Source organism: Benincasa hispida, chromosome 8 (assembly GCF_027475165.1).
Source record: "Benincasa hispida cultivar pf3 chromosome 8, pf3_genome.v1.1, whole genome shotgun sequence".
Classification (NCBI taxonomy): domain Eukaryota; kingdom Viridiplantae; phylum Streptophyta; class Magnoliopsida; order Cucurbitales; family Cucurbitaceae; genus Benincasa; species Benincasa hispida.
Genome location: NC_143485.1, coordinates 31985492 through 32057580, shown reverse-complemented (window position 1 = coordinate 32057580; position 72089 = coordinate 31985492). Strand labels below are relative to the sequence as shown.

Genomic DNA, 72089 nt, shown 5'->3' with positions numbered 1-72089 from the left:
AGTCAGTCTTAAACAGTAAATAGCGTTATAAAGTAAGAGTGACTGATTTTGTGGTCTGATCTTGTACAAACCTATTGCACAGGACGCCCCCACTCTTCATGTCATAACATGTACGAATTAGGATCACATCGTTTGTAGCACTTTACAACTCTTTGTAACAACTACAAAGTGGGTCGCATCCAATAGTGTTACTAGAATAAGACACACAACCTCATTCATATACTTTAGATCATTTTGATTATTTAGTCGAACCTAATCCACTTTTATGTCTCCACATAAAGTTCAAGTACTCATGTAATAGTCATGGGTTTTTTTAGTTTATTGGATTTCTAAAATGAAATGAGAAATTCATATTCTCAATAACAACTTATTGAATTTTCATAATAAATTTTATTATTTACAAACCATGAGTTTTAGGACATAAAACCCAACACAAAATACTTTTGGATTACTCGAACCGCCTTAAACCGGACTCGAACCTCTCGAACTGGACCTTCAATGCTCAAAACTGTGCTGAACCGGGCAAAAATCAGTGAGTACCATCAAGCATCGAGTATGCCATTGATCATTGAGTATGCTCTCGAGTACCATCGTGCATCGAGTATTTCATTAAATACCATCGAGTACCATCGAATATGGCATCTTGCATCGAGTATTTCACAAAATACCATCGAGTATGGCATCGTGCATCGAGTATTTCACAAAATACCATCGATTTGCTTATCGAGTATCGCATCGTGCATCAAGTTTTAGAGCATCGAGCATCGAGTATTAGGCGGTGGTTGAAAATCTAGTTCCTGCTGCTCGACCTTCATCACTTCTCTTTTCAATTAAAACCTAATTGCAACTCTAATGACTCCAATCAAATTATAGACACTTAAACACACATTAAGGCTCATCAAACAAGAGCCAATTACAAGAATTACAACATAATTGCCAAAACTCAGAAAAACCATATTAGTTCATCATTTTCATACAACTTATGAAAAATACCCAGCAAACCAAAATTAAACCAAATTGAATGCTTAAATGATGCTCTGATACCAATTGTTAGAAAAAGGAAGCAAGCAGCAGAAGCAAAACAGGATCATAAGCATTTTATTTCATTAATTTTGGCTCCAAAAATAGCATGCTCATAAACTAAAAAGAGGGTTTCAACACTAACCTTTGAAGATACCCTTGAATCACGAACTCCAGCTGCAATCCTCCCTTTCTTTGGATGTGAACAACCATAAGGTCTTCCTTACTATTATTTTGGTGCCTTAGATTGAGTTGTGAGACTCAAAACAAGCTTGAATTAGGGAAAATGGGAGAGAAAAGTTTTCTAGTTTTTCTATGAAGACCAGTTTTCTTCAACCTTTAATTTCTCTGAATTCAACAACAATTGCATGCCCATTCCACTCAAAATTCCAGCTTTATATTGCATGACTTTCATGCAACTAACAGTCTTGCATGAATCATAGCTCATGCTTGTGAATTTAAGCTGAAAAACTTGGTGGTTTAATGACTAAGGTGCTAGCACCTAAAGTGGGAAACCCCACTTTTTCCATTTCCAATTTTTTTTTCCTTTTAATTTGAAATTTATTTTCAAATTAAAATTATTTTAGTTTTTAATTCAAAAAACAAAACTGAAATTTTATTAATTTTACAAAAACTAATTCAAAATTAATTTTACAAATAAAATCAATAATTAATTATTAAATAAATAATTTAATTTAATATCAAATATTAAATTAATTTAACACCAAATCCACCATCATGAATCCTTATTCATGAATTTATTATTTAAATCATATTTAAATATTAATTGATTCTCCAATTTTGTTTAATTTCAAAATTAAACGTGTAATTATATCACATAATTATTAGATCCTTTAATTCTAATTTGAACGTTTCAAATCAACTTATCACGCTACTCTAAGGCTATTCCGTTTATGAGATAGTAGAGGGACCTAGTGGACCTATAGATCATGGGCTCTAACGATCCGAGATTAATTGGCTAAACTCATTACATCAAATTAACCCCCATTCATTAACTACTGGGTCACTCCACTAAAGCCTAGAGTTGCGCTCCCCTTACTGTAGATATATTGTGCCCACTTGATATAACCATGATTAGTAAGTTAACCCTCCACAGGTTATTCATAATAACGACTAGGTCAAAAGGTTGTTTTACCCCCAAGATTACCTTTTGTTCCTTAAGTCCCACTAATCCTCAAATGAATAATTAGTTTGTGATATGATCATCAAATCGAGTCCCTCTCGGGCTCATGAGAGGGTGGGTCCCTTTTTTAAGACCCGGAGTCAACACTTAAGGGAACAACCTTTCTACTATCCCTAAAAATGGGTAGGAGTGAATTCCATCTTGCACCCTATGTTCCCAGCTATCTACCTGGTCTTATCCCTGAAATGGGAGACTTATTGAGCTGGCGTTATTGAGCCAACCCTCACCTATGTAAATCTAAGGATAATCCCAAATAAATAGATGTTCATAGTTAGCTCAGGATTAAGGTCAAATTTTCTAGGTCATCGTTTTGAAATAGCCAGTCTTAAATAGTAAACAACATTATAAAGTAAGAATGACTTACATTCGTGGTCCAATCTTATGCAAACTTATTGCACAGGATCCCCTCACTCCTCATGTTATCACATGTACAAATTAGGATCACTTCATCTGTAGCACTTTACAATTCCTTGTAACAACTACAGAGTAGGCCGCATCCGATAGTATTACCAGAATAAGGCACTCAACTTTATTCATATACTATAGACCATTTTAACTATTTACTTGAACCTGATCCGCTTTTATGTCTCCACATAAAGTTTAAGTACTCATATAATAGTCATGGATCTTTTAGTTTATTGGATTTATTTCTAAAACGAAATAAGCAATTCATATACTCAATAATAACTTTATTGAATTTTTAGAATAAGTTTTATTGTTTACAATCCATGAGTTTTAAGACATAAAACCCAACACAAACAATGACAAACAACAGATCTCGATTGGCAAAAAAAACTGCACATCTTCATATTTTCTTCCTTCTTTTCTTCTCTTCCTTTGATCCATTACTCAGTTTTGACTTCTTTGGCTATATTTTTTTTGTCCTTTTTGTACCAATTTAATCCAAATTTGTTGCAATGACTCTAAAAATGCTCCCGAGACTATTTTACCTATAAAATTGACATATTAAGCAAATTAATAATATAAAATTGAGGGAGTTAACGTGTAAAATATAGTTCTTTTCAAGGCCTATCAGTAGTTTTACTTCAGCTGCAATATCAAGTACGATCTACCTAGCTCCACCTCATATACAAAATCAATTTCAGTCTGCTAGGTTCTACCTCATATGTGAGATCAAGTTCGATGTGCAAGGTTCTGCCTCATCTGTGAGATCAAGTCTGGTCCACATGGCTTTTCCTTATCTGCGAAGATCAAGTCTAGTTCTCTTGGCTTCACATTATCTGCGAAGATCGAGTTAAGTCTGCCTGGATCTACCTCATCTGCGAGATCATGTTCGGTCTACTTGGTTCCACCTCATGTGTTAGATCACATCTCGTCTGCCTGGTTCCGCCTCATATGTAAGATCAAGATGATCTTCCTAACTCCACCTCATTTGTGAGATCAAGTTCGATCTGCATGGCTTCGCTTCAACTGCAAGATCAAGTCCAGTTTATCTAGATCCACTTCATATGCTAGATCAGGTCTGATCTTCTAGGTTCTACCTCATATGCGAGATCAAGTCTGGTTTGTAATGTTCTGCCTCATCTGCAAGATCAAGTTTGGTCTGCCTGGTTATGCCTCATACGCGGGATCAAGTCTGGCCTACCTCTCCACCTCATATGCAAGATTAAGTTCGATCAACCTGACTGCCTCATATATGAGATTAAGTCTAGTCTACCCAGCTCCGCTCCGAAGCTCGATGTCATATTTGCCTTATCTTCAAAACTCGATGGTGTATCTGCCTCATCTTCAAAGTCAGATCAAGGAGTGGCATAATAGGGTTGTTTTGACCTTCCGTGTCATCCGTATGTGAACCAAACCATGATATAATAGGGGATCAAGGAGTGACATAATAGGGTTGTTTAGACCTTTCCAGGGTCATCCCTACGTGAACCAAACCATGATATAATAGAGGATCAATGAGTGACATAATAGGGTTGTTTAGACCTTTCCAGGGTCATCCCTACGTGAACCAAACCATGATATAATAGAGGATCAATGAGTGACATAATAGGGTTGTTTAGACCTTTCCAGGGTCATCCCTACGTGAACCAAACCATGATATAATAGAGGATCAATGAGTGACATAATAGGGTTGTTTAGACCTTTCCAGGGTCATCCCTACGTGAACCAAACCATGATATAATAGAGGATCAATGAGTGACCCTACGTGAACCAAACCATGATATAATAGAGGATCAATGAGTGACATAATAGGGTTGTTTAGACCTTTCCAGGGTCATCCCTACGTTGATTGATTAAATAAGATTGTTTATATCTTTCTGGGGTCATCCCTATGCGTGTCAAGGCAGCGATCGTGTATCGAGATATTTTTGCAAAAAAAAAAAAAAACACCCACTTTTTACAAAGTATGCAGAAGTCGACAAAGCAAAAAAGAAAAGTTACTTCCTCAAGTGCGAGTTGTCTGTAGTTTTAATTTCTAAAAAAACACTAGGAGCAAGTTAGTAAAAAAGAATATGTAACTCTAGATTAAAAGAAAAGGAGGAAATTTGATATATATATATATATATATATATATATATATATACACGTACAAGGAAAAGAAAAATGAAGAAGAAAAAAAAAGAAAGGAAAAAAGAAAAAAAGAAAAAAAAGAGAGAAAAGAGAGAGAGAGAGAAAAAGAAAGAGAATAAACGTGAAAGAGAGAGGGGAAAAAAAAAAAGAAGAAGAAGAAGAAGAAAGAAAAGAGAGAGAGAGAATAAAAAAGAGAGAGAAAGGAAAGAAAATGGGAAAAAATACGTGAAGGTAAAAACGAGAAAGAAAAATAAAAGAAAAGAAAACATTTTTTTTTTTAAAAAAAAAAAAAAACCTAATCTCTCATTTTTCTTTCTGAAAGTCGCCCCCTCCCTTTATCTTTCTCCATGTCACACTTTCTGTTCTCTCCATCTTCCCCTTCCTCTTCGCGGGCAGCCATACATCGAGCACCAGAGCAACAGGCAACGGCCAGTGACCCTCCGATGAGTAGTGGTGACTTGCGGGTCTCGATAATAGTCGTCGTTCAAAAAAGAGAGGGCTAGAAGCTGAAGAGATAGTCTTCGCTCCACCATCAGCGATGGCACCTACTCTGTAGCTGATCTCCTTATTTATCATGACCGGAGCTCCACTATTGAAGACAGCACACGACGTGAGTTACGTGAGCGACGGAATACGACAAAGAAAAAAAGAAAAAAAAATCTAATGCTATCCCAATTAAAAAAAAATTAAGAAAAAAGAAAAAGAAGAAGAAGAAAGTAGTAGACTAAAAAAGGAAAAAATACAGAAGAAGACAAAAAAAAAGAAAAAAAAACTTGCTGGGTGACGCTCATTGTTGTTGATCGATGCTACGATTGAGGCTTACGTTGTTAATAAACCTCAAACCCGATCAAAAGAATATTTGTAAAGATCACGGAACTACTCCAAGAATTATTATCAAGAAATAAAATGCAAAAAAAATAAATTGCAAGGGATAAATGTAAACAGGAGTTGGCTAATTTAGTTTTCAAATCAAGATAAACATTCAAATTATGCATGCATAACTAGTCGCTTGATTCGATCTAACTAGTCTCTATAATGACGGACAACTAGCATGAATCTAACCAAGAAAGTATCTTAGTTATTAATTAAAGTTAGAAAGGTTATACCCTAACTAATCTACACTATTGGATTTGATAGTGGCCACATAGAACTAAACACATGCATTACGATTTAGGATTCAATTATGTCGATTAACTGTCAGAAAAGTCATATTTAATTAATCAACTTTATCTTTGAACCTAGCAATTAGCACATTCTCGTAATAGCTATCAAATACCTAATTAACTATTGCTACTTAAGTGACTTTAGCTAGACGTTCTTATGCAAAAATAAATTTAACAAGATATTCATGAAAAATTATGATGAACTAAGAATCAATTAGCATGCACGATTATGAGTGAAAAGTCAACCTCAAAGTCATGCGTTTAGAATTAAAAAAAGGCTCAAGAAAACATAATTCGGAACACAAAACATCAATTAAGAACAAGAAAAACTCAAGAAATTAACATCGAATACTTGATCCAAGATACTATATGGAATTTACCTAAAAAGTCCATAGATAAATCCATAAGGTACAAATCAATCCATGCTTACAAACTAAAATAAAACATAAATCTAACCTATTGATACAGAAAATACAAAGGGAAAAGAAGAAAGCTAGACCTCTCCTTGGCCTCCATGAAAATTCAGCATAAAAATTAACTTAAATTGAAGAGAGATATTTATAGAAATCGTCGCAGCGTAGCCTTCAACTCTGCGGCATGTATGGGCTGAAGAAGGAGGTGTGCACGGATGATAGGTAGTGTCAAAGAATCCGTAGCATTGCAATGTTGCCCTGCGAATGTAGTTACTACCTTACAGTGTAGGGTGAGCATTGACGCTCTAACAGGGGCATTTTGGTCATTTTCATTCCTTTGAAGCCCGGATGCTCAAATCACTTCCAAATTGCTTCAAATTGACCCCGTTTAACTCCAAATACTCGATTCTACCTCTTAGTTACTCGACACCTATAAAATAAGATAATTAACACATAAAATCCATTAACGAGCCCGAATTAAATTAGAAATTATAGCTCTTTTTTAAAGCTATCAATCAAAAAGGTGAAATTTTGGAATAGTTGATATTTATAGAGGATTGATTTAAATTCAAATCCCAATTAAGGTGGGATCTTTTCAAATTAGGAGAATCTAATTAGATTTGAATTATATTATCTTATTTTTATACAATTGAAGAGATTTGAGATGGTTTAGCCTAAAATCAAAGGTAAATTTATTTAAATCTCAAATTAAAATTTGGAACATTTTAAGTTGCATCCCAAATTCCAAATTTTATGTTAAGTTCAAATTATTGACCTTTATCCCCAAATCAAATTAAAAAATTATTAAGTGTAGGATTTTATCTTGAAATCAAATTAAATTGTGGATAAAACCTCAAGTCAAGAATTTGGTCATATTTTAAATTTATTCCAAATTCAAATCGTACAAGCATATTTGGTAAAATCTCAAACAAAAATTTGGTTATATTCCAAATTTTGTCCCAAGTTATCCTAGACTTTTATCCTCAAATCTAATAAAATTGTGGATAAGATCTCAAATTCACCCCACACTAAAGTTTGATCATATTCCAAATTTTATTTCTAATTCAAATCATCAAAGTTTAGACTTTTATCCTTTAAGTCTAATTAAATTGTGGATAATATATCCAATTTATCTCAAATTTAAATTGGGGCATAATCCGAAATTTTATCCCAAAGTAAAATTGGGTGAAGTTCAATCTCATCTTCATGTTCTATTCCAAATTCAAGCCAAATATCTTGGGTTGTAGTTCAATTTTATTTCAAACTCAACCTTGAACTATGTAGAGCATAAATTCTACTCAAATTCAAATCAAGATTATGTCAAAAAGGAAAAAAGAAAATAAAAACTTTGACCTAAATTTACGTTTTGATAAGTTGGCATAAAAAAATGTGTCAAACATACACAAAATTCAAGTCAAGCCTAAGTACCAAATTCATAGTTTGATTAAATGGACACATCAAATGGAGTCAAAGTTAAGAACATATAACTTACATAAATTCAAACTTTATATTTTTCGAGATTCATCTCTCTTATACATGCATAAATCTTGAAAATGAGACATTTGTTGAATGAGAAATTTTGGACCAATCACAAGTTACCACATCATTTCCTAAATTAATGACAAAATTATGAAACATCAAATTTGGGATCAATTAAAAGTTTACATGTGTCCCAAATTAGAATTGAAGACATGAATTGGCCGATCCTGACGATGTCACATATTTTCATCATGGTCATTGGATTGAATAAAATTAATTTAGTCTAATTTGATATTATAATCTGGGTTAAAGTCCAATTGAGCCAAAAGTATGCTTAATTTGGCCAAAATGCCAAACACAAATCCAATTAATTGAGCCCAAGAGTCAGGTCCATGAACCAACCAAGCTCAAATCCACGAAGCCCACCAAAGAACTCTATAAATAGAGAAATTCTCTTCATTTGTGGGGTCAAAAATTTTATACTCCAGGGAGTCTAGAGAGAATTCTCACAACAATTAGAGGACTCTAACTTCTGAAGCAAGCTTCACTTCCATACATCAAGCGTACACATTCAACCAATAGAGAATTAGAATATCAAGTACTAGAGATCGAACCACATTCGCATCAAATCTACATCAACACAAGTTCAACTCCATGAAATACATTTCTCCAAAAGCCTCGTGTGAACACTGAACCTCCAAGAAAATCACCAAGCCTAAAGATCGATCATCCAAGATTGATCCAAGTAGATCAACAAGCCCAAAGGTCAATCATTTAAGAAATCAACCAGCTTAAAGATTAATGTTTATTTTGAAAGTATTAAAGGATTATGTATTAGAAATTATATTCATTATACTGAAATTAATACAAATACAAAATTCAAATTCCACGAAACAGGTTTCTCCAGAAACCTCATGCGAACAAACATTACTTCCATCCATAAGTATTCATATTTCGATATCCATTTTCTACTTATGTTTTTAAAATTCATTCCAAGTTTTGAAAATTATATATATATATATATAAAAGTAGTTTTCAATTATTATTATTTCTTTTAAAATTTGACTAGGAATTGAAGTGTTTTTTAAGATAGGTGAAAATCATAATAGAGAAATTTAGAGGATATAATGGACGTGGTTATCAAAAGACATCTTAGGGATCTAACGGACACTTTTCAAACTTGCAACTAAGTAGACATAAACCTCAAAGTCTATGTACTAAACTTGTAATATAACCTTTAAATTTTAGTAGATGAATTAATGTTTTGGTTTATAAGGTTCAACTAATAAGTCAATTTCATTCCTATGTTTTAAAACCATACAATCAAGTTCCCAGGTTTATTAAATGGTTCAAGTTAGTCCTCTGCGTCTTACTAATGAAGATGCCGGTGTGACACATCTTAAAAATAAAAAATAAGATAAAATTTTTAAAAAAATTTGGTTTGGATGAGAGAAGAGGAAAGGAGGGGGAGGTTTATTTATTTATCATTTTTTTAAATACTATGTTGGTCCTTTTGAAATTTGTTTAATTTTAATCCCTATATTTTCAATAAATCTTAAATTTAGTCCTTGTGATTTGATAAAACTTGATTGAAAGTTCTAAACAAACAATGTAAACACAAGAATAAAAAAAAGCATAAAGTTTAGAAAGATTTAAACTCCATTAAAAATTCATTCAAATTCGAACTTCAACTTCATATCTGAAAAATACGATAAGTACTATTTATGCTAAATGGAAGGATACAATATTTTCAATTATATAGTCTAGATTCATCTAACATCCCTTCAACTACTTTTATAGATGTAAATATATGAAAAAAATAGGAACATAATACATTAAGGATGTAGATGAATCTGAATTTTCAAATTCATTGTGTCTCTTGGATGACTTTGAAATTTAAAAGGTTACACCTCTTCCATAGTCTCGAAGTAAACATTTAATGGTTTAACTTTTGTCATTGTCACTTATTTCCTTATTGGTATATGCTATTTATGAACTTTTTTTAAATAATATAGTTACACCCATATAAACTCATAAAATATATTGGTTTAAAATATCATTTTAATCCTGAATTTTTATTAAAGTAACCATTTAATTTTTTAACTTTAGTTTTAATAATTTCATAATTACTACACTAATTTGACCTTCTACTTTAAAATTTGCAACATTTTAGTCCTAGATCTTCTACTTTAAAATTTAAAACATTTTAGTTCCTAGATCTTCTACTTTAAGATTTAATAGTTTTTCAACTATACAGATTAATAATGTATTTATAAATTACAAAATTTATAATAAAGAATGATTCCTTCTCTAAAAAACATATCTAGTATTGATAGAATCTTTTAAGATAGAGATTGAATTGTTAAAATCTTAAAATATCAAAACTAAATCAATCAAATAATGAAGTCTAGCAACAAAATTGTTATGCATAAGTTTAAGAATATGTTTGGAAGTGATTTTGAGATGGTCAACTTGATTTTGGAGGAATTAGTAGATAGGTAATTTTTGTTGAGTGATTGATTGAAATCAGTTCTAAAATGACTATTTAATTCAGTTTTTGTTAAAATATTGTTGATTAGCTATTTATGAAATCATTATTTAATTTCAAACACTGAAACAAAAGATGACAGACATTGCATCTGTCATTAAACTGTTAATAAAACAATTGATTATATATTTTTTGAATTTTCTTTCGATATCTATTATAAACATTCACCTTACTCAAAATATCAACCATGCATATAAGAATTTAACAATAAAATAACAGAAATAGATATTTACCATAATTATTTAACTAAAGAATAATTTCTCAAATAGAAAATATAATTTTGAGTAACTGGGTAACTTTAAATTCCCTTTTAGAACAAAAAATAATCATTCAAAATATTTTTAAATATTTGAAAATCACTTTAAAAAGTTTGAGACCAAATATAAATTTTGTTTAAAAATCAATTTAACAAAATTAGTTGTACCTAATTCTCTTTTTATAAAATCACTCCTTCAACTATCACTCTCAAACACACCCTAAGTTAGCAGGTGAATGTAAATTTAATATTATATTAACACACTAATCGAAGGTAGTGGACTAAATTACTACAAACTAAAGTTGTAGATTAATGTGTTAGTTTTAATAGACATTGGTTTCAAAATGAGTATAACTCAACTGGTATTTTAGATTTTCACATAACAAATTCGATTCTCCCACCAAACAAAAGTAAATAGAAAATGGATCTTTTGACCAAATAAATTTGCAAAATACCCTTGGGTTTAATAGAGATATTGAGAAGAAAAATATTTAGGTACATTTCGGTCATCAATTAATTAATTTTTTTTTCATCTCACCAAATTATCCAATCATAACTTATCATGTGATAAATTTTGCTTTTTCGCGTTTTTAAAATATTTTAATATTTTTTTTATGTGAGTAGTGAGAAAAGATGCACAAAATATTGGTGATAACGGAATGTACCCAAGTATTACCCTGTCGAGAATTTATTGGTTTATTTGTTCCTAATTTCAAACAGATAGATAAAGAGAATTCTGGAAAATTTCACAAAATGACCCAAAACCCAAAAGATTTTCTACCAATGATCTCTTCCTAAAAACTTTTCTACCACTAATCTTTTGCCCATGCGAAATACCAAAATTACCCCCAGTTTTTAAAACTCCTCAAACCGCACCACATTTCTTCTTCATTCAATGATTTCTTCAGCCCTTCATTCAATGTGCATTCAATACAATACCAACATTCTACCAAAAAATTTATTTCCAACTAATATTCTACCAATAACATTGAATAACATTGATATGAAGAGAATGGAAGGTCACTCTCAGTGTTCACTTTCTGTCAAACTTCCCACCAAATTCTCCCATTGTTCTCGCGTAACTTTCTCTCATAGTTTCATTCCAACATTTTCGTTGATCGCTTTCATCGTCAGATTCAGAAACGGAGAGAATGTAAGCAATATTCTACGATTTCTTGTCCTAGATCGCTTTCATGCTAAATGTTGTTTAGCATTAAATGAACCATCGTATAGTAATATATATACAATCATTCATTACAATATAAATGATCGTTCATAAATTACCAGATGATTGTTCGTTACCATATAGACGATTGGTAATAAATTACAATACGATCGTATAGTACGTTATAAACAATCGCATAGTAAATTATATACGATTGTTTAGTAAATTATAAATGGTCGTTTAGTAATTTATCAATGATCGTATAGTAATTTATAAACGATCGTGTAAATATTTATAAATGATCGCAATGTATAAACGATCGTTCACTTATCAATGATTCGCTTATCCCATTGTAGATCAATGACGCCACTTCGCATATTTGTACGATTTGGTGGGGATTGGGATGAGTCCGGAAGAAATTGTGTTGGTGGTCATATGAAAGGTCTGAAAATCAGAAATGATATAACAGTCAGTGAATAAGTGAGTATGATGCACCTATGACTGAATATCGTTTCGGATATGTTTGATATACACATCAAATGTTGTTACAATTTATTGGTTCCAACTCCCCCAATTGATATAATCGATGATGAAGACCTTAGCTCTTTTTTTAGAAGGCAATGATGCATCTCAGATATTGTTATTTGTATCAGTTACATCTTGCGAAAGTCATGGAGTACACACGGACAATATGTACCAACATTGTAATCCAACCGATCAACCCATTTCAGCCAATCAAAATTGTGGGTTTGCAACCATTCCGACAAGCAATATTCATACCATATCTTCACTTGATGATCATATTGAGCCATGACCGAACTGAAGCTTGGTTTGATCACAGCAGTGAACCCGAATGTACTTCACAATTCGATACTGAACATGGATATGGACAATCTTCAGGACCAAAAAACTTCTCCAACACCTAACATCCATGTTCCAACCCCACCTGCTCTTATCCCATCCGTTGTGATGCCTTCAGTTCTAATGCATTTCACCGTTCCAACTGAACCATTTGTTGATATACCCAGACCATCAGAGGGCCCATCATATGACGACCTCATCACAATACCTCATAACTGTCTGAATGACGAGGATATAAAGGTCGGTCAAATTTTCTTTTCGAAATATGATTTGTCAGTTAAATTATTGATGCTTGCAATAAGAAAGAACTTTGACTATCATGTAAAAAAGTCAACAAAGAGCTTGCTATGCGCGATCGTTTAGATAGTATTAAACGATTGTATAGATTTTCTAAATGATCGGTTAGAATTTTCTAAACAATCATTTAGATTTTCTAGACGATCATTTACATATTCTTAAACGATCTTGCACATAATCTTAAATGATCTTTTACTTACTTTTGGGTGATTGCTTAGTTATTTATTTGCTTAGTTAAATGTACAACACCAATTATATTCTACAAATTTAGCACAAATATATCACAAAAAACATTACCATAAATATTTATTTGCCCACAACTGAGCAACATATTGTTTCCTATACAATCCCATAGTCACCTGTGCTAAGTCAGCCCTATCAGCTCCAGTTACACAATATTCTATAAATTTAGCACAAAATATTCCACAATCCAGAGATTTGCCCTCTTGAAGAGTCGCATTCGATCTTCTAACTCCCATTGCCCGTACTTGAACTTCTTATGTTGTTTGTCGAATCCGACAGAAATCAACATGGATGGTATTGCTCTGGCCACGAGCGTCAGATAACCCCCAACTATGTCGCCACCGATGTAGTTTAACATGGAGTCGAATACAAGGATTTGGACTATTTACTGTAAATGTATGTTTTCAATGGAAATGAGATTTGGATGATCCACTTCCGCTCATAGGTTCTCTGTAAATCAAATTCCTTCATTTACATCTTGCCTTTCCTAGGATGCTTTGATGGAGCCAGGGGGTGTTGCTTCTAAGATCCGACCACAGTATTGAAATAGAGGATGGAAAAGTGGTAGGCATGTTGGATTAAGAAGCACACATGAAGTTTTGTGCGGACTCTTCCTTCTTCCTTGACTACGTGCTTGGATAGTATAAAGAATACAAACCAGCATGGATGGACGTTGACTACATATTTGGGCCAATCAACATCAAACAACACTGGCTTATGCTTGCCATCGACCTACAGGGGTGCACAATCTTTGTATTCTACTCCATGCCGAACTATATCGGTGGCAACATAGTTGAGGGTCATCTGATTCTTGTGGCTAGAGCCGTTCATGTTAATTTCTGTCGGATTCGACAAATAACATAAGAAGTTCAAGTATGGGCAATGAAAAGTTAAGAGATCGAATGTGACTTTCCAAGAGGGCAAGTCTCTAGATTGTGGAATATTTTGTGCTAAATTCATAGAATCTTGTGTAACTAGGACTGATAAGGCTAACTTAACATAGGTGAATATGGGATTGTATAGGAAACAAAATGTTATCCAGTTGTGGGCAAATAAATATTTATGGTAATATTTTTTGTGATAAATTTGTGCTAAATTTGTAGAATATAATTGGTGTTGTACATTAACTAAGCAATCGCCCAAAACTAAGTAAAAGATCATTTAAGATTATGTGCAAGATCGTTTAAGAATATGTAAACGATCGTTTAGAAAATTATAATCGATCATTTAGAAAATCTACACGATCATTCAATACTATCTAAACTATCGCACATTATTAGTTAAGCGATCGTACATAATTAACTGAGCGATCATGCACAAATAACTAAGCGGTTGCGTACAAATAAATAAGTGATAGCGTACATTTAACTAAGCAAATAAATAGCTAAGCAAATAAATAATTAAGCAATCGTCCAAAACTAAGTAAAAGATCATTTAAGATTATGTGCAAGATTATTTAAGAATATGTAAACGATCGTCTAGAAATAACTAAGCGATCGCCCAAAAAAATAACTAAGCGATCGCGTACAAACAACTAAGCGATCACGTACAAATAACTAAGCGATCGTACAGTAAAAACTAAGTGATCGTCCAAAAAAAATTACATATTGTTCAGTCTAGATAGGTCAGTGCTAGGTGTTATCAATGTTTGTCTACATGTTTTCTTGTTATGTCCTCTCTGACCACATCGTGTACACCTATGTATTTATCGTGGCTCCTCTCCAATTGAAGGTATCCTGAGGGTTTGACATTGACCTATACTTGCTACCTTTCATGGTGGTAGAATTGGTTCAAAATCTCCAAAATCTGGTATTCGATGTCATTTTTGTCTGTGTCCAACAGGGAAGATTGGTTTGGCGTAAGCAACAAACATACACTCAACTATAAACCATTTTGCACATAATGTTTGAACATTAATGTTTCTTAGGATCGCTGCAAATATTGCATGGAAGCACGGGATCTCGAGGTAATTAAACTCCATACACGTACATATAAGAGTGTATTAATATGCAGCGGAAGTAACAAGGATCAATATGCATTTAAATTCACTAATTTTGGCAGAAACTAAAGCATGCTCATCTAAAATAAAAGGGTTTGTAGTCATACCTTTGAAGAACTCTTCAAGATCTCGATCAAACAGCAACAATCTTCTTCAAAGAACACCGTGAACTACCTCAAAATCTTCCCCACTATCCTCTTGGAGTTTTAGACCGAGTTGTAGGACTCAAGAACAAATTAAAGCAATGTAAACACAAGGAGAAGCTCACAACAACACACACTCGAATAACTCTTTCTTCCAGCCGAAATTTTCTTTAAAATTTCTGTAGAATGCATGCCTCAAAATCACTTCATTCTTCTTTATTTATTATTGGTGAACATGCAAAGAAGAATGATGCATGACTTGCAGCTCATGCTTGGAGTTAATGAAGATGAGAAAATGGTTTTTGTGTGAGCATAATGAAGATGGTTAATGGAAAAATATGATTTTCCATTTTTGCATGTTTTTCAATTTTTCAATTTTTCTCAAAATCAAAATTTGATTTCAAAAACAATTTTGATTTTAAAACTGAAAATTTAATTTTATAAAATTAATTTTTAAGTAATACTAATTAATTTAATATCAAATATTAAATTAATTTTTGCACAAAACCATCTTCATATATTTAAATCATATTTAAATATATATTCTCATATTCCATTTAATTCTAATTTAAACGTTTCAAATTAATTTATCAAGATACTCTAAAGCTTAACCATTTACGAGCTAGTAGGGGGACTTCCCAGACATCCAGATCATCGGCTCCAACGATCCGAGATTAATTGACTAAACTCTTTAGACCGATCTAACCCTCATTTGTTAACTAATGGGTCACTCCACTATAGCCCATAGTTGAACTCCCCTCACTGTAGATATATTATGTCTACTTTATATAACCATAATTAGTAAGTCGATCCTTCACAAGTTGTTCGTAATCACAACTGAGTTAATATAACCGTTTTACCCCTGTGAATGCATCTTGTTCCTTAAGTTCCCACTGACCCTCTAATGAACAATTCTTATTCATAATTCCTATGAATCAAGTCTTTTCTCTGTCATGAGAAGGTGAGGCCCCGATTGTTCAAGACCTGAAATCAGTGCTTAGCAGAACAACCTATCTGCTAACCCTAAATCGGGTAGGAGTGAATTCCATCTTACAAGGCTATGTCCACAGCTATTCATCTGGTCTTATCTTCAAAATGGGAAGCTTATTGAGCAATACTTTTGGACTACTCTCACCGTTTGCAGATAAAAGGATATCCCGAACAAATAAGAGTTCATAGCTAGCTCAGGATTAAGATCGAGTTAACCTAGGTTATGCAATAAATGAAATAGTCAGTTTTAACAATAAACAGTCGTTATAAAGAAAAGTGATTATTTTCGTGGTCCAGTCTATATGCAAACTCATTGCATAGGATGCCCCTCACTCACATGTCTTAACATGAACGATCTATGGATCACATTGTTTGTAGCACTTTACAACTCTTGTAACAACTACAGAGTGGGCCGCATCCAATAGTGTCACTAGGATGAGATACCCAATTTCATCCCTATACTTATTAAATCATTTAGGCTATATATTGTTAACTTGATCCTATTTATACCACTACATAAAGTTATAGTATTCAGACTATAGCCATGTATATGTTTATTGGATTTTCATAATAAGATGCAAAATCAACAATTTATTAATATCGATAAATAAAATGTTTAACACGAAATGCAAGTTCTAGAACATTCCCAACAATCTCCTATTTGGATTAAAACTCCAGTGAGAACAAATATATACAATATAATGTTGAGAAACATAATGGAAAAAATACAATAAACTAAGACAACTCTATACCATAAACAGTACATGTCCATGAACGAAGATCAACCAAACCCCCCTCCCCACCCCCCCCCCCCCCCCCCCCCCCAACCACCCAAAATATCCATCGTCCACATTAATTATATGCATATCCACAAGGGAAACACGATATGTTCTAGACATCAATTTTGATTCCTTAAGAATACTCATTGCATTAGATAGTCATGAATATTGTGATGAGGTCGTCATATGATGGGCCCTCTGATGGTCTGGATATATCAAAAAATGGTTCGGTTGGAACGGTGGACTGCATTATAACTGAAGGCATCACAACTGGTGGGATGGAAGCAGGTGGGGTTGGCACATGGATGTTAGGTGTTGGAGAAGTTTGTCATCCTGAAGATTGTCCATATCCATGTTTAGTATCGAATTGTGAAGTACATCTTGGTTCGTTATTCTGACCAAACCAAGCTTCACTTCGGTCATATCCCAAATTATATGGCTCAATATGATCATCAAGTGAAGACATGGTATGAATATTACGTGTCGGAATGGTTGCAAACCCACAATTTTGATTGGTTGAAATGGGTTGATCGGTTGGATTGCAATGTTGGTACATATTGTTCGTGTATACTCCATGACTTTCGCAAGGTGTAACTGATACAAATAACGACATATGGGATGCATTACTTCCTTCTAAAAAGAAGCTGAGATCTTCATCGTCGACTATGTCAATTTGGGGGGGAGGGAGGGGGGGAGGGGGGAGAGTCGAAACCAATAGATTGTAGCAACATTTGATGTATATATCAAACATATTTGGATTGATATTCAGTCATTGGTGCATCATACTCACTAATTCACTGAATGTTATATCATTTTTTATTTTTAGACCTTTCATAGGACCACCAATATAATTTCTTTCGGGCTCATCCCAATCCCCACCAAATCGTACAAAGATGCGAAGTAACGTCATTGATCTATAATGGGATCAGCAAATCATTGATAAGTGAACGATCATTTATATATTACTATGCGATCGTTTATAAATGTTTACACAATCATTTATAATTTACTATACGATTGTTGATAAATTAATACACGATCGTTTATAATTTACTAAACGATCGTGTATAAATTACTACACGTTTGTTTATAATTTACTATACGACCGTTCATTTAGTGTTAAACGACGCTTATTATGAAAGCGATCTGGGACAAGAAATCACAGAATATCACTTACATTGTCTTTGTTTCTGAATCTGACGATGAAAGCGATCAACGAAAACTCTGAGGGAAAGTTACGAGATAACAATTAGAAAATTTCGTGGGGAGTTCGACAGAAAGTGAATACTGAGAGTGACCTTCCATTCTCTTCATCTCAATGTTATTCAATTCTATTAGTAGAATATTAGTTAGGAATAAATGTTTTGTGGAATGTTGGTATTGTATTGAATGCACATTGAATGAAAGGTTAAAGAAATAGTTGAAATAAGAAGAAATGTGGTGCGGTTTGAGGAGTTTTAAAAATTGGGGATAATTTTGAAATTTTGCATAAACAAAAGGCCACTGTAGAAAAGTTTTTAGGAAGAGACAAAAAGTTTTTGGGTTTTTGGTCATTTTGTGAAATTTTCTCCAAAAATTAATGGTATAAAAGTTTTTAGGAAGAGATTATTATAGTTTGTGGAGTTTGGATATTTTGTGAAGTTTTTCGATAATTCTTATCTGTCGGATCGATTCGGTGCAATGGTGTAATCGTAAAGGGAAGTTGGAAGTACAGCTCGATCAGGTGTCGAGCAAAATCACGAACAATCAACGAAGAAGAGAAGCAATTCCAGAACAAGAACAAGAATCATGTCTAGTTCCGATCCGGACAAGCTAATGATCAAAGCCGATAAATTGTTAGTTTTCTTCTTTCCATCGCTCCCTTTACCATTTTCTTCACTTTCTCATCTGATTTCTTTGAACTTCGTTTTGCTTCTTATTGACTCGATTAACGGTGCCGAGCTTCTGTGGCTCCTTTGGGATTTGATTTTTCTTATATAGTTCTGGTTATGGATTCTGTAACTGCTAGTTTGAAGTATCTTTCAGAAATGGGAATGAAAATGGAAAAATGGAGTCAATAAACCTATGCGAATGTGGGTTTTAAGCAATGATTAATGTTGATTTGTAATTCGAGTATCACATTCGGGGTGGATCGGATGGGTTGTTCATTTGTCATGATTCATGTTTGTCTCCAAAAAAATCCCACTTAAGTTTTCTTTGATTTGTATTCATTTTCTTTATTTCATGTAAAATCTATAGAACAAAACTCAGTATGACAAGATGGAGTGCTGATTGGAAAGGTGCTACTGTCCTCTATGAGCAGGCTGGTATGTTATTTTCTATTCATATGGTTAGTTAAGCTCTCTAATGGGATGCAAGAACAAGAAACTTGCAGATATTTGCATTACTTGCTGATAGTCTTTCCTCCCTGGAGAATTTAAAATAAGAATCTGTATCTTTGCTGTAGCGAATGCGTACAGGGTTCGAAATAACCATGAGAAAGCAAAGATTGCATTTGAAAAAGCTTCAAAAGGGCAAGAGATGCTCTCCTCGTATCCTTATTTCCACAATTGGTTGATGGCCATTCTTTGGCCTGCATTCATTCATTTCTTGACCTTTGTTATCTCCCTTTAAGTCCTTCACTACTAATTAGACCCTGGGATGCTGCTAAGCATATGGAATCTGCTGGTGCTCTCGCAAAGGAACTTGGTAACTTAACTGAAGTTGCTGACTTTTATAGAAGAGCATCAGAGTTGTATATTTTGTGTGGAAGATCTCAACCTGCATCTGATGCTTTATCAAAGGGTGCTCAGTAAGTTTATGTCTTATGCAACATCACATAACTTTCTTCATTCAACCAAATTGCTCGAGGCTAGATTTTTTTACTTCTTCTTTTATATTCTTTTATTCTTAATTAAATTGTTTCTTAACCAAAAAAAGGCTATAAGTTAGCTTCGTGCAGTCGACAACATTATCAGAATTAAGTAATATATAAACAATCCAGAAATACTGAATCTCCTCAATACAGGGATATAAATCATATGATAATTCTAAATAAATTATGTACGTATAAAATAATTTAACTGAAATCAAATTTGTTTACTATGAAATGCCAAAGGCATTACTTCAACAAAAATAAGTAGTAGTAAACCTTAATTCTCAAGGAAAGGAATCTTAGTTGTTATTTTTTTGCCGTTGCAATTTCTCTAGCTGTAGTTTTTCATCACCCAATTGGACAATAGCTTTCCTGTTCATATTTTTTTAAAAAAACACAATAGCTTTGGCCTACTTTGCCTATTTGTTGGCTCAAGCAGTTTATATTCACCATAACTCCTTATGTTTATGCGCATATGCAGTTGCATTTGCCTTTTATTTGCTCATTCATGTTTGAGCAGCCACAGGTTAAAAACAAGAATAATAAATGAGCTCCTGAGCTTCTCAATGAACTATTGCTTCCTCCCTTCACTGGGATGGTGAACCGTGACTGTAACTTAAGGGAATATGTCACTGCTTTTATATCTTACAAACATACAAGTTGATTCAAGTATATCTTGCCATAAATGCCCTCGAACATTTCATTTATATATCTCCTTACAGTGCTTTGGAAGATGGCAAGCCAGATGAAGCTATTACATTATACACTGATGCCTGTACACTTCTGGAAGAGGATGGCAGAGAACAAATGGCCTTTGATTTATATCGTGATGCCACAAGTGTTTTTGTAAAATTAGAGAAGTAAGTTTCAAATTATTTTGAAACTGCCACCACAATCAAAAGCTTTTAAGTATTGTCTTTTTTCACTATCTCAGTATTAGCTATTTCACAATGAAACCTTTTCTTTTACCCACATGCTGTTGAAAATACAAAAAAGGTTGTAGTAAAAGTGATGGCTAAACTTGTCCCTTGGACCCTAGGCCTCACTTCATTCAATTTAAAGTAAATAAGTCCTCAGTCTAGAAGAGTCTGGGTTCTATTGTTTTGTTGCGGATATTATGGATAAAATGACTACTATTATTTAGGCAAATGCTCTATATTATGAGCAGTAGCGCCTTAAACCTTTTAAAGTATAAATATGAAAGTTCAGTCTTTCGTATCACTATATCTTTAATTTTCAGCCCATTTGTTTCTCATTTGATGCAATTATCTGTTTCTTTTAGCCAATTAACTGAGTATAGGCTTCTCTTATACTTTATTGGGCTATAACATCTTATCATTTTGTGCGTAGATAGAAGGTTTAATTGCTGACAGAAAGTATTGTATTTTCCATGTAGATATTCGGATGCTGCAGAATTGCTGTTACGATGGGGTTTGGCAGCCGATAAATGCAATGCCGTACACAGCCAAGGCAAGGTGGGAGTTATCTACTTTTTTACTTTTCTTGTATTAATTTGCTATGATTTTTTCCTTATTATTGAAACAAGCATGTTAAATGAGTTGCTTGGAAGAAAATTGTCACCTTTCTTTCACATTGATGATTTTTAGATTTACTGGTCTTGCATTTATGGGCTAATTTACAGTAGTCAATGAAGTTTGAAAAGACTTTCCAATTGACATAAATGGAAGTTCAATATATATACACATACACTTTTTGTTTCTTTTTATTTATCAATGAAAAGTTCATAGAAAGAGAGTGATCACTAGTTGAAAGAGTTAAACTGCATTGTTGTGCTGCTAATTTCTATCAAGAAATGGAACTTAGTGCGATTTGCAAATAATATATTTATTAATTCCATTCCAGGCATATCTTAGTGCCATCATTGTTTACCTATACGCCCATGACTTCAAACAAGCTGAGAAGTGCTACAATGACTGTTCACAGTGAGTACAAATTCTGAACTATGCCATGGTTATCTTTTCATCTGCTTCCTGAACTTTCATGCTTTGTATTACTTGATTAAAGTCAAGGTTTGTCATTCTCCAGTTAGCCATGGGTAGATACCCAATTATATACCAGATTTTGATTCACTTGAAAGAGGAAATTGTTAGTGGGCTCCACTTTTATTAGGATCCTCAGCATCTGTTTCTATATGCTGATAACTATGTCCTTAAGTTCAGAATGAGATCTTTGAAATTGAGAAGTGTCTGCTTTGGTTATCATCCCGATTATAGTTATAAAGTTGTACAAGAAGAGTTATTTTGCCCAAGCCAACATCAATCAAGTCCATCAAATGATAAATGTCTATTGTATAGACTAAGTATGGGACAAACAAAGTAATCAGGAGTGTTGAGCAAGGTAAACGGGAAGGAGGCTAAGAGGGTTGTCTTTACTTTGACCAAATCAGACACATACATATGCCCTCCTCTTTCATTACTTTGCGTAAACTCGTCACACATCTGATGAGATTTAGTCAGATAAATCTGATGCACATATGTGCATTTTTCTTTCTTAGATCAATACTGAATATTTAAAAGCAGCGGAGTAGCCAAATTGACCTTCCCCTAATCTAAGGAACAAGCTAATGGAAGATATCTCTCTGATAACCATCTGCACAATGTTTTGCTCTCTTCTCCCTTCTCTATATGGGCCAGATGTTATTTTTTAATTGATCTTTCTTTTGACATAGACAATTGGTAGGAATATTTAAGCTGCTGAAAGATCAAATAGGCTTTCCTTATCCAAGATAGAACTGGTGATGGATAATTTTTTAATCTTTAGTGATAATATATGTTATTTTGAAAAGATTTTTTTTTGTTCCATTTTAATATTTTATCACACAACTTCCAGAAAAAGGTACATGCGGGTTGAAATTCTATTATTTCCTCTTTGCAGAGTTGATACTTTTTTGAGAACTGACCAATACCGTGCTGCTAGTAAGCTAATATCTGCTTATATCGAAGGTGATGTTGAGGAAATCAAGCGTGTGGCACAGTCAAGCACTATTTCTCATCTTGATCATGTGGTAAATGTTTTTCCATGCTGTGTTCCATTTCAATTGATGTAAAAAGTTGGTTGTGAAAGTTATTTATTAATTACAACCAGTGAACCAGATCATCTTTTATTTCCCACTGGAAAATTCCCCATTTTGAAAAGGACAAGATAGAAGGGAAAATAAAATGTAACTTTACTTTGAAATTCCAAGGTACCGAACAGAACGTGATAATAAAGAAATGGGAACATTTCAAAATGAGTGAAAGACATCATTACCGTGACATGTTATTCTAAATGAATGCAACAATGAGAGAGTTTCCAAAATTTTGGTTCAAGTTTGATTTTGTATGATTGATGGACTTCTGCATCAAATTTTAGAAACTTCTAAGTTTCTCGGTTCCTCTGCTATTTCCTCTGAGACTCTTTTTATTCATAGCAATTAAAATTTCCCCAGCACATTTCAATTCATGACTTCTATTTGCTCAACTAACGTCACTTTGAAATTATGTAATGAAATGTTAGATTTAGTTATTGTAGCTTGTAGCATTACTAGTTTTGCTGTGTTTTTATTGTTGTGTCATGGAATGTGCTTTTTCTACCTACTTTGACCAAAATAACATTCCTGCAGATTATCAGGCTTGCTAGAAAACTGCCTACAGGTGATGTGAGTGCACTGAAGACCGATGCAACAGAAGAGCATGGAGAACCATTGGATGAAAATGACCTCACATGATCTTTGGAATCATAAACTGCTACATATTTTCAGAACTTTGTTTTAAAAGATAATGGTTTCATCTTGCAATTATAGAGTGTAATTACTTTCTAAGAAATTTGCATGAAAAATTTATACCGTGCGTGGATTTATGTAGAAAAGCAAATGAAAGCCATTCAACAGCTGGAGTTCTATTTGCCAATTGTTTACCTTAGCCTTTGGGACTCGTGTACATAATAAAAAACATGGAGAAGAGAATGGTTAATTCAGTTCTGATTTTCCCTTCGTCTATTGCTATCTGTACCTAGAAATAAATACAAATATTCCTGTTCCTCCTTTTAGTTTGCAGATGAGATCATTTGAGGAGAAGACCTGAAAAGAATGCAGTGTAATTTTGCGAGCAAGCAACTCAACACTTCATTGTTCAAGGCTTATGCTTGCTTTTCTGCCTTGATCGCAGTATAAGAAGTTATAACTTGCATGTGCATGTTCCTAGGAAATGCTTTCGGCTCCTCCTGACACACTATTGCTGATAATGAAGATTTAAGGGTATCGCCTCCAACAGATAGGGTAATTCCATTCCTTGATTCTTTGAAGTTGTTTTCAATTTTTAGGATCCAGGGTAACTAAGGTCCTCATTTATACTTGAAAACAGTCCATGATTCAAAATGCAGACCATGTTTAACTTGAATCTGTCACTAGTCAAGAACTTTAATATGAATGTGGGACCATATCTTCCTTGCACAAAGTGGTTGGTTGTTAAAATTGCTCCCCTCATGATACCATGGTAGATCAAAACTAGTCGCAGTCTGTATATTTGTGGCCCTCAACGTGACTAGTGTACTAGAGCTTCTTATGACTGGGAAAAACCTAATGATATGCATCTTCATCAATATAGCTCTTAGGGTTATAACATTGTAGGAGTTTGGACACAGGATCTCTTGGACCTGGACTACCTACTCTAATACCATATTAAATCATCGATTGATCCAACAACTTAAATTTTTGAGTCATTCGGTGATTTAACACTATGAGATAATACAATATGAAAAGCTAGATTATCTATGGAGAAAAGGGAATGGATATACAAGATGATAGACGACTACACTGTGGTGGTTTAAGGCAATACCTTTCAAATGGATACGTGCTTGGGTTGAGAATGTTGCTAATTTAGGTGGTGGAGAGTGCCAAGCTTTGCATCAACTAGTTTATGAGAGCTCAAGGAGATTTTCATGTGTTGAAATGTTAGGAAATAATGATATTACTGTTAGGTTTCTTTTACCTCAGAAGACTGTTGATGGATTTTTTTTGGAGGATGTTTCTTTAGTGTTAAGAATGTTTACTAGGTCATATTTTTTAGAAGCTTATCACTAGTGGACTTGACTTCGAAGAAAAGTCTAGGTCAACCTGTGCACAAACTAATCAAAAGTTGGTTTCATTCACCACCATAAGTAATCTCTACTGGTCAAAATTAAGGCAATTGAGTAGGTAGGTTAGGAATTGCATCCCCATCCTCGCTTCCAAGTTTATCAAGATTTTTGTTACATTTCTACTAATTTTGAAAAACTAGAGTTGAAAATTCTTTTATTTTAAGTGTGATATTTGTTAGGTGTTAGATATATCTGATTTATGTTATTGTTGATGATGTCGATCCAAGTATAGCTCAGTGGATGCATCAATTATCACTCTAAAAGTCGAAGATTCCATTCTCCAACTCACAATGGTTGAACTCAAAGAACAAAAATGTTGATTGATAGTAACTAAGTGTAGAAAGAAAATTCATATTTACAAGCTAAAAGCTGATGAATAGTTCTGCTTGTTTATACTTGTCAATTTATGGTTTGGTTGACATGTGGTTAAGTCTTTTCCTCCGACTCTTAAAAGGATTTTGATCGTGATGATTAAATTATACTCATGTTAGTACTTCACTAAATAGTTATTGTTCTAAGTTTGGGTTGGATTACAATTTTTTTTTTTTTTTGTATTATTATTAGTAGTAGTATCATTGTCGTTTTTTACATTTGGGTGTAGTTAAATGTTTTTTTAATCATAACATGCGCATACATGCCATCAATTTATAATTACTTTTTAATTCTAATTTATATGTTCTTTAGAAAGAAAAATGGAAATCTAGTTTAGATGTATTTGAATTCACAAGTAGAGGTATGCATGGAACAAACTTTTATTAATATTTTCAATCATGATATGTTTTTGACATATTATAGAAAGTCACACAAGAAGCATGTTATATACCTCCCTTGGTTAGTTAAAGGACAAGATTCATCAAGTATAGTCTAGGTAGAGGCAAGTTAACTCATGCTAAAAGCAAATTGCATTTATGTGATATGTTTATGGTTTTTTTATTCCCGACAATATGTGAGGTAAGGAAATCAAACCTCTAATCTCAAAGTTGATAGTATAAATTTTATGTTGTTGAACTGTACTCACTTTGACATGTGTATGGTATACTTGTGATTGAACCATCATGAATTTTAATATGATAAGAGCCAATATAAATAAGTAAAGTATAGAGTGAATAAGACCATGTTATAATGACCATTAACAATTTCTTTTAATCATTTGCCATTTGTTTAGATTTAAGAAAGTTCAAGAAAGGTGTATGAAAGTTGACCCGGACACTCACGGATATAAAAAAAAAGAATCATTTCTTGATTTCAAATTCTATTATTATTTGAAATCTAAGAGGATTAATTTTTTTTTCTTTGTTTGAAATGAGACAATTTTAAAATTCATATATTTAAAATTTTATGTTTGGATGATAACCAAAAAAAGAAAAAAAGTTGAGAGGTTTACTAGCTATGTTAACTAAAAAGTAAAATGACTAGAGTAAATAAGTTAAAGTCACTTAGATTTATTCTCTTTCTTTGAAATCCCTCACCAAAACAATTAGCTAGCTTAAGCAGAAAAATGTTTGTAATACTTTACCTCTTCCAAATGAAATTCCAGTTACTTTTTAGTTTCCTTAATAGACAAGTCTTTAAAGTTGAATACAGAAACTTGCGAGGAAGATAAGAATTTAATACGATAAACCACAAGTTAAAAGTGAAAGACCATCGTCGATGGAAGTGTTTGGCTTATATCCTAGTAGTGTATATATATTAAAAAATTTAGTAAAATTTCAATAAACTAGTCAAAATTTATACGTTCACATCTAGCAGATTTTTGTTCAATAAAAGAATATTGGTCAAAAATGGCAACCAGACTCATCAATACCAATCTACCACTAGCTGCACTTTAAGTGCTCTTGTTACAGAATCAGCTGAGTTTGAATCAAAGACAGAAATACAAGCTCTGGACTCTGGAAAACCAATATCCTAGTATGGAACTATAAGACTGACAATTACACATATAGTCAGCAAAATTAGCAGAATTTCCTACGGCGAGAGCAGCGCCAATCACATCAATCGTAATCATTGTCGATGGCAGTCTGTCATATTAGCAAATCTCAGACAGCTAGCTAAAAAGCCAGCAGAATAATTTAACTTGTGCACAAAGTCTAAGCTAGGAATAGGATCTCCCGTTCGAATTATGAATCGTTAGCAAGAATAGACTTGATAAATGACCGTGCAAATGCTAATCTTGAATTAGAAAGAATGATGGCTCCTATATCTTTTACTTGACTATCTACACTTTTCCTGCTTCTCTTTGATCAGTGATGCAAATTCTGCTCTCAATTCAGTAGTTTGCAATTCTGTGCAGAATATGCTTTGCAGCACGCTCAATTCTTCAGGATTTGCTTTGTTTAACAGCCCCTTTAATACCGATCGAACTTGTTCTTCATTTTGATGATGCCCTTCCATTCCTATAGTTGGAGTGACAGTTTCATCCTCTTCCCTATTGATATCAAAAGTAGTTGCACTTGTTTCGCCCCAAGAGAAATTCAATCTTAAAGCAGAACTTTTGCAGTAAGTGTTGTCACCTGAATTTGCGGGTATTGCGTACTGCTGCCGGTGGTTCCAATACTCCATACACTGGTGTTTAGGATCAAGAGCCTCGATAGCCTGCAATAAGAAATTACAACGAAATCATTAACAGATAATGAAAACAATGTCAAAACCACGGCCAACATCAGAGATCTTGTCCAGGTAACAATCCATTTGATTTAAGCTATTTAAGCAAGGTCCTACCTGGATAACAGGAGGTGAAAGAAATCCAAACATTTCAAGTCCATTAACTTCCTTCAAAAGCTGCAAAGGAAGTATTCCTCCCAATCTAAGGTTCTGTTTTTCGATTTCTTGGTTTATTCTCTGTACTATCATGTCCCAACATTTGGTTGCTGAGACATTAGTGAAGTTTTCACCGGGAGATTCTTCCAAGGTCACCTGAATATAATTCCACACAATGAACAACTAATATATAAGCAATTTCCTTACAACTCTCTAAATGAGACTGTCCTGCAAAAGCTATAATGCTAGTTTTTGAGAAAACAGAATGAATAATAAGACAAACGCTCTACTAAATAGAGAAAAATATAGGTTCTGCTGAACAAATCTCTCTCTTCTTTTTTTTTTTTTTTTTTACTAGCAGAAAGGAAAGCATGTTAAAAAAAAAACAAGTGAAATTTTGGTCCCTCCTGAACACTTCAGCATGAAACTGGAAAGGCACAAAGAGGAAACGCTACACTTTTGACATTTCAAGGAAAACAAAACTATGAAAATGAAACATGAAATCGTAGAAGCAGAGGAGGTGACACCTTGAATAGAGGTCCCAGGAGCCCAGCATCAAGAACTTCTGATGTGTAGGTAACGATACTAGTTGGATTAAGCACACTAAAGAATTTGACTCGACTTCTAAATCCTGAAGAAGTCATAGAAAACAATAATAAAAAAGGGAACCCTCTGTATTAGGAAAATAAAGCTAATCATTTGGTGCTGTGTTAAATAATTTATGTAATACCTTTTGGAAATATGGCCTTCTCGCAGTGCCAAGGCTTTCCAAACATAATGGTTCCAATATTTATAGGTTCAACAAAAGGAACCAATTTCCAAGGAGAACTTAGCCAAGAAGGCATCCTTTTATCTAAGTGTTTTAAAGTTTCTACTTTTGAGTAGTTGTTGGATGGAAATGCTGACTGCGACTGCGACTGCAAAAGATCAACTCCAAACAACTTACTGGCGTTAGATCCACACATTCTCACACCATCTTCTACACTTGAAGAGTAATCATTAACCGGAGGAGTGTTTACATGATCAGTGTCCATATTCATTAAATCTGATTCATGTTCTGCTTTACAAATGTATTTTTCTGCAAACACCGAATGGTAAGTTTCATCCAAATCAACGATTATCTTGCTATCCGATTTGTGGGGCCCACAACTACCATTACCGTCAGAAATTATGTCAATGTTCAAATCAATGCAGCACTCCTGCTCCACCTTCTTGCCTTTATTTATTACCATAACTTCACTATTGACAATGTCATTTTGACTATCGGAACTAAGGTGGGAATTATTAAGGCTAAGTGATCCACGATGAAACTCTGACTGCACTACTTCTGAAGAAGCATGGCTAGATGAACTGCATGGGACGTCTGTTCTTTTAAGATTATCTGTTATTTCAGGGGACCAAGATGGTTTTTCATTTAATCCGCTGTCCAACTCAACCTTGGTTACAGATTCATTGTCCTTTTCCATTTTACAGTATCTTGAGGCCCATTCTTTAATGGCATCAAACCCCCCTTCTAGTGCTCCGACAAGTGTGTGTAGCTCATTTAAACTGTAGCGAAAGAGAACACACCTGTCATCTACTTGACACGAGCAAAAGTTACTAGCATGCTTAAGGCATGAGAACCGATTGGGGGAACACTTGCAGGAGGTTGAAGAGAGATATAAGTCATAGAAGCAGGCAAAACACTCTCTTTCACTTTTGCAATCAATCTCACTTTCCATCTTTTGCAACTTCATATTAGTTGGAAGGCAATTCATTCTTTCCTCCTCCATCTTCACTCTTGTCTGTGGATATTGACATGCATGAAAACATCAGTTTCATAGTACAACACAAGTTTATTATCAAGCCATACGGCTTACTCAGTGCCACATTCATATAGACCACGCAAATGCAAACACAGGATATTGGGAGGAAGAGAAAGAAAGGTTTACCTTGATCACTTTTGTAAGATCTCCATCTATTCCACAGACACTTTTCCAATTTAGAATACTCGGAGTTTTCTTTTCTAGAACTAATATCTCCCAAAGGGCCTGGGCAGCTTCCCGAGCTGAACCGAATAACAATTTATCATGTGAAAGTGATGTCCTATGCCGTTGCGCACTATAAAGTTCTATGGCATTTTGCCCATGAACCAACCAGTCAACTGGTGCCACATTCACAGCCTCAGCACAGTTGAAACCACAATTAAAACCTGCATGATATGCCCTTGGAAAGGTAAGAACAAACTCCCTGGAATTTTGGACCACTCGATACACAGGTACTCCTTCAGATTTGAGTACTGAAGGAGATAATTGAGTGACCTGTTGCAAGAAAAAAGCCATAATTTTTAAAGAGCTCTTAGAAAAGGGAGAGAAACAGAAAAAATGCAACATAATAATTGGACACATAATGGCTTCTAACAAGACAAGATCCGACAGAAACTTTACAAGCACACCAGTTGACCACATCAAAGTAGAAGGTAGAAACATATAGCATGATATTTAAAAGGTGCAGTAAAAGGATCATTGGAGTTACAGCAAGTGTCCCCAACCATCCTTTGAATTGGACTAGGTACGTACAGAATCCATTATTCTATTGTTGATACAAATTTGTCCCCAGCATATGAACTATTTGAAAGACAATGTAAGACAATACTTTTAACTCGCAACTAAGGTGAAATGTTCACATTTGTCAAGTTCATTCTAGCATGGTTAGAAAATAATAAAATGGATCAAATTACCAATTCATGAAGTAAATCTGGCTGTTCCGCAAACAAATCAGGCAAATGTTTTTTCATCGCAGCTTCTAAAGAAGAAGCGTGGCTTCCCGGAACTCCATACCATACTTTTGGATCTCCCCAGTGCATATAGTTTAAAGAGTAAAGATGGTGGTCTTCAACATGCTGCAAAAAATCACAACAAAAAGGCTGGAATGACTTTTGAGAAGAGAATAATAAAACGTAAATCTTTCATACACAGTCGGCATATAACTATATAATCTACAGCACAAGTCAGAATTTTCTTAGACCCAAAAATCATCTAACCTATGCTAAATATCAATATCCATCTTATTGCCTCCCCACCGAAACAGATAGATTCATATCTGAAAGAGGTTGAAAAAGTTCTTTAAAAATTGACTATTTGTCCCTCTGTTAGAGGTGTTCCATGCTAGAGTATTAAAAAGGTAAGAGTGATATAGAATCCATGGATTTATTGTAAAATCCCTACCTGATACATTTTATCAAAATGTAGAGAGATTGATGCAATAGATGATAAATATGCAATAAGCCGTATGGCTTCCTTCCATCACAACCATACGTACTTCTATAACCTTCAGATTTTTATTTTTCTAATGTCAAAAATAAAAGATAACTACGTGGCATTAATTTTTCAGTGTCTTTGTTTGCTATTTCTCGATTGCAAAGTGAGATACATTTGGTCCAAGTGCAAAACACTCGGTTATTAGGAATAGCTTACAAAAAAATAAAAGCTACTGAAAGGAAAGATACATTAACCCAATTTTTCAGAAGCATAAGGATTAGAATTCTTGCAATAACCTAAAACATTTCTTATTAGTTATTTTTGTGCCTCCCTTAAAAACATAAGGATCCTTAGCTACTAAGTAGTTAAAACTAAGGCTAAGAAGCACAAACACTTTAGTTAAGCTAGGGGATCCATGTCCAACATGTGTTGGACAATTCGACACTCTGAGACTTGTGTGCGTTTAAATAAATTTTGAGAGTGAAATACATCAAACTCATGTTTTAAATATATTGACTTTAGATTTTCTTGTATAAAATGATATATTTTGTAAAACAAAAATGTGTATTTCAATAGACATCTCCTTGCCATGTTTGTGTTCAAGAATTTTTAAAACTGGCATGTCACCATGTCCACCTTGGTGCAAAATCCATGTCTTGTAGCCATATCCATGCTTATTAAAGCTACTAAATAAGTTAGCAGCAGAGCGGATACAAAGACTAAGCTGTCATTTTCAGTTAATAACAAATTGTTGGCCAACAAAATGAGGAAAACTTACCCAACAAAAGGAGGAAAAGCACATTCCGACATAGAGCCATGGCACTAGAACTCCAGATATATCACTTTCCTCAAAGCAAAGAACAGAACCTGGCAAACGAGGGAAGTTATTAAGATTCCAACCTGACTTTACGTACGGATCCGAATTTCCATCTGTTACCAGGGATGAGGCCTTAGGAAAGCCACTGCAAAATGTTGCTGATTCTATATCAGCTCCATAGTAAACCTGTAATATGGCATAATTAAACACAGTAGCCACAGACGTGAAAACATTAAACAAATACAAAAACTAGTAATAGACAATATTTCTATACCTCAACCTCATCGGTAGATTTTTCAACTATCCGCCAGTATTCACCCTCTATATCCTCCACAGAAGGCTCCCATCTCTTGGTAGGTTCAATATCAAAATTTAAATCCTCTTGAGCCTTCTTAATTCCAAAATAACGTTCCTTAAAATAGTCTGCATATGCCTGGAAATCTTTGAGTGTGAAGTCTAACCCAGAATTGAATCCAAATTTTTCATCAGACTCAGAAGTAACGTTTGCTTCTACACCCAGATTCATGCATCTAGCTGATGATCCTGTTTTTGAGTGCTTCCTTCGCTTGCGTTTTCTTCCTCTACTTTTCTTTTTCATGGGCTCCCTATTTTGTAGCAAATCGACTTGCTGAATACGAGTAGAAAACATGGCATTTTCCCATATACATTTCTCCTTGAGAACACATGGTGGATTCCAAGAAGACGGAGGGACAATCCGGCATATACCATAAGATTCAGCTTGAGGACGAATCTTAGCAATGTACCCAAGTGTATCTTCAAATTCCTAACGAATATTAAAAGTGGAAAGTGACAAGTTTGTAAAAGAGAAACAGAAAGACAGCTATAAATCATGTCCCAGATACAAACATTAAAAATAATAATAATAAATAAATAAAAAGAAGAAGAAGAAGAAGCTGTGCAATAATTTTTCTTTTAAAGGTACCTCAACAGTAGGATAAAATACAGGTGCTTCATCAATTAAAGGCCTGCATGCTTCATCCGGGTCCCACCTAGCTGAAATCTGCAACATGACAAAGGAAGTGCTAATAAAGGGTAAACATTTTTTTGGCCAAGATACATAAATCAATCACAGTATATAAGTAAATTATATAAGAATGCAAAGAAACAGCACCAAGAAGCTCAGAAACTCTAACGATAAATATATCAGGGCTCTCAACAACAATTCTATTGCCACGGTATCCCAAAATGGTGTGCAAGTTATATACCTTCTGATGCTGAGGACTTCCCGACCTCTCAACAGTCTGGTTACTTTTATTGCTACTCCTGGAAGAATAATCCTGGAAAGAGAAAATCCAGTGAGAAAGGATAGCGCATTTAAAAATATGTCTACCTTAGCATAAAAAAAACACGTGGGCATCCAGAAACTAAAATAGCTCAAATAATTGAAAAGCATGAAATGATAGAGGAAGAATAGTAAAAAACAAGAAATAAATAAATGAAATTCCTCAATGAAAACCCAGTTGTTTTTGTATGCCGCTTTCTCAATGACCGGTTTCTATCAAAATGAGAAATAATAACATAATAATAATAATCCCCCAAAGTTAGCTCCAGACCCACTTCAAAAACGCATTATTGGTGATTAGGCAGGGTAATTGGTAAATATTTTGTTGTGAACAAATTAGAAAAAAGACCATCAATGTTTCAAATAATGAAATGAATACAAGTCACAACATATACATAAAATAGGTGCATAATAGCCAATGTACTACAATCAGAAGAAAAGGAATAAGACCTAGAACTTCATTTGAGAGAAAAAAAACCAATAAATGGAACTTTGGGAAAGAAAACCAAAACCTATTAACCATCTAAATTAACAAGTTTCCTGAAAACAAGTTCTTGCAGAAAATCAGGTGTATAGAAGAAAACCTTCAATAAGCTTGACATTATAAAATACAGATCACTATTAACAATAAAGATCAGTCGAGTTCATTACTTGACTAGGATTCCAAGTGGATGAATTGATAATTAAAAAATAAAAATAAAAATAAAAAAATCGCAGAGCGTAGGGCTCGAGCTATCATAACAACATTCTAACCACTCGTCAAATAAACATCACCAACAATAAGTTAACAAGACACCTTTCTATTTTTATCATTTAACACAATTCTCCTCGAACTAGAGACAAATCGCCAGAAAAACTGAAGAATTGTAATTAGCAAACAACAATCCTATGATCACCAGGTAAACAAACAAAAATCATAATAAAATTCATGAACAAAAGTTAAACAAGAAAAATCTATGAACTTTATTCTAGAATAGAAGGAGAAGACGATCTATGCAATCAAACGGTCAGATGGTAATAGCGTATATTTACAATCTTTTTTTACCTGAACCAGGATAAATATCCAACATACATTCAATTTCAAGAAAATAAAAGATAAATCTTACCCCTTTTGCCTCAGAATCTGCTTCCAATTTATTCTGGTCCATCGGCTACAATGTCATGAAAACCTAATTAATCAACCACACATACAAAACCATGAAAATCTGCGAAACTATTAGGGAAAAGAAGGTCCTGCATGTGCCTAATTAAGCTATCTGCCAGCAATCATATATCATATTCTGAACAAGGGATAATAAATCTAATGCTTACCCTCAATTCAAGAGAGCTACAAAAGCAAAAGCAAAAGCATTCCAGAAAAGAATTGTTTCTCGAATTGTCTCAACCAAGAGCTTTAACAGATGTCAATGGGTTGATTTACAAAATCACACCCTCTAAACTTATGACTGAATTCTAAGAAGATGAGAAAAAAAAAAAGACCCAAATGATAATCAATTGCATGTGTTCATTGAAACCCAGTTTCTAAAATTTCAAAAGATATACGAAAAATAAGAAAATATTGAAATCAAATGGTTGATAATATTATAAAACAATAATAAAAAAAAATTGACCCAGTAAAAGGAAATTGTTTGGTTTAGGAAGAAACGGACAATCAAAACGATTTCATTAGTAAACAAGGAATGGAAACCCCATCATTAAAAAAAAAAAAAAAAAAAAAAGAAAGAAAAAACGAAAAGAAAGGAAAGGATAGGTTAAACGCAATCCATTGTTTGTTCAGAAAGCTTCAATTGAAAAAAAGAAAAAAGAAACAGAAACAAACAGAAACCGAATCAATAAATTAACAAAAAGTAAGAGAAGGGTACCTCAATAAGGTTATAAACTCAAAAGGGGTGAGGTTGAATTGAACCGAAACCGAAACAGAAACCGCAATTCTTCTTCTCTCTCCTCTAAAGTAAATTACGGAAAAATCGCAGTATATAGAATAGTATAATAAGAACAAATAATGTGGAAATAAATGACGAAATTAAGGGAAGTAAATAAGGAAGGAAGAAAAATAAATGGGATGTAAATTCCTTTGGGACTTCAGGAATGGATCTTTTGTTTGATATGAAAACTGAAAAAGGGGGTAAAAAAAAAAAAAAAAAGAAAAGAAAAGAAAAGAAGGATCAGAGAAGTAGAAAGAGAAAGAGAAAACCCGCTAAAAGCACGCGGTTTAACCGAAACCAGCCATGAACAGAAACTCGGAATCGATTGAGAGGCTAATTTTGATGCGGCTCGTGATTCAATCCAATCCAATAAAAAACAAAAGTGCTTTTAAGAAAGGTTTACCGATTCAATGGTGGGTTACTTTTACAGTCCTCTTATCGTACAATGTACTCAGAAGCCTTGGATTGCAATTCAAGCAATTTTGAGAGATATAAAGAAGAAGAAGAAGAAGAAGGAGAAAGCATCTGATCTGATCAAAGGGAATTAGCTTCAGCTTGAGTTCACGAATACAAGCTTTGAATCCTATATTTTGATTCTTATTCCTTTTTTTTTTCTCTCCTTTTTCTCCAATTCTATCCCATTTATGTTTTTTTCCCCGTTTGGAAAGCATTATTTAAGGCAGATTTGATTTAAAATATAACTTAATTACGAGGTTAGATTAAATTTATTAAAGAAAATAATTTTTGGATTATATTTTAGTTTATCAATATTTAAATAATTATCATTATAAATTTAAATTGACAAACTTAACTACCTAATTTGAAACTTGATATCTTTAAAATATTTGAATTAATTATTTAACAATGGCGTATATTTTTTAGTTTTGATATGAGTAATCTAATTATTTACTCAATTTTAAACATTAATTTATTTTCTTTTCCGTTCTTTAAACCCTTCGCTTTTAGTTATTTAAAATATTATTATTTTAATTTGGATAGATTTGATTTGTGCGTGATTTAAATTTTAATTTAAAGTTTTTTTTGAAAAATTTTAACAGATAAAAAATATCAAATTATTTACAGAAATATAAAATATATATATATTAGATGATTGCTTCTATCTAGATTTGATAACCAAATAAAATTAAAATTGAAATATAATTTAAACTATTTTCAAATAAGATTAAAATTTGATATATTAACCTCTATCAAAGAATATTAAAATTTTGCTATTTTAATTTTTGAAAATCTCCTTTTTATTTTGTATTAACTATTACATTATATAAAAAAAAATGTTTTAATTTTTATTTGGACAGATTGATTACTTGCCTAATTTCAAATTCTAATTAAATCAATATATCGTTTTTTCTATCCTAATAAAAATATTTACTAATTTCAAAATCTAATTAAATCAAATTCCAACTTTTTATTTAAATAAAAATATTTTTTTAGATGAAAAAAATCGTAATAATGGTTTAATAACTCAAACAATATTATTTTTTTGAAAAATTATTGTAAATGATAAAACCGCTAAAAATATTCACCACTACTATACTATATAAGTCTATTTGTATCATGATAGATATTTTATTATTATTTGTAAATATTTTGATTCATTTTCCTATATTTGAAAACAACTCTTAGTTTTATTTTGATTTAGATAGATTTCCATTTACATAAGTCCTATGTCCAAATATTAAATTGAATTAAAATATTTTATTTATTAATTATTTAATAGTTAAATTTTGAAACCAGGAAGATACTCAAATCATTTCTGTCAATATTAAAAGAGAAGATAACTGAGTGAGGAATATCACAATTTTTTAATAAAAAAATCAAAACCAAAACCAATGCAATTTTGTTAAAAGTAAAAATGAATCCAGCTAATATATTATTAACTAACATAACCATATAACCCTCCAATAAAATTGGCAAAACAAAATGAAAAGTTTCTTCCCTTAAGCCCAAACTTACTGGTGATGATTATTTGAGTTTTTATATTTAAAAATTAAGGACTGGTTTAGTTTGCAATCGAATACATTTTCAGATTTACTAAATTTAGCGCATGGACAACTCGAATGTTGTTAATTAAAAAACTATTTTCAGTTTCTGGGATTCAAACCGTGCAAAATCTGAAAACAACACTTTTATGTTTTTTTTTATCCCGAATTTGAAATTTAAAACTTAAAATGAATAATTAAATAAAGATAAAAACATGTAGAACTATAGTATGTCATGTTATAAACTCAATTCAACTTTTTAATTAAAATATAAATTGTAATGTATTGTAAATTAAATTAGGTTAAATTCTAAGTTTGGTCCTTATAGTAATACTGTTCATATGTTTTTAAAATTTAGAATTTAGTTAAATCATGAAACATGTTCCCATAGAGATTAAAATTTCAATTTTTGCTATAAATTATATAATATTACAAAATAATAATTACATTTTTTCTAAAATAAAACATGTTCATAAATAAATTAATAATGATTTATTGTCAACTAATATTTAGTCGGTAACTATAATTAGTTTATCATTGTTTAAATTAGAATCTAATTTCTAAATTATGCTACCAAACGAAAATATGAAATACTACCCTGTTTTCATTTAATCTCTTGTTTTCAAATTCACAGATCTGTACTTTTTTTTTTTTAAGAGAGGAAATTCAAACCTCTAAGCTCTAACGACAATTGAGAGTAGATATTAAATTTTGAAAAATAAAAATGATGTTTATTGTTAATATCAAACTAATAATGATCAAATCTGCCTTAATATATCAAACATTTGGAATGTACGTAATATCAACATGAGTTCATGTTGGGAGTAAACAAATATAAAATTTGAAAACATAAAACCAAAAGTGAAATTATTATTAGGGGCTAAATGTTTGTTGTTAACAACTTTTCTTTCTTCTTCTTTTTTTTTTTTTTTTTAATTATAACGGTCTATTTGGTCTTCCAAATTTTAAATTTTGTAATTGGATTCTAGAGCTTTCGGTATTTTTATATTCTAAAATTTTAGAATTTTTTAAGGTTAAAATAACATTTCGGTTAGTGTATTTTCATGGTTGTTCTATTTAGATGCCTATATTTTCGAACAACCAATTTGTCTTCATACTTTTAATAAAGTTTAAACATGTTCATTGCCATTAAATTAAAATTTAAAACATATGATTTGGCAAACAAAAATAATAAAAGAATGTGAAATCAAATAGAACATCTTCTCTATTGCTCTTTCTCTATTTTTTCCCCTCTTTTTTTCTTCTTATTCTCCTAGCGGGAATTAATAGGAAGAACAATGTATTTTTTAAAAAATATATAGACAAAACAGGTCCATTTGAAAATATCTAGAAAAATAAAGATATTTTTTTTGTTTTTGTTGGAATGCATTGCTTTATTTTGAAAAATGTTTCAACCACTGAAAAATTAATGAGAAATTGAAGGTGGAGTTAAGTTTTAACCATAGTATTCTTATTAAATATGGTACTTCTTATTAAATATGGTACTGTGTGACAATCATTTTCTCTCTAGCCACCACAGTTTGAGTTAAATTTTGACCATTTATTTATTTTTTCTTCATTTAAGCATAAAAAAAAAATAAAGGAGATTTTTAGAAACAGAAAAATAAGGGAAATCATTTATAAAAAATAGTAGAATTTTAATTTTCTTTGATAAAGGAAGTCTATTAGTGTCTATCGATACTTTTTTGCTATTTCTGTAAATAGTTTGACATTTTTTTTTATTTGTGAAAAATTCGAAAAAGTAAACTATAATTTTTATCTCAATTATTTTAATTTATTATTTAATAATATACTAGTTATTTTTTTAAAAAAATTATTAAGTTTTTATTCTTTAAAAAAATTAGTTCCCTTCATTTCTTTAAAAATTTAAAATTAACTACAGTTATCGATTGTTATATAATTTTATTTAATATTACAATAAATTTAAATTTAAATTTAAATATTCTTTTAAAAAATAATTAAGTTAAATACTAAAACAATAAGAGGCAATTGTAACTTTAATAAAAAAAATGAAAATTGGGCCTTTGCTTTTTTGCAAACATGTCAAGAAACTTCTACTTAAAAATTTGATTGTTATCTGATTACTATGTGATTATTATGTGATTGTTATGTGATTGCTATCTGATTTCTGTATGATTTGCTATCTGATTTTTATGTGATTGTTATGTGATTGCCACATCTAAAATTACAAAAAGGTTTAAGTCATGGATTTAGTTTCTAAAAATGTATTTGACATACAATGCAATTTCCCAACTAATAAATCATTTATTTATTTAAATAAAAACTCTTTCTCTTTGCCAAGTTTAATACGAATTACATTCATATTAAATTTAATATATAGTTTTAATACGAATCTCATTCATATTAAATTTAAATTATATTTATAATATAAATCTCATTCATATTATTTAATATTTGAATCTTATTCAAATATATTATTCTCTCATAGCTTAATCATTCAAATTAACTTTATAATATAATGTATCTACATACATTATATTAATTATATCGCATACAATAAACATAAATTCCCTTATAATTTGAATAATTCAAATTCTTCCAAAACTAAATATTCTTTATTTTATCCTTAGTGAGCTAACAAAGGACTTAATGGACATACAGATTAGAAGCTTCAATGATTCGAGATTAATTCATTAAACTCTTTAATTAAATTAATCAACATTAATTAACTGAGTCACTTGATTAAAGACCAATAGTTGCACTATTTGCAGTGTAGAATATTTCTTTATTCATGGATATAACAAATTATCAATAAGTCAACCCTTCACGAATATTTCTTTGTTCATGGATATAACCAACTCTTCGCATTGTAGAATATTCATTAACTGTGGGCCATTCCACTAAAGACCCACAGTTGCACTCTTCGCACCGTAGATATTTATTTGTTCATGGATATAACCAATTATTAATAAGTCCATCCTTCATGAATTGCTTGTAATTACAACTGGTTCAAATTACCGTTTTACTCTTGTAATTACCTCTTACTCCTTTAGTCTCATTAATCATCTAATGAACAACTTGTTTATGGTTCTGCCATAAACAAAACCCTCACAGGCTAATGGGAGGGAGAGACCCTATTGTTCAAGATCCAAAATCAGTACTAAAAGGAGAAATTCATCTATTTACCATGAAGATGAGAATGAGCGATTTCCATCTTGTGAAGCTATGTTCCCAACTCCTTGCTCAGATAAATCCCCAAATTGGTAGGTATATTGAATCGGCGAGGCGGGTCACTTTCACCCATACAAATCAAAGGAATGTCCTCATAGACAGGAATTCATAACTCATTCAGGATTAAGGTCGAGTTACCTTTGGTCATCCTATGAAATGTTAATCTCTTCAGCCAATAATGTTATAAAGAGAGATTAATCATTTTATGATCCGGTTTTATACAAACTTTTTGTATAGGATACCTTCACTGACATGTCTCCACATGAACGATTTGGATCATATTGTTTGTAACACTTACAACTCTTGTAACATTTATAAAGTGAGTCGTATTCATAGTGTCACTATGATAAGGCACCCAACCTTATCTGTATACTACATACCATTTAGGTTATTACTTAAACATGATCCACCTGTATGTCTAAAACATACTGTTCAAGTTACATAAAATAACCATGGATCTTTCCTTAATGGATAATTGCATACATAAAATAATCAATCATTATTTCAAATAACATATTAACTATGAGGCTTTAGGGGCATATATCCCAACACGCTCATCCTTGCTTTAGTTTCACACACGCCCATGCCCAGCCTTTGTCAAATCGATGTATCACCCGTGTCTAGATTTGTGGCCAACTACATCAGTCTCCAAATGTGCCCATAAACACAACCATTCGTCGACCAGATTCGGCGCCACCCTGCTCAGCCCCTTCCACCCATGCCCAAATCCACACAGCCTAGATCTGTCAAGATCCTCGTCCAAATCTACTTTGATCTGCTTAGTGCTACTCAGGTCTACCTTGTCCTTTATCGTTACAGCCCAGATCCGACAACACTCAGACCTTCTCCAATTCGTTTGTGTGTTCGTTCACATCGCCTATCCTACTCTTATAACAGATCCACTCCCTGCATGCCCAGATTCACTCCATGCATGCCCAATACTCGTCCACACCATTGTTGGATCCCTATCGGTTCTGACCAAACCCACACTATTGCTCTCTTGCCATGATGTCCTTTGCATATCATCTTTATTCTGTTGGAAAATATAAGCATGAACAGCGAAAGCAACGAATAATAACGCTCTAATTACAAATAATTAACTAAGGATTAAGCATGCAAAGAGAGTTAGAGATACAACCTTTATAGTTTCTACGATAAACTTCGTCTCCGTGAGCAATTGGCACCACGAACGGTAAATCCTCGCTATTCTTTAGTTGAAGAACACGGTTATAGGACCGAATTATTAGTGAAAGATAGAGAATTTCAGTAATTAAATTTGGAGAGTCAAAAAGAGTTTGTGCAAGAATAAAAGGTTGAATAATTAAGGAAGCATTAGCTTTTAATTTTTAAAAATCAAAACCTATTTATAAACAAAACACATGCAAAAACCCTCCTTACATGACTTTCACCTCAAACTCCATTAGCATGAAAAAGATAGGTGTCAAGCTTAGCAAGAGCCGTTTCAAAACACACATAGTTAGTGGGATAATCCAACAATTGGATTTTTCCACTAACTAATTTTTTATTAAAAAAAAATTATAATAAAACAAAATTTTGACAAATTTCATATTTTAGAAATTATTTAAATAAAATAAACAAATTTAATATCACCTATTAAAGTGACTTTGACACCTATTTTTGAATAATCATGTTAATCAATTTTTAAAAACCCTTTCACGCTAATATAAAATCTACTCTCTAAATTAATTAATGAATTATTTAATTGTAAATTATATCTTATATAAAATACAATTTTTCCTAAAGACCAAATTTGAACATTTCATATTCTTACTTCACCTAGTTCTTCAATTTTGTCCGCAGTGAGCTAGCAAGGAGACCTGATAGACCTACATACCATGGGTTCCAACGATCCAAGAATAATCTGTCAAACTCTTTAACCTAGTAATCAACATTTGTTAACTAACAAGACTGGCCACTATAGCCTGTAGTTGCACTCCCCTCACTGTAGATATATTATGTATTCATTTGATATAACCGTCATCAATAAGTTGATCCTTCATAGGTTGTTCGTAACTTCAGCTAGGTCAATTACCATTTTACCCCTGAGTTACATCTTTTCTCCTTAAGTACCATTGTCCTTCTAATGAACAATTGATTTAGGATCTTAATCATTAAATTCCCTCTTAGGCCAACGAGAGGATGGGGCCCCTTGTTCCAGACCTGGGATCAACCCTTAAGGGAATAACCTTTCTACTATCCCTGAAATGGGGAGTGAATTCCATCTTGCAAATTCTATGTCCCCAGCTATCTCCACGATCTTATCCTTGAAATGGAAGGCATATTGAGCAGCGCTGTTAAGTTTATCCTTACGTATATAGATCAAAAGACAATCCCGAATAAACAGAACAACGCTGTTAAGTTTATCCTTACGTATATAGATCAAAAGACAATCCCGAATAAACAGAAGTTCATAGACAACTTAGGATTTAGATCAAGTTATCTAGGTCATCAAGAAGTGAAATTAATCAATGTTAACAGTAAATGGTGTTAATACGTAACAGTGATTATTTCGTGGTCAGTCTTACACAATCTCATCATGTAGAACACCCCTGCTCACATATCTCTATATGAACAAACTGATCACATCGTTTATGACATTTTACAATATTTGTAACAATCATAAAGCGGGCCATATTCAATAGTATCTCCAGAAATAGGTACCCAACCTAATCCAAGTACTATAAACTATTTAGGCTATTTTACTTGAACTTGATCCAGTTTATGTCTCTAGATAAAATCTAAGTATTCATTACAATAGCCAAAGGGTTCGTATTTTTTTGGATTTAGAGATCAATTCATTTTCATTCAACAATATTTGTTTGAATAAACTTCATATATGTTTACTGTTTACAAACTACGAGTTTTAGGACGTCCAACAAACTCCCACTTAGACTAAAACTCCTAGTGGGTTACCATAAAAGTGAGTACCATGAGAGAAATCTAAACATAATAAACTAGGGCATTCTATAGCCACAATTTCTCCCATTTGCTTTATTTATTCTACTAATAGTCCTAAACTCTTCAAGTGACCCTCGAAAATCTTAGCTGGGAGGGCCTTTGTAAACGGACCAGCAATATTATGCTCAGACGCTATTTGTCCCACAATAACTTCTCCTCTTAGCACGATCTCTTGATGAGATTATATTCACGCTCAATATGTTTTTCACATTTATGCCTTCTATGTTATTTGGAGTTTTCTACTGTCCCATTGTTATTGTAATACAAAGTGATTGGTAGATGCATGTCTGGAACAACTTCCAGATCAGCTACAAACTTCCTAAGTCATACTACTTCATTGGCTGCTTCACATGCAACAACATATTCTGCTTCCATTGTGGAGTCTGCAATGCAACTCTGCTTAATACTTCTCCACACTATTGCTCCTCCATTTAGAGTGAACACCGATCCCAAAGTAGATCTTCTAAAGTCTATATCAGTCTGAAAATCGGAGTCAGTATATCCTATAAGGATCAAATCCTTATTTTCATATACGAGCAGTAGTTCCTCGTTCTCTTAAGATACTTGAGGATATTCTTAATGGAAGTCCAATGTGCATAACCAGGATTGGACTGATACCTACTGATAATCCCTACTGCAAAGCATATGTCTGGAAGAGTACATAGCATTGCATACATCAGACTTTCGACTGCTGATGTATAGGGAACCTGTCTCATATCCTCAACTTCTTGAAGTGTCTTAGTGAAGGAAATCAGACATGAGGATTTCTATGAGCAGCGAAATGATCGTTCCAAATTTCATTCGTATTTGAACATACACAATTAAAATCTAGAAACGAAACTTACTGGTTATACACAATATGAAATTATAGCATGCTTTTAAAAAGATCAAGGGAAAGATTATCATACCTTTAAAGACTCATCTTTAAACTCCCTCGATCACAAATGCTCATTTCAACTCCGAGCCAGTAACACACGAACGCTCGAACACAACACGATCAATAGTGAACTCGAACACAGCGATCTCCAAGATCATGAACATAGCGAATGACCTCCAAATACCTCGACCTCAGTTGAGTTGAGTACGACACCACCACAATGGCTACCTTGGTATTCTCGGTGTGAGAATCTAGAAGTGTGGGCTCTGTGAGGACTTGGTTAGAGGAAGAGACCGGAGGAAGAACAATCGTGTTAACGATTGAGCAAGTGGGAGATGACAAAGGTCTATCGAATAGACGATGCCCAATCATTTAACAAATGCTATGTGATCGTTTAGTAAAAGCTTCGCGATCATTTAGCTAATGGCCAGCTGAGTGAACGATCATGTAGTGTCACTGCACGATCATTTAGTCTCTCTTCAACTATCGTTTAGTGAATCCTATTCACTTGACAATGATTTTTCATAAGTGTTTTCGAGAATAGAAACTTTTTCTCAACATCTACTAAATTTAGGAAAACATTTTTTCTTTTATCTCACGGTTACCATGAAACTACCAATAACCTCCCACTTAATTGGTTATTAGAGAAAAAGAGATAATAAATAATTAATATTATTATAAATAAATATGAGAACCAACTTACCATATTATATTTATAACCTGTAGTTTTAATATTTCCTCTCATGAAACATATAAACCATAGTTATTTTTCTATTTCATGGTACTTAATGTAAATCTCATTTACATTAATCCTCCAGTTGATGTATCTCATACATCACACCGATCGTATCATATATAATCGAATTACCTCTTGTCAGTTTGAACATAAATCAACACTAAGAACTGATTCTCAACTTGAATCCATTGAGTTACCAAGGGGACCTTATGGACTTGTAGCTCGAAGCTTCAGCGGTACGTGTATAACTAATTAAACTCTTTAGCCATGGGATCCACCATCTATTAACTGCCAGACACTCCAATAAAGACCGACAACTGAACTCTTCTTACCACAGATATATTATGTGTCCATATCAACCAATCAACAGCGCGATAACTGATAACGGGCAGAAATGCACGTTATTACAGTGCTAAGTTCTTAAACAATGTTGATTTGCCTTGATAAAATATGTTAGATAACGTCCAAAAGCATTAAGTTTATAACATTGCGGTCGCATGCGTTCATCGCATAGAAACAGTTGATTTTTGTATTTTTATGCAGAATATGCGTTGACGCAAGACGGAAAGAGCAATCACAAGAAATCATTGGTCGAGCGTTGCATTATCGCAAGGCTTTACGGTGATTTGTGTTCACACACATCTGCTCAAGAAGGATTGCCGCATAGAGCTGAAGCAACTTGGCGAGCACATCTGGGTGAAAGACATAATTAATCACGATGGGATAGAAAGCTGATGACGGTCAAATTCGAATTAAGTCGACAGCCGCTAATGATAACAAGTACATTCAGCTTTTCGGTGACAAATATCCGGCGCATCAGTCAGGGAATTAAAGCCATCCCAACTGTACAATCATAAGAGAGAAGCCGCCCTTTACCCCGAAGGCTCTATAAATACCAAAGGCATTCTTCAGAAAAGGGGTTCACCTGTTCACCAATTTAAGAGCTTTAGCCGTGTTCATAGTTTCCTTTTTATTTTAAGGTAGAGCAAGGGAAGAGTAGAGACGCCAGAAGATTGCTCAGGGCAACTTGAGAGAGAACCCGGAAGCGTAGAAGCAGAGAGTGGGCTAACTCTCACGAGAGCGAGATTATCTTTTGAACACGAGTAGAAAAGACAGTGTAAAAGCCTGGGAAGCAAAAGATTGCTACCAGGCTCTTCATTCTATTCTTGCATTGTTATTTTGTACTTCATCTTCATATTTATACAATGGAAGTTCTTATTCTACATCTATTCACTCTCTTAGCACGCATGAGTAGCTAAACTTGTCGAATAGGTTGAGAAGAACTAAGCTAACATGACCTATGATGTTTATTGCTTACGGTTATCTTGTTTTATGTTGTGCCAAACATCCCTTTAGAGCTACTCGAGAGAGAGTCTAAAGAAAGAACCTAAGACTTAAGAGAGCTAGGTTAGAATCTAGACTCGAGAGAGCAATATTAGAACTGCATAAATAAGAGATAGGGACTTAGAGATAAGCTTTGTTTGCCAACCTGCATTGCATGCACCCTAGAGATAGGTATGATATTATGTGGTCGCCTTATTTTTCTGTGTGTCATTTTGTCATCGCATCAATAAGAATAGAGGCTTATGCGTAGGTCCTATAGACTTAGTGCATATATCGCATGTGTTCTAGCATTAGAAGTCGTAGCATTCATATCGAGATATGGTTACTATTGTATGTGAGTTGCATGATCTTAAAGCATGAACGCATCCTAGGAAATGTCGAAACCCTTCTCAACCCGTTCACCGCATACTCATCATATCTTTCGTTTGCCAACTCTTTTCGAACTCTGCCGCATTTATTTATTTTTATTACCACAACAACATTCCCAATAACCACTTGATTTATTTGGTTACCGCAAAGTCTTCTAAAAATTACCACCGCATATTGTTTTTCCAAGTCCCTGAGTTCGACCCTGGACTTACTAGAAAACTTAGTGGGGTTTACACTTGGATTCCACTGAAAATTACCACCGTATATTGCCTTGGTATGCTAACATAGTCAACTATCTGGTTTGCGAGCAATTTCCAGAAGCACAGAGTAGATTTTTTTGGCCAACACTGTTTAAGGATGCAACTGATTACGTGATGAAGTGCGATCGGTGCCAACGCACCGGTAACATTTCATGGAAACATGCAATGCCGATGAACATCATCTTGGAGCTTGAGTTGTTCGACGTATGGGGTATCGACTTCATGGGACCATTCCCTCCCTCGAATGGTAAACATTATATTTTATTAGCCGTCGACTATGTATCCAAGTGGGTAGAGGCAGTGGCATGTGCCGCAAGCGATGTGGCAATAGTCTCTCAATTCCTGAAGAAAAACATCTTAACTTGTTTTGGCACTCCACGTGCCATAATAAGTGATGAGGGGTCTCACTTTGTCAATCATACTATCAAGGAGTTGCTGCGCAAATATAACATTTTCCACAAGGTGGCCACCGCATACCCTAATAAGGCCTTCGCGAAAAGATTGGGCAACAAAGCTCGACGATGCATTGTGGGCATACCAGATTGCATTTAAAACACCCATAGGTAGGTCCTCGTATGCATTGGTATTTGATAAGGCATGTCATTTACCTCTGGAGCTGGAATACAAGGCATTGTGGGCGGTGAAGAAACTAATTTTGATTTGAAGAAAGCAGGAGAAGCAAGAAAACTTCAACTGGTCGATCTAGAAGAATGGAGAATTAACGAATATGAGAACACAAAGATTTACAAAGAGCACACAAAGCACTGGCACGACAAACACATATGCGGTAAGAACCTCCAAGTCGGGCAGAGGGTCTTACTATTCAACTCACGTTTACGGCTCTTCCCTAGAAAATTAAAGTCACGTTGGTCCGGACCATTCATAGTTAGACAGGTATTTTCGCATGGCGCGGTTGAATTATCAAATGATGACGGAACTAACATATTCAAAGTTAATGGGCAGCGAGTAAATGCATATCACGGAGAAGGCTGGCATCGCTAAGTCGAGTATGTGGAACTGAGAAACTTTGAATAAAGAAGAAAGTAGGTGGTCCCTGAGTTATCAGATGATCGAAATTCATCAGGGACGCAAGTTTTGGAATCATGGAATCTTCAACTTTTCTTTACTACTCTGAATTTTCATTATATTATATCTTTTCAGCTTTTTATCTATTCTTATTCTCTAAAAAAAAAAGGCATTTATTTTGTTTATCTTATTTGATCCTCTCTCTGTCTTTCTTGCAACGATCGAGGCGCAGGATTGCGGAGTTGTTACATGAAGAAGCAACTTGTCTTATTCCGTCACTGCAATCCAAAGAAGATAGATCGCCGCAAAGAAGGATGCATCAATACACAATGCGGGCGACAACGCAAATTTGGGGGTTGTATTCTTCTTTAACTTTATTTTAAATTTTGCACTATCGCATCGCATTTTAGTTATAAAAGTTTTATCACTGCATCCTCTTTGATTACTGCAATCATTTGACATGGATAAATTTAGTAAGTTACCGCATGTTGTCTCTTTGCCAATTATGATTTCAATGATGAAAAACATGCTTCTATTTCTTTTGTATATGCTAGAGTCAAATTAATCTTAAGATAGTCACCTCATGAAATATTTCTAGAAGTTAGGGGTTTGCTAGCTTTCTTTCAAACTCTCTTTACGAAGCCTTCAAAGAACATCGCATGACTTCTTTCAATCTTTTGGCAATGAGGACATTGCTGCATTTTAAATTTGGGGGTGAGGAATTTATTTTCGACCTTGCTATTTTTATTCTAAAAAAAAAAATATTTTAATAACAACTCCACTGTCAATGCAATGGGAAACCCATGTTGATAAGAGTTAAGTTGTGAAGGGCACTTACCCGTAGTTGGATGTTCGCACGAAACACGTGGGGGCAAGTGAAAACGAAAGTAAGTTGCCAGGATCAATGCATAAATACAATGACCGAAACTCCGCTGCCAAGTAGGTATGAGTTTAGCCCAAGAAAGAGCGCATTGCTCGTAGTTGGATGTCCGCATGACACACGTGGGAGCAATCCAAAATGAAGGCAAGGCACTTAGAACAACGCAAGGTTAGAAAAAAAATAATAATGTCAAGAAATGCAAGGATAAAAAAAAAATCATTTGACACCCCGGTGGAAACGTTTTCTTTTTTGAAATAAATCATGCGATGTCCCGGAATCGAGTAAAGTCCTTTTGAAGATTAAGCTTGCTGTCCCTAGGTCTTAGATATATTTTAAGAGGAGACTTGAATAAGACTTAAGCAAATTTTGGTATATAGGATTTGAATGAAGTATCCTTGAGAAATCTAGGAAAAGAGATTTACTGTCGACTTGCTAAAGAAAATCTTTAGCTTATGCCTGAGGACAAGCATTGTTTCAATTTGAGGGTGTGATAACGGGTAGAAATGTACGTTATTACAGTGCTAAGTTCTTAAACAATACTGGTTTGCCTTGATAAAATATGTTAGATTGCGTCCAAAAGCATTAAGTTTATAACATTACGGTCGAATTCGTTCATCGCATAGAACAGTTGATTTTTGTATTTTTATGCAGAATATGCGTTGACGCAAGGCAGAAAGAGCGATCACAAGAAATCATTGGTCGAGCGCTGCATCACCACAAGGCTTTGCGGTGATTTGTGTTCACACACATCTACTCAAGAAAGATTTCCGCATAGAGCCGGTGCAACTTGGTGGACGCATCTGGGTGAAAGGCATAATTAATCTCGATGGGACAGAAAGCTGATGACGGTTGAATCCGAATTAAGTTGACAGCCGCTAACGATAACAAGTACATTCAGCTTTTCGGTGACAAATATCCGGTGCATCAGTCAGGGAATTAAAGCCATCCCAGCTGTGCAATCAAAAGAGAGAAGCCGCTCTTCACCCTGAAGCTCTATAAATTCCAAAGGCATCCTTCAGAAAAAGGGTTCACCTATTCACCAATTTAAGAGCTTTAGCTGTGTTCATAGTTTCCTTTTTATTTTAAGGCGGAGCAAGGGAAGAGTAGAGACGCTGAAAGATCGCTCAGGGAAACTCGAGAGAGAACCCGGAGGCGTAGAAGCAGAGAGCGGGTTGACTTTCGCGAGAGCGAGATTATCTTTTGAACACGAGTATAAAAGACAGTGTAAAATCCTTGGAAGCAAGAGATTGCTACTAGGCTCTTTATTCTCTTCTTGCATTGTTATTTTGTACCTTATCTTCATATTTATATAATGGAAGTTCTTATTCTACATCTGTTCACTCTCTTAGCATGCATGAGTAGTTAAATTTGTCGAATGGGTTGAGAAGAACTAAGCTAACATGACCTAGGATGTTTATTGCTTGTGGTTATCTTGTTTTATGCTGTGCCAAACATCCCTTTAGAGCTACTTGAGAGAGAGTCTAAAGAAAGAACCTAAGACTTGAGATAGCTAAGTTAGAATCTAGACTCGAGAGAGCAAGATTAGAACTGCATAAACAAGAGATAGGGACTTAGAGATAAGCTTTGTCTGCCAACGTGCATCGCATGCACCCTAGAGATAAGTATGATATTATGTGGTCGCCTTATTTGTGTGTGTGTCATTTTGTCATCGCATAAATAAGAATGTGTAGGTCTTATAGACTTAACGCATATATCGCATGCGTTCTAGCATTAGAATCCATAACATTCACATCGAGAGATGGTTTACTATTGTATATGTGTTGCATGATCGCAAAGCATGAACGCATCCTAGGAAATGTTAGTCGAAACCCTTCTCAACCCATTCACCGCATACTTATCGCATCTTCCGTTTGTCAACTCTTTTCGAATTCCGCCGCATTTATTTATTTTTATTACCACAACAACATTCCCAACAACCACTTGATTTATTTGGTTACCGCAAAGTCTTCTGAAAATTACCACCACATATTGTTTTTTCAAGTCCCTGATTTCGACCCTGGACTTACCAGGAAACTCAATGGGGTTTACACTTGGATTCCACTTAGAAAACTTGAGTGCTTAGCGCAATTCCATCACCGCATTTCATCCATAATTCCACCTCATAAAATAACGCATCAATAACCCTTCACAGATCGCTCGTAAGTACAGCTGGGCCAATAACCGTTATGCCTCTGTAGTTATATCTAACTCCTTAAGTACCACTGATCGCTCTAATGAACATAAGTCATAGTCCTACTATGATTGAGTCCTCTCTTCCAAAGAGAAGCTGTGGCCACTATGTTCAAGACCCAGAATTAGCCCTTAAGGAAGAAATCTATCTACTTACCCTTGCTTCGGGGAAGAAGTGAATTCCATCTTATGTAACTGAGTTCCCAGCTCCCAAATCAGACAAGTCCCCAAAAAGGTAGGCATGTTGAGTTGGCAATCTCACCACTCTTACCCATACTAATCAAAGAACTGCCCTTAAAGGCAGGAGTTCCCAAAACACTCAGGATTGAGGTCATGTCACTTATGGTCGTTTAGGTGAGATGTAAGTCTCAAGTATCAATGGCGTTATATACAGAGACGAATCATCTCGTGGTCCGATCTTATACAAAATTTTTTCATAGGACATCCCCGCTCGCATGTCTCTACATGAATGGTCAGGAACTACCACCTGTAGTAGTTCACAATACTTGCAAACCTCTACAAAACGGGCCATATCCGTAGTGTCACAAGGATCAAGTATCCCTCCTCAATCCTTACACTATAGTCCTATTTAAGTTATCACTTAAGGCATGATCCTCTTGTATATCTCACATACATGCTTAAGTTTTCATACAATAACCATGGAGCTTTGTTTATTGGGTATGAGTAAATGCCAAATAAAATAACTCTTATTTTATTCATAACAATGTGCATAATTTACAAACTACGAGACTCCGGGAGAATTAGAACTCCAATCCCAACACTTAGGACATTGTTCTTTTGACAAATGTATTCCATTCCTAAAAGGTAAAATACCTCTTTTGGAATCCTGCATCTTAAACCTAGACAAGACCTTGTCTATATAAGATGTTTGAGACATAACTAGCATTATGTTCTTTTGGTTTCGAACTATTTGAATCCCAAGAACATACTGCGCCTCTCCCAGATCTTTCATTTGAAAATGGTTGGTAGCCTATTTTTTATATTAGTTATGTATCCTACATTATTCCTAATAAGTAGGATAACATCTACATACAAAACTAGAAATGCTACAGTGAAGTTGATCCTTTTGTATACACACAATTCATCAACATTTTGTTCAAAGCCATAAGTTTTGATCGTAGTATCAAATCTTATATTCCAGGACATGGACACTTGTTTCAATCCATAAATAGATATCTTCAGCTTGCAAACATTTTGCATCTTACCCTGTTTAGTGAACCCTTCTTGTTGGACCATATAAATACTCTCTTCAAGATTACCATTTAGAAAGGCAGTCTTGACATCCATTTGCCAAATTTCATAATAATAAAAAGTGGCAATGGACAATATTATCCTTATTGGTTTAATCATAGCAATAGGTGAGAAGGTTTCTTCATAGTCCACCCCTTCAACGTGGGTATAACCCTTTGCTACTAACAAGGCTTTATAGATCTATACCTTCCCAATATGGTCTCTTTTATGCTTGTAGTGAAGGACTATATCAGCATGCAGTGGAAGCAACAAGGATCAATAAGAATTCTAATTCATTAATTTTGGTTGTAAATAAAACATGCTCATACAATAATAAGAGGGTTTCAAGTCATACCTTTGTAGAATCTCTTGAAACTCGAATTCAGCTGCAAATCTTCTCCAATTCTTCTCGTAAACCACTTCAAGATCTTCCCTACTATTCTCTTGGAGCTTTAGATTGAGTTGTGGGACTCAAAATAAGTTTGAATGAAGGAAATTTGGAAAAGAACACCACTGATGCAACTTGAAGAACCCTTCTTCAACCTTACAAGTTTTCAACAAAACTTCAGCAAGTTCTAATAGTTTGCATACCCGATTTTCACTTCCATCTTCTCTATTTATTGCAGGACATTCATGCATAGAAGAAGACTGCATGAGGTGCAGCTCATGCTTGAAGAGTGAATTAAGATTCAAGTGGATTATGTGTGAGCAACTTCATGATAGTGGAGAAATCCAACATTTCCAATTATGTGTTTTTTCCGATTTTTCTAATTTACAAATTGTATTTCCAAAATCAATTTGAATTTCAAAATTGAAAACTTTTATTAATTTTACAAAATTAATTTTCTTATAAAATTTATAATAAATAATTAATTAAACAATTTAATTAATTCTAATTAATTTAATATCGAATATTAAATTAATTTTACACAAATTCTACATTCATGAATCCCTATTCATGAATTTAATATTTAAATCATATTTAATTATTAATTAATTCTCCAATTTCGTTTAATTCTAAAACGCCTAATTATAACACATATAATTACTAATTCCCTTAATTCTTATTTCAACATTTCAAATTAACTTATCACGCTACTCTAAAGCTAATCCATTTACGAGCTAGTAAAGGGACCTCGTGGACCTACAGATCATAGGCTCCAACGATATGAGATTAATTGGCTAAACTCTTTACACCGAATTAATCCCCATTCGTTAACTAATGGGTCATTCCACTAAAGCTCATAATTGCACTCTCCTCACTGTAGATATATTATATCCACATGATTTAACCATAATTAGTAAGTCGACTCTTCACAGGTTGTTCGTAATAATGGTTGGGTCTAATGTCTATTTTACTCCAATGATTGTTGGGGTTGATGCCCTAAATCTCATAGGGTTCTGTAGTTTGTAAATACTTGTATGAACAAACGCTTGTGATGTAATAATATGAGATATTTTCTTCACTGTTGTCTATGAAATATGAGATATTTTATCTGCATTTATCACAAATCAATAAACTAAGATACCTGGTTGTCGTTATAAGTTAAACATGTATGTGGAGACATACAAGTGGATCATGTCCTAAGTGATAACATAAATGGTCTGTAGTATATGGATATAGGAGGGAAACCTTATCCTGGTGACACTACGGATATGACTCGCTTTGTAGATAGTTACAAGTGTTGTGACGTGCGAGCGGGAGTGTCCTATACAGAGAAGTTTGTATAAGACTGAACCATGAAGTGTTTAGTCTCGTTATATAATGCCGTTCATGACAGAGACTTTCATTTCACTAGGATGATCATAAGTAACATGACCTTAATCTTAAGTGAGTTGAGAACTCCTGCCTATGAGGGTGGTCCTTTGATTTGCATGGGTGCGAGTGGCCAGATTGCCGACTCAAACCTACCACTTTGGGGATTTGTCTGATTCGGGAGCTGGGAACTCAGTTACATAAGATGAAATTCACTCCTTCCCCAAAGTAGGGGTAAGTAGATAGATTGTTCCCTTAAGGGTTGATTCCGAGACTTGAATGATGTGGCGCCATACACCTTCTTAAGGCTCGAGAGGTGTCTACTCATAGTAAGAGTATGATGTATTGTTCATTAGAGGGATCAATGGTACTTAAGAAGTTAGATGTAACTACAGGGGCAAAACGATAAATTGGCCCAACTGAACTTACGACCATCTATGAAGGGTTATCGTACTATTGATTGGTTATATCCGATGAATATAGAAATATCTGTAGTGAGAAGAGTACAACTATCGGTCTTTAGTGGAGTGCCCGATAGTTAACGGATGGTGGATCTTGTGATTAAAGAGTTTAGTCAGCTATTCACGTACCGTTGGAGATTCAAGCTATAGGTCCATAAGGTCCCCTTCGTAGCTCAATGGATTCAAGTTGAGAATCAGTTTTTGGGTCAGTTTGAAGTGTTCAAATCGACAAGAGGGAGTTTGATTATATATGATATGATTAAACTAGTTCAATTATATGTGATATAGTTGACATGATGTATGAGATACATTAATTGGAGGAATTTGATATAAATATGATTTATATCAAGTAAAGGAGAAAAAGACAATGGTTTAAATATTACATATGACGTGATATTAAAACTATAGGTTATAAATATAATATGATAAGTTAGTTATTATATTTATTTATAATTAAAACAATTATGAGATAATTATGGGTGGTTTCTCCTTTAACCGTATGTGAAAGTTGGAGGTTGTATTCAATTTTCATAACTGAAGGATAAAATGAAAAATGTTTTCATTTTTTAAAGGATCGCTTCATTAAGTACACTGCTAATCATTTAGCTCACGAGAGACTGCATGACAACTTTCAAGTGTTTGTCTAAACGATCGTGTACATGCACCATTCTCTAAACGATTGTGTAGCTTTTTACTAAATGATCGAGTGGCAAGCAAGATTCACTAAACGATCGTGTAAATGATCAAACCTATTTTTCTAAACGATCGTGTACCTGCTGAGTTTTACTAAATGATTAAGCACACAAGTTTATACGATAGACAGTTCATTTCACCCACTTGCTTGGTCGTATAGTGCGATCGTAGTTTCCTCTAACCCTCTACGAAATTCATGATAGAGCCCACACCTCCTAGATTCTCTCTCTGAGAATACTAAGGTTACTGAGTGGTGGTATTCGAGAGGCTACTTGTTCGAGGAGAATATTGTTTGTGATTTACCAGAAGATTAGGTAGACGATCGTAGTGACAGCGAGAGGTTGTTGGTCCAAGTCTTCACGAGATCGAAAGGTCCGTGAAAGAAAAGTTCTTCAAAGGTATGTGTCTCGTCCCTTTTATTATTATTCACTAAAGCATGTCGTAATTTGTTAGTAGATGTATAACTGGTTTATATGTTTGTAAATGCTTGTAATTATGTCACAATGGATTTGGATCGATCGTGCTTCCACTCATGGGTTCTCTTTGATAAGAGTTCTTTCAACTGTTACTTGGCGTTTGTTATTCAATTGACTAGACAATCATGCCTCACAACATTGTAGTTGTCTAGATGATCATTTAAACTTACGTTGTTTAAATTTAGTGTGCTAAACGTTCGAGTGGCCTCATGTTTTATCGTATTGTAAATGGTACTCGATTGTAGCTAAGCGATCGTGGTTACTCGCCCAATTTACAAAACGATCAAGAAGACTTCGCCCGGGCGGTGCAAGACCCGGTTTGTTCGATGGTTTTATGTAATAGATAGAATTTAATTTCCATTTTTTGAGGCTAATCATCCCGGTCCATTAGTTTTGTGAATGTACAATAAGATGTATGTTTCATTATATGTCAATAGTATGCCATATAGTTGAAATCCCACCTTAGGTAATGCATTGGTCATGCATCATCTCTATATTGTAAGAGTTATGATATAGTAGTTTGTATGATTAAATTACTTCAAGAGCATGCTCATGCATCATATAATATAAGAGTTATATTTATGCATGCATTAAGCATATTCATGCATCATCTTTATATTATAAGCGTTATAGTATAAGGGTGTATGGAATCATGTATGCTTATATCATTACCAAGTATATGAGAGTTATATATAGTAATGAATGGACAATGCATGAAGCATGACACATAGGTTAAATTTATAAGAGTTAATAAATAACTGGTTATGCATAGCAATGTGAATGGTTTTGGTTGTTTCTTTTATAAGTGTTATAAGGAAAATTAGAACTAAAATCAATAAGAAAGACATGTATGCGAACTTAGGCTTGAATCATGTTTTTAAAAGAGTTTTAAAACTTGATGGAGATAAACCTAAGATCACGGTTCTAATGGGATTAAAAACCTAAGGTTTAATCTTTTAATCAGTTTAATAGGATTAAATTGACTAATAAAAGATTAAATATGTAGCAAATCTATCTATTATGGATCTTTTGTCTAAGGTGGGTGCTATCTAGGCTAGGGTACTTAAGCTGATAGAAACGGAACACCCCTACTTGGGAACCTACCTGGAAAGATGAATTAGATAGATTTGATGCATGCATACAAATTTGAGGATAGTCTGTTAAAGAGTTTAATGAGACTTGACCTGAACTTGTTTAATTTAAAATACAAGAGTTGTTTTTGGACAAATTAAACACACTTAGATAAAATCAGTAGCCAGATGATCTAAGTTAATGAACCCCTAGGTAGAACATTCAATGGGAGGTACTACTTGAGGTATATGATACTTCACTTAAACCTCTTCACGTTTCTCCCTATTTGTTCATACCGTGAGATCTATCCTCGGCCTCGAGGCACCCTAAGAGTGTCCCCCTAAAGGATGGTGTTTGGGTAGGTCAATACCAAGGTGAATGGACAGAATGTTCATAGTAAGTGGTAGTGGGACGTGTGACAACATATCCCACAGTCTCTCTCATTAGGTTAGATAACGTTTCTGTGCATCGCCTCGAGGCACCCTGGGAGTGTCTCCCTATAGGATGGTAGTTTTGCACGACTCTTTATCTGATCTCCTTTATAGGATAAGGTCACTTTAATTTCTTGTCCTAATTTGATTTTCCCCTATGGTGGACACATTAGGGCGGGACTCTAGGGCCGAAAATGAGGGCTACACTTACACGAAATTGTTAAAGGTTAACAATTATGGACCCAAAAATGGTGATTGTTAATGTTAGTTACAAGAGTTGTTTATGCCTAATGGTTGAGAATGTCTCATCCTAGTGAAGGGCATTTGATCACCCCACCGGTGACTTTTGTCCTACCTCGCTTGGGCATCATTGCGAAATAGATGTCTTTTCACTTAGGGAACATAGAAACTATTTTGCTAAAACTAAAATTGGTGTTAAAAGTGGTAATGCATATACTCATTAAGTTTGTTCTTTATTCAGCAATGTAAAAATGACTACAGCCACATTAGCTCTATTAAGCGCTGACAAACTGACTGGCGATAATTACGCTAGTTAGAAACATGCGATAATTATAATTTTAATCATCGATGATTTAAGGTTCGTCCTTATGAAGGAGTGTCCTCTTATTCCACCTCAGAACGCCACTTGAAACGTTCAGGAGGCTTATGAGAGATGAACACGGGTGAACAAGAAGGTACGAGCTTACATCTTGGTCAATCTAAATGACGTTTTGGCCAAGAAGCATGAACCTATGGTCTTGACGTGTGAGATCATGAAGTCTCTGCGGGTAATTTTCAGACAACCGTCTGGACAACTCAAGCATGAAGCTCTGAAATGCATCTTCCACTCCAAAATGGAGGAAGGCACATCTATTCGTGAACATGTTCTGAACATGATAGTCCACTTCAATGTGGAAGAGATGAATGGGTCATGCATCGATGAGGGCAGCCAGGTTAGCATCATTCTACACTCGTTGCCAGATACCTTCCTTGTCAGCAATGCTGTGTTGAACAAAGTAGACTATACCTTTACAATTCTCCTCAACGAGTTGCAGGCATTCCAATCCTTACTGAGAAGTAAAGAGAAGAAGGGAGGTGAGGTAAATATTGCTTCATCTTCAAAGTAGTTCTATTGGGGTTCGACCTTAGGAACAAAGTCTACATATTCTACTTTTAACACTTCCTAGTGGAAGAAGAAGAATGGTGGTAAGGGGAAGGCACCTACTAACCCACAGCCTGTCGCACAGCGGGAAAGGTGATCAGTGCCGGTTGACAAAGGAAAGTGTTTCCATTGCAACCAGGATGGGCACTGGAAATGGAATTGTGCTCGCTAGATAAAGGAGAAGAAGAAGGCTAAGGCTAGTGCAAAATAAGTTTAATATGATTTACTAGTTTTGGAAACCTATTTAGTGGAGTATAATGATTTTTCTTGAATTATTAACTCTGAGGCCACTAATCATGTTTATTCTTCTTTTCAAGGGATTAGATCCTAGCAGTAGCTTGAGGCTGGAGAGATGACGATGCGAGTAGGCACTGGGCATGTCGCCTCAACTGTGGCAGTAGGAAGGCTCTAGTTGACTTTAAAGAAGAAATTTATCATTTTGAATGATGTGTATGTAGTTTCCGAGTTGGAACTTAATTTCTGTAAAGTATCTAATAGAATGTAAATATACTTTTCACTTCGAATTGAATAAAGTGTTTATTCTTAAAGATGGTGTTGAGATTTGTTCAGCAAAACTGGAAAATAATTTGTATGTGCTAAGGCTGTTAGCAACAAATTCCCTCCATAACATAGAGATGATTAAAACTGCTGTAACTCAAAATAAAAGACTTAAGGTTTCTCCAAAGGAAAATGTCCATCTTTGGCACCTTCGATTAGGACACATCAATCTCAATAGGATTGAGAGGTTAGTGAAGAATGAACTTCTAAGAGAGTTAGAGGAAAATTCTTTACCTGTGTGCGAGTCATGCCTTGAAGGCAAGATGACTAAAAGGCTTTTTACTGGAAAAGTATATCAAGTCAAAGAGCTTCTAGAGTTAGTGCATTAAGACCTTTTTGGTTCGATGAATGTGCGAGCCAAGGGAGGCTATGAGAATTTCATCACTTTTACCGATGATTACTCTAGGTATGAGTATGTTTATTTGATGCAACGGAAGTCAAAATCTTTTTAAAAGTTCAAAGAGTTCAAGGCTGAATTTGAAAATGCATTGGATAGACGGATTAAAAATCTTTGATTGGATTGAAGTGGAGAGTTTTTGGATTTTGAGTTCCAGAATTATATGATAGAACATGTAATTGTTTCCCAACTCTTAGCATCAGGTATACCTCAGTAGATTGGAGTAGCAGAAGGAGAAACAAAACCTTGTTAGATATGGTTTGGTCGATGATGAGTTATGCTTCCTTACCAGACTCGTTTTGGGATTTTGCAGTGGAGACTGCAACTTATATCCTCAACTGTGTTCCTTCCATGAGTGTTGCCAGAACACCTTTGGAGTTGTGAAACGGGCGTAAAGCTATTTTGCGTCACTTCCACATATGGGGTTGCCTAACACATGTGCTTGAGGCCAATCCAAAGAAGCTGGAATCACGATCAAGGCTGTGCCTATTTGTAGGCTACCTTAAAGGTACACAAGGGGGTTACTTTTATGATCCTAAGGAAAACAGAGTGTTTGTGTCGATGAACGCTACCTTCCTGGAGGAGGATCATATGAGGGAGCACAGTCCACGTAGTAAGATCGTATTACGTGAAATTTCCAATAAAACTACTGAAAGTTCAACAAGAGTCGTTGAAGGGCTTGCTTCATCAACAAGAGTTGTTGATGGAAGTTCATCTGGTAGGTCAGAACCACCTCAAGAGTTGAGGGAACCTCGACATAGTAGGAGGGTTGCGAACCCACTTGTTTGCTATATGGGTTTCACGGAAATCCTGGCTATAGTAGCCGATGGCGAGGTTGAGGATCCGTTGTCTTATCAGAAGGCAATGGAGGCTGTTGACCAGGATAAATGGGTCAAAGCCATAGATCTCGAGATGGAGTCGTTGTACTTCAACTCAGTATGGGATCTTGTAGATCAACCTGAATGGGTAAAACCTATAGATTGTAAATGGATCTATAAGAGGAAACGGGGTGCCGATGGGAAGGTGCAAACCTTCAAGGCTAGACCTGTGGCAAAGGGTTATACTCAGGTGGAAGGAGTCGACTATGAGGAGACTTTCTCGCCTATTGCCATGTGGAAGTATATCCGTATCCTTCTGTCTATTGCCTCATATTATGATTACGAGATATGGAAAATAGACGTCAAGACTAGCTTTCTGAATGGTAATCTTGAGGAGATTATTTATATGATGCAGCCCAAAGGATTCATAGCCTAAGGTTAAGAACAAAAGGTTTGCAAACTGAATCGGTCCATTTATAGGCTGAAACAGGTGTCTCGATCTTGGAACATCCGGTTTGATACTGTGATCAAATCGTACGGCTTTGACCAAAACGTTTATGAGCCTTGTGTCTACAAGAAAATCATCAACAGTTCAGTAGTTTTCCTAGTGTTGTATGTAGACGATATTCTACTCATTGGGAATGATGTAGGTTTACTGACATCAGTTAAGAACTGGCTAGCGACCCAATTCCAAATGAAAGATTTAGGAAAGGCTCAGTTTTGGATATTCAGATCTTTCAGGAACAAAGTGCTAGCACTGTCTTAGACATTGTACATTGACAAGATGTTGCTTAAGTACTCGATGTAGAACTCCAAAAGGGGCCTACTTCCTTTCAGGCATGGAGTTATATTGTCTAAGGAAATGTGTTCTAAGACACCTCAAGAGGTCGAGGAGATGATATGTGTCCCTTATGCATCTGTCGTTGGCAGTTTGATGTATGCGATGTTATGTTCTAGATCAGACATTTGCTATGCTGTGGAGATTGTCAATAGATATCAATCTAATCCAGGACAGGGTCACTGGACCACTGTCAAGAACATCCTCAAGTATCTTTGGAGAACGAGAGACTACTTGCTCGTGTATGAATCTAAGGATTTGATCCTTACTGGATACACGTACTCTGATTTTCAGACTGATAAGAATTCTCGAAAATCCACTTCAGGCTCAGTGTTCACTCTTAACGGAGAAGCTATAGTGTGACGAAGCACCAAGCAGGGGTGCATCGTTGATTCCACGATGGAGGCCGAGTATGTAGCAGCTTGTGAAGCTGCTATGGAGGATATTTGGCTCAGGAAGTTCTTGACTGATCTGGAAGTTGTTCCAAACATGTCTAGGCCCATCACCCTTTATTGTGATAATAATGGTGCTATGGCAAACTCCAGGGAGCCTAGGAGTCACAAGCACGACAAACATATAGAGTGGAACTATCATCTCATCCACGAGATAGAGCATCGAGGGGACGTGATAGTCACGAAGATTGCTTTGGAGCATAATGTTGCTGACCTATTTATGAAGGCTCTCACAACTATAGTTTTTTAGGATCACTTTCAGAGCAACGTCTAGAGAGTGCCCCAGTTGGACTAGGGCAAGTGGGAGATTTTTGTACTGGGCCTTAGTGCCCTAGTTTATTGTTTTGTGTTATCTTGTACAGCCACTTGCTTTAGAACAAGTGGGAGATTGTTGGGGTTGATGCCTTAAACTCTAGTAGGGTCCTGTAGTTTGTAAACTCCTGTATGAACAAATGCTTGTAATGTAATAATATGTGATATTTTATTCACTGTTGTCTATGAAATATGAGATATTTTATCTCATTTACCACAAACCAATAAACTAAGATCCTTAATTGTCGTTGTAACTTAAGCATGTATATGGAAACATACAAGTGGATCAATCCTTAAGTGATAACCTAAATGATCTGTAGTATATGGATATAGGAGGGAAATCTTATCTTGGTGACGTTATGAATACGACCTGCTTTGTAGATAGTTACAAGTGTTATGACGTGCTACAGATGGTCTGATCCTGATCATTCATGTGGAGACATTCGAGCGGGGGTGTCCTATACAAAAGAGTTTGTATAAGACCAGATCACGAAGTGTTTAGTCTCGTTATATAACGCCGTTCATGACAGAGACTTTGATTTCACTAGAATGACCATAGGTAACATGATCCTGAATGAGTTGGGAGCTCCTGCCTATGAGAGCGGTCTTTTGATTTGCATGGGTGCGAGTGGCCAGATTGCCGACTCAAACCTACCACTTTGGGGATTCGTCTGATTAGGGAGCTGGGAACTTAGCTACACAAGATGGAATTCACTTATTCCCTGAAGCAGGGGTAAGTAGATAGATTGCTCCCTTAAGGGCTGATTCTGGGGCTTGAACGATGTGGCGCCATACACCTTCTCAAAGCCTGAGAGGTGTCCACTCATAGTAGGACTATGATGTATCGTTCATTAGAGGGATCAATGGTACTTAAGGAGTTAGATGTAACTACAAGGGCAAAACGGTAAATTGGCCTAGCTGTACTTATGAGCATCTGTGAAGGGTTATCGTACTATTGATTGGTTATATTTGATGAACACAGAAATATATCTGTAGTGAGAAGAGTGCATCTGTCGATCTCTAGTGGAGTGCCCAGTAGTTAACGGATGGTGGATCTCATGATTAAAGAGTTTAGTCAGCTACTCACGTATCGTTGGAGCTTCAAGCTACAGGTCCATATGGTTCCCTTGGTAACTCAATGGATTCAAGTTGAGAATAAGTTTTTGGGTCAATTTGAAGTGTTCAAATTGACAAGACGGAGTTTGATTTTATATGATATGATTAAACTAGTTCAATTATATGTGATATAGTTGACATGATGTATGAGATACATTGATTGGAGGAATTTGATATAAATATGATTTATATCAAGTAAAGGAGAAAAGGACTATGGTTTAAATATTACATATGATGTGATATTAAAACTATAGGTTATAAATATAATGTGGTAAGTTAGCTATTATATTTATTTAAATTAGAATAATTATGAGATAATTGGGGGTGGTTTCTCCTTTAACCATGTGTGAAAGTGGGAGGTTGTATTCAGTTTTCATAAAGGAAGGAAAAAATGAAAAATCTTTCATTTTGTAAAGGATCGCTTTATTAAGTACACTGCTAAACGTTTAGCTCATGAGAGACTACACGATAGCCTTCAAGTGTTTGTTTAAAAGATCGTGTAGATGTGCCATTCTCTAAATGATCGTGTAGCTTTTTACTAAACGACCGCGTAACAAGCGAGATTCACTAAACGACCGTGTAAACAATCAAATCTATTTTTCTAAAAGATCGTATACCTACTGAGTTTTACTAAACGATCAAGCACACAAGTCTATACGATAGACAGTTCATTTCTCCCACTTGCTTGGTCGTATAATGCGATCGTAGTTTCCTGAAACCCTCTACCAAATTCATAACAGACCCTACACCTCCTAGATTCTCACTCTGGGAATACCAAGGTTACTGAGTGGTGGTGTCCGAGAGGCTACGTGTTCATGGAGAAGATTGTTCTTGATTGACCAGACGATTGGGTAGACGATCATAGCGACAACGAGAGGTTGCTGGTTCAAGTCTTCACGAGAGTGAGAGGTCTGTGGAAGAAAAGTTCTTCAAAGGTATGTCTCTCGTCCCTTTTATCATTATTCATTAAAGCATGCCGTAATTTGTCAATAGATGCATAATTGGTTTGTATGTTTGTGAATGCTTGTAATTATATCACAATGAATTTGGATCGATCGCACTTCCGCTCATGATTTTTTTTTATAAGAGTTCCTTCAGTGATCACGTCTTGTTCCTCAAGTTCCTACTAATCCTCTAATGAACAATTGGTTTGTGATTCAGTCACTAAACCAGGTCCTTCTCAGCCCAGTGAAAGGGTGGGACCCTTTGTTCAAGACCTAGATTCAGTACTTAAGAGAACAACTTTTCTTCTATCCCTAAATCGGGTAGGCGTGAATTCCGTTTTGCACCCTATGTCTCCATCTATCTACCCGGTCTTACCCTTGAAATGGGAGGCTTATTGAGCAGCACCGTTGAGCCAACCCCCACCTATGCAAATCTAAGGATAATCCCAAATAAATAGGAGGTCATAGTTAGCTCAGGATTAAGATTGAGTTACCTAGGTCATCTAAGTGAAATAGTCAGTCTTATACAGTAAACAACGTTATAAAGTATGAATGATTTATTTCTTGGTCCAATCTTATGCATGAAGGAAATTGGAAGCGAGATTTCCATAAGCAGCGGAAGAAAAATAATTCCAAATAACAATCATGAATGAACAATACATTTATAGTCGACTTCAAACAAGAGGTTATACAATTCATATAGAAATTACAGCATGAAAAACTACAAATGGACAGAGGGAAAAACCTACGAACATTTGCAGATGCGTCTCCACGCTCCGTTGCACGACCGCTCGAACAATAGTGACCACGAATGCTCGATCTACACGACCGCAACACAATAGCAACACAGCACGAACACTTCGCGCTCGTCTTCAACGATCGCTTCGGCCACGAATTCCTCAGCAACAGCACGACCTCCACAGCACCACGGACAACCTTCAGAAAACCAGAGGGTGGGCTATGTTCAGACTTGGTATAAGGAAAACGAAGAAGGAAACACCGATCGTGTACACGACTGGGCAAGTGGGAGATGGCGAAGACCTATCGTATAGGTTGATGCCCAATCGTTTAAATAAAACTAAACGATTGTCCAGCAAAATCTATGCGATCGTTTAGCTCATCATTTAGCTCGGTCTGTCGCCTACAGACTCTACACGATTATTTACTTAGGGCAAGCGATCGTCTAGCAAAACTATGCGATCGTTTAGTAAATACTGCACGATCATTTAGCTCGACACTGCATGATAATTTAGCTCGCCTAGCCGGCGTTTAGTAAATCTGTATTTACTTGACGACTCCGTGAGATCCTTTATGCCGAGAGAAAAAACTCCAAAACTTTTTCAATCATTTGTAAAACTCCCTTTTAAAAATAGGAAAACCATTTTCCTTTTAAACTAACGGTTACCATGAATTCAATAACCACTCATTCACTTGGTTATTAAAGAAAAATAATTAATTATCCAATAATTATTATTATTATAAATATAAATGATAACCAACTTATCATACTATATTTATATCCTATAGTTTTAATATTTCATCTCATGAAACATATAAACCATAGTTCTTTTTCTATTCCATGATATTTAATGTAAATCTCATTTACATCAATCCTCCACTAGATGTATCTCATACATCATACCGATTATATCATATATAATCAAAATACCTCTTGTCAATTTGAACATTTCAAATCAACACCAATAGCTAATCCTCAACTGAATCCATTGAGCTACCAAGGGGACCTCATGGACCTGTAGCTCAAAGCTCCAACGGTACGTGAATAACTGACTAAACTCTTTAGTCATGGTATCCACCATCCGTTAATTGCCAGGCACTCAACTAAAGACTGAAAGTTGAACTCTCCTTACCACAGATATATTATATGTCCATCTTAACCAATAAGCTGCATGACAACCTTTCACAGATCGCTCGTAAGTACAGTTGGGCCAATAACCGTTATGTTTCTGTAGTTACATCTATCTCCTTAAGTACCACTGATCTCTCTAATAAATATAAGTCATAGTCCAACTATGACTGAATCTTTTCTTCCAAAGAGAAGCTGTGGCCATTATGTTCAAGCCCCGGAATCAGCCCTTATGGGAGCAATCTCTCTACTTATTCTTGCTTCGGGAAAGGATTGAATTCCATCTTGTGGATTGAGTTTCCAGCTCCCAGATCAGACAAGTCCCCAAAAAGGTAGCCATGTTGAGTTGGCAATCTGGCCACTCTCACCCATAGTAATCAAAGGACCACCCTTAAAGGCAGGAGTTCCCAAAACACTCAGGATTGAGGTCGTGTCACCTATGGTCGTTTAGGTGAGATGGAAGTCTCTAGTATCAACGGCGTTATATACAGAGTCTAGTCATCTCGTGGTCCAGGTTTTATACAAACTCTTTGTATAGGACACCCCCGCTCGCACGTCTCCACATGAATGATCAGGATCTACCATCTGTAGTAGTTTATAACACTTGCAAACCTCTAAAAAGTGGGCCGTATCCATAGTGTCACCAGGATCAGGTATCCCACCTTAATCCTTATACTACAGACCTATTTAGGTTATCACTTAAGGCATGATCCACTTGTATATCACATATACATGCTTAAGTTCACATAAGATAACCAAGGAGCTTTGTTTATTGGATATGAGTAAATGTCAGAATTAAATAACACTTATTTTATTCATCAAACAATATGTACCTTTACAAAGCAACGAGACTCCGGGAGAATTAGGACACCAATCCCAACAATGCAAACTCATTGCATAGAACGCCCCCACTCCTCATGTCAATACATGAACGAATCTGAATCACTTTGTTTGTAGTATCTTTATAACAACTACAGAGTAGGCCACATCCCATAGTGTTACCAGAATAAGATACCCAACCTTAATCATGTGCTATAGACCGTTTTAGCTATTGACTCGAAATTGATCCATCTCTATGTATTTTACATAAAGTTTAAGTATTCATATAATAGCCATGAATCTTAATTTATTGGATTTAGACTTTTACGTATGCAATTTATAGAATCAATGATAAGTTTATTGAATATATAATATGTTTACTTTTACAAACTGCGAGTTTTAGGACATAAAACCTAACATGTTAATCCACTTACAACCGATAGGTCTTACCTCATCAGGTTTATCTACAAGTTCCCAGATTGAATTAAAGTATATAGACCCTATTTCAAGGTCCATAGCTTTGATCCACGGATCTCGATCAACATCATCCATTGCTTGTTTATAAGTTAATGGATCCTTTAAGCCATCATCAAGCATGCTGACTTCCGTTTCAATTAAACCTATATAGCGGTTAGGCTATCTCATAACCCTCCCACCACGTCGAGGCTCTCTTAACTCTTGAGTAGAATGTGATGAACCAGATGTCCTTGATCTATCAACAACTCTTGTTGATAAGTGAGCATGATTAACAACTTTTGTTGATCCGTCTGTAGCATCTTTTGAAATCTCTTCCAATACCAGTTTACTGCGGGATTTTTGATCTCGTATGTGGTCTTCCTCTAGGAATGTGGTGTTTGTCGATACAATTACTTTATCATCTTGAGGATCATAAAACTTACCACCTCTCGTTCCTTTAGGGTAACCTACAAATAGACATAATGTTGAACAATGTTCTAATTTCTTAGGATTTTGCACCAACACGTGTGTCGGGCAACCCTAGATCCGAAAATGACGTAAACTAGCTTTACGTTCTATTCATAATTCATAAGGAGTTTCTTATACACTCTTAGAGGAAATGTCATTCAAAATGTAAGCTGCAGTCTCTACTGTATACCCCTAGAACGAGTTAGGAAACTGAGCATAACTCATCATGGACCGAACTAGATCTAACAAGGTTCTGTTTCTCTGTTCAGATACACCATTCTGCTGAGGCATTCCCAGTGCTAAGAGTTGTAACTGAATCTCTTCTATCATATCGTCCTGAAATTTCAAGTCCAAATATTCCCCACCTCGATTTGATCGAAGTATCTTGAGAGATTTACCTAATTGGTTCTCAATCTCAGTCTTAAATTCCTTGAACTTTTCAAGAGCTTCAGACTTTTAATGAATTAGGTAAATGTAACCGTACCTTGAATAATCATCAATAAAGCTAATGAAATATTCATAACCTCTCCGTGCTTTAACATTCATCGATCCATAGAGGTCCGAATGCACGAGCTCTAAGGTCTCTTTGGCTCGAAGACTTTTTCCAGAAAAGGATCTTTTTGTCTTTTTTTCTTCGAGACATGACTCACTTGGTGGCAAAGAATTATCTTCTAACTTGTTTAGAAATCCACTGTTAACCAATCTCTCAATTTTATTGAGATTAATGTGACCAAGTCTCAAGTGACAAAGATAGGTATTTTGAGAAATGTGTTGCCTTTTTCTTTCAGATTCAACTGTTTTAAACATTTCGGTGTTATATATAGATTCAACTTTAGATTGTTTTAACTTGTACAAGTTACTTTCTAAGTTTGCGGAATAGATTTGTACACCTCTTTTATTATTAAACGCTTGATTATGACCAAAATTTACATAGTACAAACGTTCCAAGAAACAGGAAATAAATATCAAAATTTTTTTTTTTACAGAAGGTACATAAAGAACATTTTGTAAATACAAATATCTATTTCCAAAAGTTAACTTAACTGCTCCCACTGCTTTTGTTGAAATACACTCCCCTGATCCAACTTGAAGAGTAATCTCATCTTTTTCAAGCTACCTCCAGGAACTAGTTTCCTGAGAAGAAAAATAAACATGAATAGTGGTCCCTGAATCCAATATCCAGGTAAAATCTTCGTTCTTCACTATACATGTTTCAATAACTAATAAATCTAATTTACCTTGTTTTTCTTTTTCAGTTTTCTTCTTGGCAAGATATTTAGGACAATTTCTTTTCCAATGCCCATTTTCGTTGCAATAGAAATATTTTCCTTTAGCAACTACCTTATTCTCTTTATCTGCAGTTGGAGCCTTCCTCTTTCCAATTTCCTTTTTTTTTTCTTTTGAATATCTTTATTTTTAGAAAAAGAAAGGCCGGATTTATTTCCAGAAGATGATTCTTTCTGGGGTTTCCTCTTTGCGATGGAAGCAACATTTGCTTCTACCTCTAAACCTTTATTTTTTACTAAAGATTCGTAAATCTAGAGTTCATTGAGAAGAGTCGTCAAGTTGTACTCTATATTATTCATCATAACATTCGTTCCAAATTGAAAAATGCTCTTCATAAGAGACTGCATGATGAATCCAACTTGACTCTTCTCATTCATGATGACCCCGTTCACTTCTACAATATTGAAGTGAACCATCATATTCAAAACATGTTCCCTTACTTAGGTTCCTTCCTTTAATCTGCAGTTGTAAACGAATTTAATTGCGTCATGCATGCTAGATGTGGACGATTGTCCAAACAAGTCCTACAAATATTCCATGATCTCTCTTGCAGTAGCTAACCTCTCGTGTATCTTAGACAGTACATTAGAGATACTGGCTAAAATATAAACTTGAGCCTTCTCATAAGCTTTGACCCATTTGTCATACGCATCCCGAACTGTTCGATTTGCATTGAGACTAGGGGTTGGAGGACACTCCTCCATTAAAACGAATCAAAGATCATCTATTACTAGTATTGTGTTGATATTCGATTTCCAAGTTCCGTAATTGTTACCGTTAAACTTTTTTCTGAAGCTAATAGCTGAATAATTGATGTTGTCATTGCTGAAAAGTAAACAATTTATCAGTGAATTGATTACCTCTAGAATTTAATCCAATTTATTAAACAAATAATAATGTATCCATACTCATTATTCTTTCGCTACGATACTTCAGTGAGTCAAAATAGCCCCTATCGAAGGGTAGTCGACTACTCATTCACTGGATTAAGACATTATTGACTAAATATTAATACCATAATAACTCTTATCCTTATAGTACTTAGTTACCATTTATTTGGTCAAGAACTTTACTAACACTTAGTAAGTCTTGTAAGTTTAAACCCACCATTTTCGAATTACAGAGATCAGAATCAAACAAGCCCTCAAAGGAGAAACAATTGTTTAAAAATGGACCCAAGTAACTCTATCCATTTCTGGAGTTCACGGTGTTCCAAATCCTATGTTACAACCCTCCGTAGGGATTGCCACGGTTAATGACTAGCTAGTGCCGCCTAAAAATGACAGCAAGCGCAATATAGAAATCTCATGGTGTTACCTAATGAAAGAGACCGTAGAACGTGTTGACACACACCCTTCACCCACTTACTATGAACTACTTCTTCTATTCACCTTGTTTATGACCCATGCAAATACTTTCTGAAGGGAGGTTGCCACAAATAGCAACTCGAAGCCGAGCATGGAACTCACGGTAAGAACTCTTAGAGACGTGAGAGGCAGAAATAATATATCTCATAACAATTATAACCCTATATACATTATAACAAATGCATGCCACATGCTTATCCTATGGTGGGGTTTTAAAAACTATATGGTATACTTTATGCACACATACTAAAAACAATATTATACATCACATGCATAATACTTAAACAACACTAAAGTGGACTAATTTTGGCATTAAAAAAAAACTAAAATTTACAAAAATCAACAAGCAACACCCCCGAATCGGCCTCAAACTTTGTGAACCAAACCAAACTGGCCAAAAACCACTCGAACCGGCCTAAAAACTCCAAAAGATTAGGTTGAACCGGTCAACGAGCTGGAGCAGGTCAACGCGAAACCGGGTTGCGAAACGAGTCGGGCGAAGGAAAGCAAACGTACGCGGGACTTAGGGAATTGGGTCGAGTTAGAGGCAGGTCTAGACAGCGCGTGTAGGAGCTTTAACAAAGCGGGTCGGATTGCGAGCAGCGGGTCAGGTCGTCGGGTTTAAGAGCATGAACTGGGTCTGTGAGTCATTTTTTCTCAAATACTCTCGGCTAGCTTGAGTTCAACCACTTCTTTTGAACAATTTAAGGCCTAATTTGACTCTAATGACTCCATAAAAAATTATAGACCCTTTACAGCACATTAAAACTCACATACATGTGAGCAATTACAATTTCATCAACAAATTAACGAGAAAACAAATGCCAAAACCGTAATGTATCTATTTTAGTCCACAAAGCATTCATCACATGAATAACACCCACCAGATGTAATAGATCGTTATAAGCAGGCTCTGATACCAATTGTTGAAAAATAGAAGTATGCATAGTGGAAGCAACAGATCATAACGCTCTATTACAAATAATTAACTAAGGATTAATCATGCAAAGAGAGTTAGAGATACAACCTTTGTAGTTTCCACGATAAACTTTGTCTCTGTGAGCAATCGGAACCACCAATGGTAAATCCTGGCTATTCTCCAGTTGAAGAATACGGTTGTGGGACCAAAATATTAGTGAAAGGTAGGGAATTTTAGTAATTAAATTTGGAGAGTCAAAGAGTGTTTATGGAAGAATAAAATGTGGAATATTAAGGAAGCATTAGTTTTAAATTTTTGAAAATAAAAAACCTATTTATAAACAAAACACATGCAAAAACCCTTCTTGCATGGCTTTCACCTCAAACTCCATTAGCATGAAAAAGATAGGTGTCAAATTTAGCAAGAGCCACTTCAAAACCCACTTAGTGGGAAAATCCAACAATTGGATTTTTCCACTAACTAATTTTTTATTAAAAAAATTTATAATAAAACAAAATCTTGAAAAAAATATGAAATACTATTTTCATATTTTAGAAATTATTTAATTAAATAAAATAAACAAATTTAATATCACATATTAAATTGACTTTGACACCTAATTTTGATTAATCACATTAATCAATTTTTAAAAACACTATGCTAATATAAATATACTCTCCAAAATTATTAATTAATTGTTTAATTGTAAATTATATCTTATATAAAATATAGTTTTCCTTAAAGACTGAATTTGAACATTTCAAATTCTCACTTCATCTAGTTCTTCAATTTTGTCCGTAGTGAGCTAGCAAGGAGACCCGATAGACCTACAGATCATGGGTTCCAATGATTCGAAACTAACCAGTCAAACTCTTTAACCTAGTTAATCAACATTCATTAACTAATAGGACTGTCTACTGTAGCCTGTAGTTGCACTCCCCTCACTATATATATATTATATGTCCATTTGATATAAACGTCATTGATAAGTTGATCCTTCACCTATGCAGATCAAGGGACAATCCTGAATAAACATGAGTTCATAGACAACGCAGAATTCAGATTAAGTTATATAGGTTATCAAGAAGTGAAATTAATAAGTGTTAAGAATAAATAGGGTTAATACGTAACAATGATTATTTCGTGGTCAGTCTTACATAATCTCATCGT

General features: G+C 34.6%; 2 protein-coding genes across 18 annotated transcripts; one reads left to right on the top strand and one right to left on the bottom strand.

Annotated features, from left to right (window-relative positions):
- Window positions 1–18618: 18618 nt before the first annotated feature.
- On the top strand, window positions 18619–23924 carry GSNAP (gamma-soluble NSF attachment protein). The gene is made up of 9 exons (XM_039037840.2): window positions 18619–18930; window positions 19334–19401; window positions 19542–19626; window positions 19728–19886; window positions 20672–20809; window positions 21346–21424; window positions 21813–21892; window positions 22845–22974; window positions 23572–23924. The coding sequence occupies exons 1-9, from the start codon at window positions 18884–18886 to the stop codon at window positions 23674–23676; spliced, it is 891 nt and encodes a 296-aa protein (XP_038893768.1). The 5' UTR covers window positions 18619–18883; the 3' UTR covers window positions 23677–23924.
- A 2932-nt stretch (window positions 23925–26856) lies between these two features.
- On the bottom strand, window positions 26857–35772 carry LOC120082870 (lysine-specific demethylase JMJ18-like). Of its 17 annotated transcripts, none has more exons than XM_090316425.1 (14): window positions 35530–35736; window positions 35064–35147; window positions 34308–34370; window positions 33125–33196; window positions 32842–32919; window positions 32173–32682; window positions 31860–32084; window positions 30562–30723; window positions 29774–30142; window positions 28573–29626; window positions 28370–28473; window positions 27804–27998; window positions 27596–27677; window positions 26857–27510 (listed from the first exon to the last, which is right to left on the bottom strand). In XM_090316425.1, exons 3-14 carry the CDS (start codon window positions 34347–34349, stop codon window positions 27479–27481), a joined length of 2925 nt encoding a protein of 974 aa, XP_090172551.1. In that variant the 5' UTR covers window positions 34350–34370; window positions 35064–35147; window positions 35530–35736; the 3' UTR covers window positions 26857–27478. The 17 variants fall into 17 exon arrangements, with proteins under 17 accessions (XP_090172551.1, XP_090172554.1, XP_090172550.1 ...); XM_090316428.1 differs by having other exon boundaries at window positions 34308–34352; window positions 35530–35711; XM_090316424.1 differs by having other exon boundaries at window positions 35064–35314; window positions 35530–35695.
- Window positions 35773–72089: the final 36317 nt, after the last annotated feature.

What these genes read in the sequence shown, in the direction of transcription:
- GSNAP (XM_039037840.2), top strand. Translation starts at nt 18,884, where the DNA reads ATGTCTAGTTCCGATCCGGACAAGCTAATGATCAAAGCCGATAAATT. An exon ending in ATGATCAAAGCCGATAAATT is followed by an intron (nt 18,931 to 19,333) that starts GTTAGTTTTCTT and finishes TAAAATCTATAG; the next exon opens with AACAAAACTCAGTATGACAA. An exon ending in TGCTACAATGACTGTTCACA is followed by an intron (nt 21,893 to 22,844) that starts GTGAGTACAAAT and finishes TCCTCTTTGCAG; the next exon opens with AGTTGATACTTTTTTGAGAA.
- LOC120082870 (XM_039038229.2), bottom strand. Translation starts at nt 34,349, where the DNA reads ATGGACCAGAATAAATTGGAAGCAGATTCTGAGGCAAAAGGG. An exon ending in CAGATTCTGAGGCAAAAGGG is followed by an intron (nt 33,197 to 34,307) that starts GTAAGATTTATC and finishes TTCTCTTTCCAG; the next exon opens with GATTATTCTTCCAGGAGTAG. An exon ending in TTTCACCTCCTGTTATCCAG is followed by an intron (nt 27,678 to 27,803) that starts GTAGGACCTTGC and finishes TTCTTATTGCAG; the next exon opens with GCTATCGAGGCTCTTGATCC.